The 70,428-nt window shown below is 35.0% G+C and overlaps 1 pseudogene; it reads right to left on the bottom strand.

The window, feature by feature from the left end:
* Positions 1-47,034: 47,034 nt before the first annotated feature.
* Positions 47,035-60,562, bottom strand: LOC149537132 (protein TPX2-like; annotated as a pseudogene).
* Between the last annotated feature and the right edge of the window lie 9,866 nt (positions 60,563-70,428).

Below are 70,428 nucleotides of genomic sequence, written 5' to 3' on the forward strand. Positions count from 1 at the left end.
GACTCAACCCTGTTAAAGGTTACAAAACAAACTACTAGGTGTGACTATGTTAAAGGATTTAATCACCCTATTAGGAGTGGTCTTGTTAGAGGTCTTTAGACACTTCAATCTAGAAATGCCTCCTTGTTAGAGGATTTGGCAAATAGCTATTAAGATAACTTTGTTAAGAGATTTGATACACTACTACAATTATTAGAGAGTAACAATGATATGACCTGATTATTGATGCAACTATATTGTTGATTTTAGATCTATGTTCTAGCTTGAATACTTCTTCCTACTTGATCAGATAAAACTTTGTAGCTCAGTCAACTCAGGATACTCTGCTATCCTTCTAAGCCGCTTCCTTGGTTTATCTTTTCAATCCCATGCTTCTCATTTTCAATCCCACAACTTGACCTTATACTTATATCATTTGCCTTGTGAAGTTGGCTTGAATACACTTACAAATATTCAATATTCATTGACTAGACTTAACAAATAAATTCATCAAACTAAATATATTGATTCAAGAAAATCATTCATTAGCCAACCCAGCTTGGTCAACACTAACTCAGAAAAGACTTTCTTTAGACTTCCTTTGTTAATCATGTGAACTCGATTAACACTACATCCTAAATTTAATTCCTTTGGTAACTGAGTGAGATCAGTTAACACTGGTTCTATGCCAACTTCTCTTTGGTGCCTGAGTGAACTCGGTAGACACTATCTTCCTACAAACTTTCTTTGGTGCTCGAGTGAGCTCGATAGACACTGACTGCTAAAGACTTGACATTTTTTGTAAAATCAAAGACAATATACAATTGAACAATTATTTTCAACAAGACTCTATTCCAAAACTAATAACTACAGAAGATAATAAAAACTTAAATAGGAAATTTACCAAAGAAGAAATTAAAGAAGCCCTTTTTCAACTTAATCCTGATAAATCCATGGGGCCTAATGGCTTTCAAGATTTTTTCTTTCAAAGATGTTGGGATATTTTGGGAGATGACCTTTGGAAGATAATTGAGGCAACTAGAAATTTTGGATCTCTTCTAACTAAAATTAACAATATATTCCTAGTTTTAATTCCAAAGAAAACTGAACATATGGATCAAGGAGATTTTAGGCCCATAGCCTTATGTAATAAAATCTACAAAATACTCTCAAAAGCACTAGTCAACAAATTTTAAAAAGAAATACCAAAGCTCATTTTAGAGGAATAGACAGGTTTTTGATGGAAATCACAATTGGAATTTTTGTTATGTTGTCATTGATGTCAAACCTACTCGAGAGACATTTACTAATAGTGTAGAGTTCCCTATCATTTGATTTATGAGGAGGACTTGAAAATAGGAGATAACAAGCTGAGCTAGTCAAGTTGTTGAGAAGAAAGAACTTAAGTATCATGGAATTACATTGTGCACTTGATAAGTTGGTCATTGACAAGATAATGTGTTGTTCAATCATTATATGAAATAAAGAAGATAAGTAAAGTGATGCATGAGTGAGGTGACAAGAATCTGAGTAAAACTCTAAGCTTGATCGAGTACCACTGTTGGTCAATCTATGAAGGATTTGAAACCAAAGATTGAAGAACTCAAAACGAAGCCAAACTAATAGTATAAGTCGAGTGATAGTTATGACCAAGAAAGTTAGAGTATTGACCAAGTGTCAGTAACAACCGAGTAGGATAGTAATTGTCGAGCTATACAGTATTGATCGAGCAAAAGAACTTAGTGATTTTTGAGTGACAAAAAAAGTTACAATTTGTTAAAGAATCAAGTTTGAGGCCAACATAGTTGAATTTTTGGATTAGTCAAAATACTTGGATGATAAGGATTGATGAGCTAACATATTTAATTCATGATGAGAGTTTTTTAACCAATTTATAGAAAGGATTTGATGAGAGTTTCTAGAAAGGAAAAGGAGAACAAAATTATGGAAGGATTCAATGAATTTGACCTAACCCTAAGATCTACAGTGATGTTTAAGAAACAAAAGATTTTTTAAAATTACCTATTTAAGGAGACATCAAATATGTTTTCTAAGGTTGGTTCATTGTTGATTGGCGATCTTAAGCAGAACTTGTGAAGACAAGAGTAGTAGAGGAGAAGTAAAGAGATTAGTGAAGTGTGATTACTTGAAGGGATGACAAGTAGATCAGTGATAGAGATGTTAATGAAGTCCAGTCAATGAATTGAGCAAATGGAAATCTGAATTTGCAAAGTGAGTTGTATTTTATAGATTAAACCTATTGTTACATTCTACCCATTGTGGCAATCAAAATCCTTTAATCAAGGTTGACCTAATAGTCATTTTGTAAATCTTTTAATCTAGATGACATTCTAATGGAATAATCCAAATTCTTCTAACAAGGCCACTCCTAATAGGATGATTAAATCCTTTAATAGGTTCACACCTAACAGTGTGTTTTGTAACCTTTAATAGAGTTGGCTCTTAACCGAGCTCACTTTAAAAGAGTGAAAAAGTGATAGCATGTTACTTGGTGGTTTTTCCCAAATTGGGGTCCCACATTAAATACTAGTGTCAAAGTGTTATGTGTATGAATGTTGTTTGCATGCTATTAACTGTTTTATTTTACTGTTAGTCAGCATATAGTGAAATAATGACTTAAGTAATGAACAAAATGTTAAGTTGTTGATATGTTTCTATATGAACTGAGTTGTTTAATGAGATTTTTGTAAGATGTTAAAATTTGAATTGGTACATCTAGACTTGAGGGTAATTGATTAACCCCCCACCCCCCCCCCCCCCCCCCCCCCTCCCAGATATTTTAATTATTCTAAAAATTGGTATCAGAGCTTTGGTGCTTACAAGGAAAGTTTGAAGGGGCTTATAGCTAAATATCAAGATGTACAAGAGAGAGATATCCAAGCTGAACAAGGAGAAATTCTCATCATGGTAACACTTGATGAGATTGCACTTATCTAGTATTAGAGATTCTACATCATATTACTTGGACAATGAGTATATTAATGTACCTAGACCCATGACTATTTAAAAAATGAAAGAGAAGTACGAGAAAAACCAAATGATGATTAAACTAGAAGTAGGCCTAAGTTATGTTGATTTTGATGATGTAAAGGAATGCACTACTACAAAGTAAATGTGGGATAAGTTAGGACAAATCAATCGAGGACACAAGAATGTATTAAGGGCTAAGGCATAAAGCTTAAGAGGCAAATTTGATGATATGAGAATGAAAGAAGGTGAGACTATTGCACAATATTGTAGTTGAATCAAAGAGGTGTTGGAGGAGACATAACTGAAGATATTGTGATAAGCAAAGTGTTGAGAACATTACTTTCTATTTATTCTATTAGAGTATCAGCAATTCAAGAATTGAGATGTACACCTAGTAATGAATTGACCTTGGATAGTCTAGTTAGTAGACTCTAATGTAGAGGTTAAGTGTGGTGGGGGTCAAATGTAGGTTGTTCCCACTTATACCTATAAGGAAAATACAAGGTTCCCCAAACCCTCGAAAGAGCAAAAAGTTCACAAACAACTCCAACACCTCCCCAGTGACCAAGATGACTTTTTTGGGCCAATAAAAGGTTGACTCAAAGGGTTTCAACCAATTTTGGGTTCTTAAACAATAGCTAACACTCAAATCCCCAAAACTGTCCAATAGGCCTAATTGCTTTCCTAGTAAGTGTCTAGTGACACAAATGTGAAGTTTAATCCCAAACTTCCCAAAACACTCCCCAAAAAAATGGTGGATTCAAATACCCATTTCATCATTATTTAACATATCCCAAACCCAACATAGGTTGTTTTGGCTCAACATACACATCTTCAGACTGTGCACCTATTTTAGGCATAAAATACGGTCATTTTACAAAGCAAGTGTAAGCATCACTGACTCCCAAACTCCAAGACTTCCAAAAATCTCTTGAAATGGTTCCTATTGGTGTAAATACATATTCACTATTTACACTTACTTAAGTATACCTAGGTTAATGCATTATTTTATTATTTTGCATTATTTTATTATTTATTTAGGTGAGACACCTAGGAGTTTGTATACTCTCATGAGTTACGCAACTCTAATTATTCACATGGTGTCTACAACATAGGATTTCACATCGTTCACTAAGTTGTCATGTTGACAACATAGTTATCCACACTCCTAATTTAGCACATGTTGTCTACACCACTGATTTGCATGCTAAACCATTGTAGGCTTATCCTCACATCATCACACTTAATTTCGTGCTTAATGGAGGATAACCCATATCTGGTGGACATGTGTCTGGTTGTATGACTTATCATGATGCTAACTTCTATGCATTCTAAAATCTCTCCTGAGGCCTTTATATACAGGCACTCCTAGTGTACTCTCAAGTTGGCATATTGAATGAATATCATCATTCTAATCATACTCTCCCTATTGGTCTATTGTTGTGTTTGTGTTCAAGTTCCTTGGACTTGGGTGAATTGTAGCCTAAGCCAAATTCTTACATGGTATCAGAGCTGAGGGAGATTCTCTACACATAGTTATTTGAGATTGTTCATGCTTCAACACCTTGACCTACATCCAGAGAATCCATAGAAATTGGGAGTGTCTAGAGCTAGATCTAACCTCACCGTTGCATCCAGGGCATTGATTCAGTGAAGATCGACTTTAAATTTGCCTGTGCTAGCTAAAAGTTGATCGTGATGCAAAAAAAATTTGCAAATCGGAACTCAAAGGCCCTAATTTGCAGATCGAGTATGGTCATTTTTGGATCTAATTAATTATTTTTCTAGATCTAAATTTTTTTTCATCTCTATAATTTATTTTCCAAACTAGTATTTTCAAATTTATTAATTGCACAGGCAGAGAAATTTTTTTAGCCAAACCGAGCTAACACCCCAGCTCGGCTCTGTAATTTTGGTGGAATATTTGTTATTATTTTGCAAGGTACTATATTTATTCTACATGCATTAATCCATCATCGGGTTGTACCACACATTAAATCTAGCAAATTTGGTAGAAGCAAAAATCCACCGGCGGCCACATAATTTTGGCAAGGCCAAATACCCTCTAGCGACTTCCTCATAATAGTCGCGTGCCTATTTGCTATGTGCTCCATGTGCTGAGGGTTTTACACAGTTTGTGAAACCCTCTTTCCACAAATGTGGGATAAATCCACATAACTCTAGTAGCGCTAAGCCAAGTTTTTGCAAATGGAAAAGACTTTAGACGCAACAATGAAGATTTATGGCACCACATGTATGCCCTCCCCATGCACATGACTTCGGTGGAACCACTCTGACATGCCATGAGGGATAGTACCTCTACGTCTACACAAACCTCAACATGCAGTCTTCTCATGCCATGTGGTGTACTATGATTCTCCTGATCTCCCTGCCACGGTGGAAATACATCGATTGCCTAAGCAGCATTCCACGTCAGCTCTGACGCAGAAGACACATCACTTAATCCAACTCAGTGACATCTAGTTAGCAGATGTACCTAGACATGCCACTTTTTGCTACCTTGTTTGTATAGCTCATACAGTACGACGTATGGATCCATACAATTGATGTCATCATCTATACATGTTGACATCATCTGAGGCCTACACAATGCTGATGTCATCATTTTATGAGATTAAACTTGACGGTCATCTAGCCATCATTCCAGAGCCAAATAAAACTACTCTAATGACCGTATGACCATCAAATTTAACCCTGTCATTCACTAATGCAATCCCTCTTGAGATTGATTTTGGTTTTTGTAGTCTGACTTCGGGAGGCTATAACTCGGGCATCTAGACTCCAAATTAGGTGCAATTTTTTTTGAAATTGGGTAGAATTTCCTAAAAAATTTAGTGGTGTAGCTTTCTTCTAGTTTTGGTGTATGGATTGTTCAAAAATTGCATTTTTTGGTGATTATACCTGCATAATCCTACATTTTACAACTTCAAACACTCCATAGGAGCACATCTAGAGTCGAAAATAGGTTCTCTTTTTTTTTAAGTGTGTTATTTTTTGTCTACTTTCTAGATCTGTTATCAGATTATAGGGTTGTGTGGACAAAAGTGTCACTTTTAGCAATAGGGCCTTTCTTTGCTTTGTATTGCTTCAGAATTGTAGCACATTGTAAAGTTCAAGATTTGTAATCTATTTAAAGGTTGTAACAAGAAAAATCAAAAGTCCACGAAGGCCAAAATTGGCAAGTGGCCCACTATAATCGCACTACTGATAAAGTGCCCAAAGCATCTAATTTGGGGGGTTTTCTTGATTTAGTGAAAAGAGGGGGGTGTTCTTGGTGTTGTGTTCCCTCTTTTCTGCACTTTTCCTTCATTTTTTGCATTATGGGCAACTTTAAGTTTCCTAAATTAACTCCTCATAACTATGTGACATGGTCCATAAAAATGTGGTATCACTTAATGCATAATGGAGTTTCACAATATGTAGATGGTACTCTTCCTAAACCAACATGTGATAATGTTTCAACAAGTGATATTTCAACTTGGATAGTAATGGATAGGAAAGCCCTAGGTGATATATGTTTGGGGGTTGATGATAAGATCATGTATCAAATTAAGAAGTGTTCTACATCCAAGGAAGCTTGGGATACCCTCAAAAGCCTATATGGTAAAGTGTCTGAAGAGGATGTTTTCAAATTTGAGGATGAGCTTGTCTCCTTAGATCCTAAGTCATATGACTCAATATAGGATTTCATCATCAAGGTGAATGAACTAAGGACAAAGCTTACTAATTCTAGGAGTTCCATCAAAGATGATGGATTAATCTATCTCATACATAACAAGCTGACATCGAAGTATTCCACATTTATATCTTCTTTTAACACCTCAAAGACTACCTTAGGGTTAGCCTACAAGAAAGTCACTTTTGATGAATATGTTGAACTATTGGATGATGAAGAAAAGAAGTTGAAATCAATGGGGATTCTCAAATCACCTCAGTCTAAAGCATTGGTGGCCAACAATGAGGGTTCTCAACATTTAGTTGGACAGTCTTCAAATAAAGGAAAGGGTAAGAAGAAATGGAAGAACAAATCTGAGGATGAAGAAAAGACAACACCACAATCTAATCAACAAGGAAAGTCCTCAAATTCCAACAAGAAGGGGGACAACAATAAGGAGAAGAAGAAGTGCACTTATTGCAAAAAATTGGGTCATGAAGAGCATGAGTGTTATCTTAAAAAGATTGATGAGTTGACCAACATCATGAGAAAACATAATGTTCCATCACCTAATGCTTACAAGGAGAAAGGGTCTTCTTTAGATTCAAAGGGAAAAGGGCAAGCACTCATGGCTAATTCAAATTCTTCAAAGGAATGGATAATTGATTCAGGTGCCTCATATCATATGGGTTCTTCAAAGGAGGATTTCTCTTTAATGAAACAGTCAAAGGTACAACACATCTTCATTAAGAAATGATAGCAAAATGGAAGTTTAAGGAAAAGGAAATGTGGAGATGGAAAATGGAGAGTTTCAAGAGGTTCTCTATGTTCCAAACCTAAGTTCAAATCTCCTATCAATCTACCAAATCACTCACCTCAGAGATGGTCATAGAGTTGAGTTCCTTCCAGACTCAATACAAGTGCACAGTCTTAAAGATGATTCCTTGGTTGCAATGGGGAAAGTAAATCATAACAAGAGGTTGTACTCTTTCTCCCATTTTGTACCTAAGTCACCTTCCAAGGCCTTGTTATCTCAATCACATTCAAACATGCAATTATGGCATTAGGGTATGGTCATCTTGACTTTTGCTACCTTTAGCAACTATGCACAAACCAAATGGTCAAAGGTCTACCTCAAATCAACTTTTCCCATAATGAATGTTCAACAGATTTAGTGGATATCCATCTAGAGGGGAAGTTACAGAGAGGGATGTCTTCAAGAGCACCAGGTGTTCTACAGATTGTTCACATGGTATTAGCAGGTCCTTTTGCATTCAGCCAGGGTCACTACATATTGACTTTTGTTGATGGCTTTTCAAGATACACTTGGGTCTCCTTTCTTCGTAGTAAGAATGAAGTATTGTACAAGTTTCTAGCCTTCAAGACTCATGTAGAATAGAAATCCAGGAAAGCCATCAAAGTTTTTTGAATGGATAATGGAAGCATATATGTGAATAGAAGACTTATGGACTTTTTTAGACTCGAGGGAATTGATCTTCAGACTCCATCAGTATTCAATCCGCATAAGATAGATGTTGTAGCATTGAGGATCTGAACTCTTAAGTCTATGGCAAGTTGCATGATACAAGCCAAGTCTCAAGATCCATCACTTGAAGTCGAGGCAATTAGTAGTGCCACTCACATTCTTAACAGGCCTCCTCATCTAGCCTTAGATGGCAAGACTCCTTTTGAGGCATGGTGAGGTAGAAAACCTATTGTGACACACTTCAGAGTCTTTGGTTGTCCTACATGGGCAAACACATCTTCCAAAGGATGTAAGGCATTGTCACCTCGGCCTTGCACTTTCATTGGTAATGAAGACAGTGTGAAGGCATATAGACTTCTAGATTTAGAGACACATCAAATTTTTGTGGAGAAGGATGTTCACTTTGAGAAAAGTTCACCAAGCTTGTCCTCTAATCCTCTCTGCACATCATACCATGTGGAAATTTATAGTGACACTAGTGATAGTGCTTCAATAGATTTAGACATGTGGGGTTCTATAGACAGTTACAGTGAGAGGTCACTACATCAGTTTAGTCTGCATGCATGCATAGCCACAGTGATAGGTCTAAAACAGTAGGGTACATCCAGTCTTCTGGGTATAGGTTTAGTGATAGATTTGGGGGATATTATTGATGATCTACCTCTTCTTCTTGATGTAGCAACATCGTCTTCAATTGTCACGAGGGCTCCATTAGATCCTCTTGTTCATTCTCTACATGATCAATCATCACAAGTTGAAGTGATTGTGGATACTTATTGTATGCCTAAAATGTGGGCACACTTCTATGAGTCATTATATCTAAGATTACTCAAAAATGAGGTCTCGAATGGTGACTCATAGCTCTCTATTCATGGAGTGCAAGGGTTTGCAATGGAGGCCCTCAGTTTGACCTAGTTCATGCCCATGCAAGTACACCATGAAATGAGAGATTCAAAGAGGAAAAGCAAGAGTGCTAGTCTCCATGATCATCAAATATTTATGAAAATGAAGATGCAAGCTAATCTAAATGATAACAATGCAAAACAAAGCAAGATCTAATCTATGAAAGCAAGACCTAATCTATGAAAGCAAATATGACTCTAAACTAATATGCAAATGCAATGATAAAAGCTCATGATGAAAGCCATGGGTGCAAGAGAGAATGAGACAAGAAGATAGAAGTTCTCCACAAAAGCTTTAGCATTCAAAACTCCTTCTTCAAAATTTTCTCTCCAATCCTACAGCATAACAATAGCATAATCATGGATATCCAAAATGAGGAGAGGGCTCTCCCTTATAAAGAAGATTGGACGATTTAGATTGAGAAGAAAAAGATTTAATCAAGGGTGGAGAAATAATGATCCATGTGAAATAAGGATCCACCAATGAGAAAAGAGGAGTGGTTAAGAAGAAAGTGGAAAGATAAGTCCCACTTAGAAATATGTGCATTTAAGTGTAGAGAAATTAAATAAAAGAATTTATTTTATTTCCTTTTTCATCAAAAAGAGATATTTAAGTGGGATTTTCATTTAATTAAAAGGGACCAAGTTCTTTTAATTAAGTAGGAGATATTTAATTAAATTAAAAGAGGGGTTTTTCTCTTAATTAATTAAATGTGGATGAATTATTTAATTAAAAGAGAGGTTTTCTTTTAATTAAATGGGGACTTATTTTATTTAATTAAAAGAGGAGATTTTCTTTTAATTAAATAAGACTTAGGATAAAATAATCAACCTTAGAAAAATAGAATAATTTAATTTTATCAAGGAAATTGATTTAAATTGATTTAATAAAATATTACACACCATTGATTCAGGAAATTTGATAAATTGATAAATTGAATAATGGGGGCCCATAGTCTAGGCGACCATTTTAGGGTGCATACACTTATGATCAGCAGTTACAGAAGGGTTCTTCATTAGTTGCAGAGACAAACAGTTCTTTGAGATAGGTTCTTCATCCAATTGAGCAAGTTTTAGAGACATCACTTATCCATGGGATTCTTTCCACACCCAGCGGAAGCATCTCATTTGTACCTTTGGCATTGTTTTTTCCTAAGGGGAGGAACACCATTTTGTAGTCTTGGATCAGCTTCTTCATCGAAGCAGTCACTGGTAGGCATTCTTCTTTGGGGAGGGAGGCTATCCTATCTCTCTTCCTCTTCTCATCATTCTCTTATGTATATACTAGATGTATGTCGTAATGGGGGGGGTCTTGATTACTCCATCCATCCATGCATCGCTATTTATCTCTCTTTTGGGGGAGGGTTTTTCCCATGACGTTTTCCCTCTTTCTCCACTTTCTGAGAGATTGCATATCATTATTTACATGGGTATCTAACATGGCCTAGTAAATGGGACCCATCATGCACATCATCCTACATTTCGTAAGCTTAAGGGCATTCCCCTAAGTTGCACTGAGGGGGGGTGTTGGTGTAAATACATATTCACTATTTACACTTACTTAAGTTTACTTAGGTTAATGCATTATTTTATTATTTATTTAGGGGAGACACTTAATGAGGAGTTTGTGTACTCTCATGAGTTACGTGACTCTAATTATGCACATGGTGTCTACAACATAGGAGTTCGCATCATTCTCTAAGTTTTCATGTTGACAACATAATTATCCACACTCCTAATTTAGCACATGTTGCAACACCACTGATTTGCGTGCTACACCATTGTAGGCTTATCCTCACATCATCGCACTTAATTATGTGCTTAATGGAGGATAACCTATATCTAGTGGACATGTGCCTAGTTGTATGACTTATCATGATGCTGACTTCTATGCATTCTAGAAGCTCTCCTAAGGCCTTTATATATAGGCACTTCTAGTGTACTCTCAAGTTGGCATATTGAATGAATATCATCATTCTGATCATACTCTCTCTATTGGTCTACTGTTGTGCTTGTGTTTGAGTTCCTTGTTCTTGGGTGAATTCTGGTCTAAGCAATTTTCTTATAGTTCCAATACAAGCAAAAGAAAATAAATTTGGCCTTCAAACCCCTACAAGTAAGAAACCCCTAAATTAGTCTCCTACAAACCCTCAAAGGTAGGAATTTCTCAATGTACAACTTCCCAATAAAATCTCAAACTTCTAAGAGTTGATACACCTTCTCCATACCATAACAATCCACTTCCATTCATAAAACACAAACCTCCATTAGCTAGAATTCCTTTTGTTTCTCAATAGCCATGAATTTAGTGCCCTTCACACTCACAAACTTCATTAGCGATCACCAATACTTAGAACTTTCTATCAAAACATTGTTAGGATTATTTTGTACATACAATTGCATGATAATTCCATGATAATAAGGTTCCTACATTTGTGGAATGATCGACATTTTATGTGAACACTCAAAACTATAAAGGAGTGCAGTGAAAGACTTAAAGCAACAACAACAAACTTATCATGAAGGAACTTTATAAATCTCAGTACATTAGGAATTGATTAGTCAATGCATAAATATGCTTATGAGGTCATAAGATTTCAAGGGACCAAATATAATCAAGAAATCATGCACAAAATGTTTGCAAGGTGAAGTTTTTTGAATTTTTCATAACCAGTTTGTACAATGTTGATCAAATCCATACCACCATGTTGCCCCCATGCCTTGACTGGGCCATATAGGGTGTATAAAAACTTCCTCAACCAATTTCATTTAGTTGAAACTTATTACAAACATGTGTAAGGTCCTAAAACTAGTTTCCCTCCTAAATGCACATGACCATTGGATTTCAAATATTTGAATCTCATATTTTATTTTATTGCATATTTTAGTAAATTGACTCCTCTAATTCCATAGATTCAATCCATAATTACTCCTAGAACCTAATTGACCCTCCTAATCAACATAGATCCTTTGTTGGCACTATCGGCCACCCTTACATCAAATTTGGTCCTAAGAATTTTATCAAGACTTCTAGGACTTTTTACATTTACATCAAATTTTCCATTACAAAGTGCCATTATTGGCATCAAGATCCTCCAATTAACATTCAAGGATGCTTTTGATCCTCTTACTCCATTTGGTTCCAAGGTGGGTTTAGGCATTTAGCTAGGTGCTCCTACACCATACACCCCACCTCCAAAAAGACTCTTGCCCCAAGAGTCAAGGAGAGTTATTTTATTGCCACCCACTCTTCTAGATGGATACGTGCAACTCTTCATCTGCAACTTAATATTTGTCACATGTCTACCTCTTGCATTCAAAGTGTTAGAACCAACCAAATAAAACTTATCACAACTATTATCTTTGAAATTTTGTTTAGGATAGTCAACTTTTTCCCTCTCAACCTGCCCTTTATCTTTCTCATGAGAATCCAAAAGACCCTTACCACTACCATCTCTAGACATACCAAAACCACCTTTTCTTGGTGACACCATAGGACACAAAACTGTGCCTATCATCACTCCCTCTTCATGCACCATCTGCTACAAATTATAGTTCCTACCTTTCTCATGAGTAAAAACAACACTTTTATGTTGGATACAATTGATTAATTGTGTGGTCTTTAATGTTACACAAATTTCATATTAGTACAAATGTCATATCAGTTTTAGTTAGTGCTTGTCGAGCTCACTCGGGTAGTGAAGACAGTTTTCTATGTCTATTGAGCATTCATGTGTTTGCCAAGTTTAGAAGGTAGTGTCTACCAAGCAGTGTCAGAGTCTACGGAGTTCACTCAGGAGACAAAGGAAAGTGTGTTGAACATGAGTGTTAACCAAACTCACTCAGTTAATAAAGGAAAGTTGGATGGAACCAGTGTTGATCGAGCTATGTCGCATGAATCAAGTTTCACAATATTCATCAAGTCGCCAGTACAGGCCAAGTTTGAGACTACTTGAAGGTGATCAGTATGGACCAAGTTTATATGTCTACCAAGTACATGATGATGTTGAGTATTGACAATGGATGTCGAGTATCAGAACCTCATTGAGCTAGTCTTCTAAACCTGAGTTTCTACATTTTGGCCAACTTTGTAATTTTGTGTAAACTTGTATTATAGCCTACTGAGATGATGAATATTGTTTATTCTAAGTTACATTTGAGCCAAACTAACATTATGGATGATATAAATAAAAGGTCAAGTTGTGATTTCTAGAGTGTGCAAGTGTGTTGATTGAATTGATAAGAAAAAGAGGGTGCAAACTTGAAGGATAAGCAGGTATACTTGTGGAGTAGAAAAGTAATATTTGATCAGGAAGGATCAAGTTTAACCAAAAAAGAGATCTGGATTCACCAATTTAGTTGCATCACAATCAAGTCATTTCGTTGTTACTCTCTAACCATTGTGGCAGTGATCTTAAATCTCTTAATCGAGTTGGCTTAATAGCTATTTGTAAATCCTCTAACAAGGTGACAGTTCTATTGAATTATTTCAAGACCTCTAACAAGGCCACTCCTAACAAGGTGATTAAATCCTCTAACAGGGTCACACCTAACAATGTGTTTTTTAACCTTTAACAGGGTTGGCTCCTAACAGGGCTCACTTCAGAAGAGTGAAAATTAGTAACTAGTTGCAATTGGTGGTTTTTCCCAAATTGGATTTCCTTGTTAAATCTTGGTGTCAAATGTGTTCATGCTACTTACTTTTTATGTGTTCACAACTAAGTTAAAGTAATGGTAATCATAGATAATATTTAAAGACTTGCATGTTAGTATTTACCGAGCAAACGTAGTGTTTACTAAGTTACAGCATTTTCTTTATTTATCGAGCATCAACAGTACTTAGTTTTCAAAATTTGTTTTTGTACTAACATCTAAGTGATCTAGGATTTATTTTAGTGATAATTGATTCACCCCTCCCCTCTCAGTTACTTCTCTTATATTTCCAACAATTGGTATAAGAGCTTTTGGTGCTTGCAAAGAAGATTTCAAGGACCTAAGCTAAGATCAGGATGTCTTATAGAAGGGAGGTTCCCAAGCTAAACAAAGATAACTTTGTAGCATGGAAAAGATTAATGAGACTACATTTGGGTAGTATCAGTGATTCAAGTTGCAAGTATCTTGATGCAGAATACAAGACTCCCATTGGAACATTATTGTTGAAAATATTGTTGAAAAGAAGAACCATAACATCATGATGATTGATATTGCATCTGCTCTCAGTTATGTTGAATTTGATGAGGTAAAGGACTGCAAAATTGCTTTTGAAATGTGGAACAAATTGAAATATATCTATGGAGGAGATGACAATGTAAAAAGAACCAAAATAGAAAGTCTTAGAGGACAGTTTGATCAAATGAAAATGAGAGAAGATAAAAACATTGCTAAATATGTTGAAAGAATCAAGGCTAGTGTAAGTGAAATCAAGGCATCTAGAGGAGACATCAAGGAGGAAACTATTGTGAGTAAAGTGCTTAGAACTCTTCTTCCTATTTATGCAATTAGAGTATCTACTATTTAAGAGATGAGATGTGATCCAAATTGTAAAATGTCTTTGGATGCTATAGTTGGAAGATTGACAGCTTTTGAGTTAGATAATTTTGATAATTATGTTCCTACTTCAAAGAATATTGAGTCTACATTTGAAGCTAAACTTTCACTCAAGAAAAAGGGAAAAAACTCAAAATCTAGTCAATCAGGAAGTGATGAAGATGGAACATCAGAAGAAAGTTCAGATAGTGATATTGAAGTTGTTGAAGCCCTACTTGCAAGTAAATATTCAAAAGGTAGAGGAAAATAAAAAGGTAAAGCTCCTCTGATCTACTTTTCTTGTGAAGAAGTTGGTCACATTGCTGCTAGGTGTCCAAATAGAGAAAACAAAGATGAAAAGAAAAGTCATAAGTACAAAAGGAAGAAGGATTTCAAGAACTACAAAAAGGAAAAAGGTAAGAAATCCTATTTTATAGCCAAAAATTTTGATAACAATGAAGATGAAATGGTACATATTGTTGTAAAGGATGAATCTAATAATGAAGGAGATAAAATGGCACTTATCTCTCATGTTAGTAGAAATGATACATGGATTATTAATGGTGGCTACTCACATCATATGACTAGAGATAAAACAAAATTTGAGAATATGGAACCGTATGATGGAGGTAGTGTAAGATTTGGAAACAATGAACCATGTTGCATAAAAGGTAAAGGGCATATCTCATTGACCAATGAACTGGTATGTGACAATGCTTATTGGGTTGAAGGATTAAAGCATAATCTTTTGAGTGTGGCACACTTGAACAACATTGGATTCAAGATAGAATTCATCAAAGGCAACGCCAAACTACTGGATGGGAAAGGAAATATGGTTGGATCTGGCAAGAAAACAAAAGGTAACTTATTTTATCTTAACCTTGGTGAAAATTCATGTTTTATTGCTCAAGTAGATGAAAGTTGGTTATGGCACAAAAGGCTATGTCATGTAAACTTTCATAATCTGGTTAAGATTAGCAAACATAAGAAAGTAAGAGGTCTTCCTAGTTTGAAGAAACCTGACATGGGTCTATGCAAGAATTGCCAAATTGGAAAGATGGGAAAGACTAGTTTTAAAAGCAAAAACTATTAGTTTGAAGAAGTCTTAGAAATTATTCATACTGACTTATGTGGTCCTATTGGAATAGAGATTTGCAGTGGAGAAAAACATTTCATTCTTTTTGTTGATGATTATTCTAGGATGATGATTGTAATGTACTTAAAAGAAAAATCTAAAGCTTTTCAAAAGTTCAAATGGTATTTGGCAAGAGTAGAAAAGGAATCTCAAAAGAAATTAAAATGTTTGAGATCAGACAAAGGTGGTGAATTCATCTCCAATTAATTCAATAAATTCTGCATTGAAAATGGAATCAAAAGATAGGTATCAGCCCCTAGTACACCTCAACAGAATGGTATAGCTGAAAGAAGGAATAGATCCATCACAGATTGTACACAAACATTAATGATTGAAAAGAATGTTGCTCTCAAATACTGGAAGGAAGCTATCAATACTATAATTCATATTTTGAATAGAGTATAGTTGAAGAAAGATTCAAATCAAACTCCTTATGAACTATGGTATGGCTATAAAACTAATGTAAGTTACTTGAAAGTATTTGGCAACAAATGTTATATCTTGAAAGAATCTAAAAAAGGAAAATTTGATGTAAAAGGTGATGAAGGCATATTCCTAGGATATCCCTACAAAAGTGAGGCATACAAATGTTTGAATCTATCTACTCATAAAATCATAGCAAGTGCACATGTTAGAATTGATGAGTTTGCAGAAAGGAGTGAAGAAGAAAGCTGCAAAGAGCTAGAGGATTACAGAAGATTCATTTACTATGAACCTGATACTCTGCTAATCACATCTGAAGGAAATAATGTTTCACTTCCCAAGTCCCCAAAATCTCCATCAACTACTAAGTTGCAACCTGTACAACCTGAGTTGCAGTCAAAGGCTACCGAGCTAGTTCAAACTGAGTCACAATCAGAGGCTACCGAGCTAGTTCAAACTAATTTTGATGGACCTGAGTCACAAATGGTGGGACCCAAGCCTAAAATTGAAGTTCTTGATGAAATCAATGAAACTCATTCCAAATCCAAGGAACTTGTGTTAGCAAGATATATCAGAAGGCATCATGCACCTGATTAGATCATTGGTGAAAAATTTGATGGAACTGGTCCGCCTCACAGTAGGTGTATCATAGTCATGCTCTGGGCCATGCTTAGGAATAATATATTCAAACTAAGGACTACTTTTCCCACTTATGAGGTGCATTTAATCTTGTCAACCCAGGGATGTATACTTGAAATGGTCGGCACAGTATGTGCACTAGGTCTCTTAATGAGTCACTAAGTTTATGCTGCAAGAAAGTACAATGCAAGGAAAAGAACATACACTATTGTTGTAGGGAACTAACACACTTAACTCTATGAATACTAGAAATACAATGAAAGGCTAACAAATATTTCAACTCAGTTCATCCACTACAATTGTTCTCAAATATGTTGCAGGAACATTCACGAAGTGCGATGCTACAAGAAGGAACTTACAACTTCTAGTTACAATACTAAAAATGCTTGGAAATAAATCTATTCTATCCTAATTTAATCCACCTTCCAAGTGGGTTCCCTTGGTTGGCTTCAACTAAACTACTAACATGAGATAGAAGCCAAAAACTATTTCATTACATTTTAGAAATTCATTACATAACACATAGAATTTTAAAAACACAACTCACTGTAAAAGTTAATAGGTTGTTCTCATAAACTCTTTCTTCTAATTGGCTGGCTAAACTAACACACTTGGTCTGATTCCTATATATAGGAGATTGACACTTATTCCCATAATAGAAAAGTAAATAATCTAGCTACAAATTCGGAGGAGAGAAAGAAGGAAAATAACAACTCAAGATGAGAAGAAGAGATAACAGCTTAAGGTGGGAATAATAAAGTCTAAACATTTGCTCGGCATAGGAATAAATGCAAAGAATGCAATAAGTCTTGATAGCTTCTCCATACTCGTTATCATGTCCTTTGGAACCGTTATGACTTTCCTCCACCATGGCTACACTTTAGTGTTCTTTTCTCCTTGAATGCTATTGGCACTCATCTTTGAATTCTTCCAATCATCTCCTAGCTTCAGTGCTAAAAGGTTAGTTGTAATACAGAGATAATTGCAAATAAGTACTTTCAAATTAAATTCAAATATAAGAACACACATTTTGATAATTATATGAAATACTACATAATATATATAATACTAGCAAAAGATGGCATAGTATCTACTCATAGGTTTATCATAGGTTTCGATAAACATAGGTCCACAAATTTTTTGACAAAAATAAAACAGAGTATCAACAAAGTGTTTAAAAACTATCATGAAATAAAGGCAATATTTGGCCTCATCATCTGCCCCCTACTAAACTAATGCTTGTCCTCAAGCATTGCACTTTCTTGTTAATGACCTGAACTCTCCAATCTCAGTCCTTCATTTCCTGTTGTTCTTTAAGGTATAGTAAAATCCTCTTGTTCTTTCCCACACTTCCCTTTTGTGATCTTCCTGCAACTTGTCAAGTCTATTGGCATTAATGTCATATAAAGGCCACGGGAGCATTGGAGGTTTCATGGTTAGGGGACACCACAATTCTGGTCTGGCCTACTTCCCTAACTCTAGATACTTTGGAACCCTGTGAAGTGTTGCCTCCAAGTTGATGGGACTATGTGGTTTTGACTTTTTAAGTGATTCAGGCAATCTATCCCATCTACTCCTAGCACCAACCATAGCTCTCTAGAAAGAAAAGTAAAGAAAATTCTCATAATCAACATAAGCCTTAGCTCTAGCAGCAAAGATCCTATCCCTTACTTCTGAATTCTTCTTTCCATAAGCTAATGTGAACCAATCCCTGAGAACTTCATCTGGCTTGCTACTCTCAGCTCTTAAAGGAAAGGGCTCTATCCTTTCCTCATCCCTATAATTATTCAGTTGCCTATCATAGTTTGCTTCATTGGACATCCAGGACATGAGGGCTCTTAAATGTATGTCCCCTATATAGAGAAATGGATTCCATTGAGTCTTTGAAGGGATAACAAAATTATGAAAATATAATTCACAAAGCAAATTCTGCTGCCAAGGTGGCAGAGTCTGATATAGTCTATAAAATTCTTGTGTTGATTTGAACTCTGTATTAATATCCTTAAGAGTTAACATTAGTTGAAACAAAAGAAATTATTCTTTTAAACAAAGAGTATAAACTCTTGGTGGTGGTCTACAAGAAAGTGCCTGATCAACCAACTTGAGGGCATGATCCATCCATTGTTTTTGACTTGCTAATTGTTCCTTTAAATCTGTGATTTCTTCACCTTGAGATGCTATGACTTTATTCATCTTTTTCTTCTCTTCTTTCCGTAAGGCCTCAGCAAACATATGTTGTCCAAACAACTGAAAAAGGAGTTGCTACAGTGTAATAGAACCATTGTCTTCTTCATGATTTCTTTTCCTCTTCCTCTATTCCTTCCATAAATGTTCTGCGAAATCGGTAATCCATGTTGATTTATGGGGAACTAGGGCAGTTTTTGGATCAACTTGCTCAGGAACTGTTTTATCCCTACAGCTCGAAGTACTTGGTTGGTCTGCTAGGGTATCATTTGGATTTTCTTTGATTTCATCCCTACATTCCTCATTAGGATTTTTGAGAATTCTTGTAATTTCAGGATGGGGAGGAGAGTGATCAGAGACAATTTGCATAGGTGATTCCTAAATAGGTGTTTTGGACAAAGTAGAATCTTTAGAAACTTTCCCTCTCATCCTAGGGCTTCTCCTTACAAAGGTTTCTTCTTGTATCATACCCTTTTTTCTATCTTTCCCTTTGGGTGTCTCTACTGTAGGAGTAGTTGCTACAGGACTTTTCTTAGTTCTCTTTTGTCTCACAACTGTAGGGTTTGGCTCTTCCTTTTTTTGAATAGAGATTTCTTCTTGCAGTTTCCATTTTTTCTCTGCTCTGCTAGAAGTAGGTTTGGGGGTTTCTTGCATAGGTGAAGGCACAGTCTCTTGAACAGGAATAGTTTCTTGCACATTTTCTTGGGTATTTTTGACTTCAGCCTCTTGGGTATTTTGTTCAATAGGCTCATTGGTGGGGACTACATTTTCCTCTCTAGGCTATTCACTAGGGGCAGCTTGGGGTTGCAGAGTTTTTGCTTGTACAAATTCATCCCATGTCATGGGAGACACATCCCTAAGTGACCTTTCTATCAGTAACTTAATTAGGGCATGATGGGTAACAAAATTATCTTTTTCTTTTTGAGTTTCTTCTACACTAATACAGAGCATATTGTACAAGAAATTTAGAATGTTTACTAAAAGATTATTCCTTATACAACTAAGTAATTTGAAATGATGTGCATGTAAGTATGAAAATCTACCTTCTCATATAAGGTACCTACTAATATGCATGGCTAATTCATTGTATGGTGGTAGCAATGACATTCTCTTGCAACCTTGCTTTGTAATGTCCATTTGAGGATCAGTCGGTTTAGTAAATTGAGCTCTTGCTAACCTTGCATCATGTGTGTTGGGATAATGTTCTCCAATTGTAGGCAACCTAGTGACTTCAGCAATGTGTTCCTTTTTTGTAATCATTATTAAACCCCAAATGGAAGTTTCACCTTCATCGAATGTCCTTATGAATTCTACGGCTACCTCTTCATCATATGCAGTCAAACTCAAGAAATACCCTGACCATCTGCATGTATTAAACCTTCTTACAACCTCTACATTTGAGAGCAACACAGTATGTTCCACTAGTTCTCTCCTCTGCAACTATCCACCTATTTTCTTAACACTTTCTCTATCTGCTCCATTTTCTCGCTTTTGACTTCAAGCTACTTTGTTGTTTTACAGACTCAACTCACATTTCTTTATTTTAACAGGCAATTAATGTCATAAGGAATTGTTATGCACAATAATATGGATTTAATGAAGGTAAATCATGAATATGTGTGAGAATCATCTAAAAATGGGGTTCATATCACATAAAATTTAAACACAAGTCACATCACAGCTTGACAATAAAATCATTTTAAAATAAGGGGTGCAACACCTCACTTGTGTACTTATGGCAATTAAATTCCATCAATGAAGGAAATATAAAGATTTGGAAAAATCTTTACAGATAAATAGGAGTGCCATTGGATATTAGTGACCTTCCCTACCCTCTACTAAATATGGAAAAGTATCCACACTTGTTAGACCTAATATGGGTAAGGGACTGGCATAATGCCACCATCATATAAAAAATGTAGTATTAAATATAATTAACAAAATCTGCAGACTATAAATGAATTATAATTTAAAAATGTTATACCTATTAACTGATCATCACATATACCAAAAATGTGGCAAAAGTGATATCAGCATTGGCAGCATCCGTCAGCATCTCATGGGGTTTATTGAAAACATGAGAAATTAATGAAGTGGAAAGTGGGTGGATGGAAGATAAAGAAATGAGATGAGGTGGATGGGTGGAAGGTAAAGAGATGAGATGGAATAAGGAAGTGAATGAAAAAGTGAACTTTATGTGGACATAAAGTCTTTATTATGAGCATGCACAAAGAAACTAATGTTGAAGAGCGGCAAGCAAAAGGTTGACACCTTCGGCTACAGGAAGAGTTACCTGATGTGTATTTGAATTTGACTACTAAAATTACTATAGGAAGTCCTCTTTTGTCTGGGGTCATTTATATAATTTGAGTCTATGACCATTGACAAATAATTTGAAAGGTACTAGATCAATGGTAGTTAATTGAATAGATCCATTATCAAACACATGACTAATTTCATATGGACCCAACCATCTTGTCTGCAGCTTTCCTAGCATATCTTTAAATCTGGAATCATATAATAGTGCCCAATCACCAACTTGAAATTTTTTACTGACAATATGAAAATCATTCCATTCTTTCCTTTGTTTTTGTATAAGTTTAATGCATTCCAAACAAGCTTTGCACATTTCATCCAAAGAGTTAAGCTATAGAAGACGTTCTCTTTGTGCTATAGGAAGTTCAATTTCTAGCTCCATTGCAGTTCTCAAAGTTTTATATTCAAATTCAATGGGGAGCATTGCTACCTTTTCATATCGGAGCTCAAATGGTGTGAATCCTATAGTAGTCTTCCATGTTTTTCTGTAAGCCCAAATAGCTTCTTGTAATCTACTAGTCCAATCCCTACGATGTAGAACTATTTTTGTTAGGATGTTCTCTAGTTCATGGTTTGTGACCTCTACTTGTCCATTAGCTTGAGGGTGATAAGGACTGGATTTTCGGTGCCTAATGTTATATTGTTTCATCAACTCTAAGATCAGATTAGAGGTAAATTGTGCACCTTGGTCAGTGACTAGCTCTTTGGGTACACCATAGCGATTAAAAATTTCTTCATACAGAAATTTAGCAACTTTTTCATCACGAGCATGTTTCATGGCCTTGACTTCAACCCATTTTGTTAGGTAATCAGTGCACACAAGAATATAGGATTTCCCATTAGATGGAGCATCAATTGGACCAATGAAGTCCATGCCCCATTTGTCAAATGGTGTTAACACCATCTAAGGATTAAGAGGCATTTCATCTATTCTTATTGGTTGGCCCATCCTTTGACACATGTCACACTTTCGTGTATAATTGGTTGCATCTTTGTGAAGTGTAGGCCAATAATAACCAGTTGTCAAGATTTTCAAGGCTGTTATTTTTGTTGCAAAGTGTCCTCCACATGGTTCATTATGACATGCATATAGAATATCATATGTCTCATCCTCTCTCACACATCTTCTCATAACTTGATCAGGTCTAGTGTAAAACAAGAGATTATCCATCTAGGAGAAACATAAGCTTTTCTCTACAAGCAACTTCTTTTCCTTGTAAGAAAAGTGTTATGGTGTTTTATTAACTACAATGTAGTTAGCAATGTCTACATACCATGGAGTTTGAACAAAAATATAAAATAAATGCTCATCCAAAAATGCATCATCTACCAAAGTAGTGTCAGTATCATCATGTTGGATTCTTGATAAATAATTAGCCACAACATTGGCTTTTCTAGACTTATCAACAATAGTTATATCAAATTCTTGCAACAACAGTAACCATCTTGCTAATCTGTCAGTTATAGTAGGTTTATTCATGAGATATTTAATTACTGCATGATCAGTATGAACAAATATGGAATAGCCAATTATGTAATGCTGAAATTTTTTTAGGGCATAAACTATACTAACAATTCTTTTTTTGTGACTCTATAGTTTAATTCTAGTCCATGAAGGCTCTTGCTAATATAATAGATTGCATTTTCAAGATTTTGGGATTGTTGTGCTAGGACTGCACCTATGGCATAATCAAAGGAATTTGTATATATATATATATATATATATATATATATATATGAAAAGGTAAATTCCAATTAGGGCCTTGTAAAACTGGGGTTGTAGTTAGAAGTTTCTTAAGCTATAGGAAAGCTTCATCACATTTAGATGTCCAACTAAATTCAGCTTCTTTTGTGAGTAACTTATACAAGGGACTGGCTATTTTGCTGAAATCTTTTATGAAACATTTGTAATATCCAACATGACCTAGAAAAGATCTTACATCTTTTGATTTTGTAGGTATGGACAATGTTTGAATTACCTCTATCTTAGTTGGATCCACTTGTATTCCTGCAGCTAATATGAAATGACCAAGTACCACACCTTCCTACATGAGCATGAAACACTTTTCACTATTAAGTGCTAAATTATGTTCTTGATACCTTACCAAAACCTTTTCAAGATTCACCATTGCTTTGTCAAAAGTGACTCCAAATGTTGTGAAATCATCCATATATATTTCCATACAATCATGTGATATATCAACAAAAATGCTAATAACTACTCGTTGGAATGTTGTAGGAGCATTACATAGACCAAATGGTAAAATAGAGTATGCAAAATTACCCCATGGGCATGTAAATGTGGTTTTGTCTTGATCTTTAGGAGCCATACTAATTTGGTTATAACCACTATACCCATCTAAAAAAGAGAAATACTTCTTTCCTACTAGAGTGTCTAGAAATTGGTCTATAAATGGTAAAGGAAAGTGATCCTTTTTTGTGGCCTTGTTCAATTCTCTGTAATCTACAAAAATTCTCCATTTTCCTCCCTTTTTAGGCACTATGACCAAGGGTGACACCCATCTACTATCATATACAGGATAAATAAAACCAGCATCAAGCAATTTCTGTAGTTCAATTTTAACTATCTCTCTAAGGCTTGGATTTATCCTTCTTTGGGGTTGACAAAGTGGTAGACAACCTTCATTGATGTATATCCTATGGGTGCACAATGTAGGAATCAACCCTTTCATATCACTATAGTCCCATGCAAAGGTCTTTTGATGCCTTTGAAGCAATTCTTTTAATTGTTCCATATGTGTGGGTGTTAATTTGGGATTAACATGGAGATTACGACCTTTAGTCAGTTCAACAGTAGTAGTGGACTCTATCATAGCACCTTTAGAGATTGGACTTGCTTCTAATTCACACAGTAAGAGTGGATGAAGAATATCAGGTTCTTTGAGAAAAGTACAATTCTTATCACATTCTTCATATGTGATTGATTCCAACACAAAACTTTTAGATATATCTTTTTCTATTACACAACTATTAGTAAGGATACTTTGAAGTATTGAATCTTCCTCTTGTAGTTTTAGAAAAGATTGTTTATGCAACATCATGAGTTGTACTATAGAATTTAACTATTCTTCTTCATCCCCTAAATCTGGCCAAATAGATGTGCTCAAATCTGGTAATGATTGGGCTAGAGGATATAAATCAAATTTCTTTGTTGCTTGGCCATTTGATATGGTCATATTCCCTGATCTATAACTTATATTTGCATTATTTGTGGCTAACCATAGTCGACCTAGGATGATAGGGTAACCAGATAGATCAACTTTGGGGGATAAAATCATGAAGTCTGCAGGATATTCTAGAGAATCTAAGGTTACAACTATGTTTTCTATCATCCCATCAAGGGTGACAATAGAACTATCTACAAGTTGTAGAATTGTTGGTGTAGCCCTTAGTCCTTCTATTTTCAACTTCTTCATAGTATCCTTGGTCATGACATTGATAGAAGCTCCAAGATCTATTAAAGAATTTTTAACAAACTGACCATTTATACTGACATTCACTACTGGACTTCCTGGATTAGAATATTTTGGTGTGATCAATTTTCCTAACATGATGTCAGCCAATTGTCCCACAACATGGACTATGGTGGGGCTCTTTTTCTTCCTTCCAGGCTTCTTCACGCAAGCATCTCTAATGACTTTTCCATAAACTGGAACATCCTTAATGGCATGAAATAGGGGTATTTGGACATGTATGTTTTTCAACTGATCAACAATATCAAAAGGTTGTTCCTCTATTTGTTCAGGTTTCTTTTGTATAAGCTTTTTTGGAAAAGGAGTTTCCACTGCTGGTTGAGCTTGGGTTGACATGGTAACATTGATTGGGTCAATTGTTTCAGCAATTGAGGGTTCTGATGCTACAGGAGGATCTGGTATTTTAGTTATAAGAGGTGGTTTAGGCATTGGTAAAGTTGTACCAGATCTCAAATGTATATCTACAACACCCAAAGCGTAAGTAGGATACTGCTGAGCATCAGCACTGTATATGGGTTGTTGTGGTTGTTGGCTATTTGGGTTTGGTTGAGGTTGTGCAAGTAACTATGCTTGCTTTTGAGGTCTAGGATTTGTAGGTGGTGGCATTAGAGTAGGTTGTTGAACTAGAGGTGGCAATTGTGTAGTACCAGTATTTTGGTTAGGTAATTGTTGAGATCCCCTCCATTGGTTCATAGACTATCAATTCCCTTGGGGTGGTTGCCATTGGTTCTGCTGGTTCTACCAATAGTTTTGTTGGTTTAGCCATTGGTTACTCTATTGGTTAGGCCATAGTGGTTGGGAATTCTGAGGCCATTGGGATTGTTGTGGGTTGTTTTGCCCAGCATTGTTCCAATTAGGTTGATATTGTGGAGGACCTTAGGGATTATAGCTTTGCCATTGATTACCATATGAATTTTAATTTTGCAAAGGGTCTTGAGGCATACCTTGACATTAGGCCCATGGTTGACATTAAGAAACAAAGAATACTTGCTCATCATCTCCATCTATCTTGATATACTTAGTTGGAAGATTCTGGTTTTCCATGCTTGCGACTAGTTTACATTGGCAATCCTTCTTTTGTTTCCAGCAATGAGGGTAGTATTTGGCTAGTTGTAGCTTGGCTTCTGCATACTTCTTCTTTGTAGTCATTTTTTCAAGATGCATAGCGACATCGTTGATGATGTCTTGTTTGAAATCTAACAATAGGTTAGATATCTCAAGCTTTGAAATACCTTGACTAATTCCTTTAGTGATTGTAGAACAAGGTCCTCAGCCTTTCTTAATGGTTGACCTTGAATAGTTCTAACAAATATTCTTGAGGTCTTCCCATGAAGCTTGATATATATCACCACTAGCCATCAAGTTTAGTGCTTCTAGATAGTTATCATTCACACCTCTTAGAAAGACTGGCTTTTGTGAGTCCTCGGACAACACATGCTGAGGGTTCTTCTACAGTTTATATAAGAAATGTGAAACATAGTCTTCCAATGTTTCTTCCACCTTTTGAGATATCCTAAAGATATCATCTCCTCTTGAACCAGATGCTTTGCAATACTCTTTGTACTTATCCAGAAACAGAGTTTTCATTTCATCCCAACTTCCTACTGCATTGGCTCCTAAGCCCATGAACCATCATAGAGCTGATTCTTTCAATGTTGTTGGAAATAATTTAAGCTTATGGGCATAAGTGTTGTAGTCAAAACTATGACAAAGTATATCAAACTCAAACAAGAAAGTATTAAGGTCTTCAGTTGCAAGGCCATAGAACTTTGGAAGGGCAGTTGCAAGTATATTCTTGAGATTATCAGTATTTACAAGGCTTGGGAGAGGAAATGGAAAAGTAGGTTGTTCCATGATTGGAGGTATTAGATTATGAGGTTGTTTCTGAAAAGGAACATCGGGTACTGGATGATTAACAACTGGTGGGTTTAGAGCACTGTTATCAAGAAAACTGACCAAAACTTTAGTAAAAGGTTGAAGACCACTTGTATCTATTGGTTCAGCTCTTGATGATGATGCTGTGGGAAAAATAGGGCTTGCATCTTCAAAAGGTAACTCAACTTCTTCTTCTTCAATTTCTTCGTTCAAATTAATAGACTCCCATGGAAGAAATCCGCCATATTCATCTCATCATCTTCCTCTTCAATGCATACAATTAAACTTTTCACACTGGTGAAAGAAGCTTCAAAACTAGAAATTTCTATATATATTAAAAAAAACTTTATCTAAGAACTATGACTCAAAAATGCTACTAGCTTGACACCATCCCTAGCAACAGCTCCAAAAATGGTCCGCCTCACAATAGGTGTATCATAGTCATGGTCTAGGCCATGCTTAGGAATAATATATTCAAACTAAGGACTATTTTTCCCACTTATGAGATGCATTTAATCTTGTCAACCCACGGACATACTTGAAATGGTTGGCACAATATGTGCACTAGGTCTCTTAATGAGTCAATAAGCTTATGCTGCAGGAAAGTAAAATGCAAGGAAAATAATTTACACTATTGTTGTAGGAAACTAATACACTTAACTCTATGAATATTGGAAATACAATGAAAGGCTAACAAATGTTCCAACTCAGTTCATCCACTATAACTGTTCTCACATATGCTGCAGGAACATTCACAAAGTGCAATGCTCTAGGAAGGAACTTACAACTTCTACTTAATATACTAAGAATGCTTGGAAATAAATCTATTCTATCCTAATCCAATCCACCTTCGAAGTGGGCCCCTTTTTTCGGCTTCAACTAAACTACTAACGCAAGATAGAAGCCAAAAACTATTTCATTACATTTTAGAAATTCATTACATAACACATAGAATTGTAGAAACAAAACTCACTATAAAAGTTAATATTTTGTTCTCATAAACTCTTTCTTCTAACTGGCTGGCTAAACTAACACACTTGGTCTAATTCCTATATATAGGAGATTGACACTTATTCCCATAACAAAAAAGTAAATAACCTAGCTACAAATCTGCAGGAGAGAAAGAAGGAAAATGACAACTCAAGGCGGGAAGAAGAGATAACGGCTTAAGGTGGGAATTAAAAGTCTAAACATCTACTTTCCATAGGAATAAATGCAGAGAATGTAGTAAGTCTTGATAGCTCCTCCATACTCGATGTCATGTCCTTTGGAATCATTATGACTTTCCTCCACCATGGCTACACTTTAGCGTTCTTTTCTCCTTGAATGCTATGGGCGCTCATCTTTGAATTCTTCCAATCATTTCCCAACTTCATTGCTAATAGGTTAGTTGTAATACAGAGATAATTGCAAATAAGCATTTTCAAATTAAATTCAAATATAAGAACACACTTTTTGATAATTATATGAAATATTGCATAATATATATAATACTAGCAAAAGATGGCATAGTATCTACCCATAGGTTTATCATAGGGTCCACAAATGTTTTACAAAAATAAAACAGAGTATCAACAAAGTGTTTAAAAACTATCATGAAATAAAGGCAATATTTGGCCTCATTAGGAACCATGACAAGAAGTAAATTGAAAGGTACATGCTTACTTGTTAAATTTGAACCTAGAAATGTTAAAGATGCATTGGGAAATGAAAGTTGGGTTGAGGCAATGAATGAAGAAATAGAATAGATTGAGAAGAACCAAACTTCGACTCTTGTTTCTAGACCCAAGGATAAAAATGTAATTGGCACAAAATGGGTGTTTAGAAATAAGTTGAATGAAGGTGGAGAAGTTTCAAGAAATAAGGAAAGATTAGTGTGTAAAGGCTATTCTCAAGAGGAAGGTATTGATTATGGTGAAACTTTTGATCCTGTTGCAAGATTAGAAGGTGTTAGAACTTTACTAGCATATGTAGTACATACAGGATTTAAAGTATATCAAATGGATGTTAAATCTACATTCTTGAATGAAATTCTTGATGAGGAAGTATACATTGAAAAACCAGAAGGTTTTGTCAATCCTAATAAGAGACATGGTTTGAAAATTACACAAAGCATTATATAGTCTCAAGCAAGCTCCCAGAGCTTGGTATGAAAGGCTACATAACTATTTGGTACAGATTGGCTTTCAAAGAACAAACAATAACAGCATTCTATATATCAAAGAAGGACCAAACAAGAAAATTGTATTGGCTGAAATATTTGTTGATGATACTTTATTCACGGGGAATGATGACTTATGCAAGGGATTCTCAGAAGAAATGAGAAAAGAGTTTGAAATGTCTATATTTGGTGAGATAAAATTCTTTGTTGGGTTATAGATACAACAAATAAAAAATGGTATCTATATTACTCAATCCAAGTATATCAAGGAAATATTGAAGAAATTTGGAATGGAAAATTCAAAGCCTGTTAGAACTCCTATGACTACTAGACATAAACTTTCCAAAAATGATGATTCCAAAAAAGTAGATCAGACCACATATAGATCAATTATTGGAAAACTACAATATGTATTATATACAAGGTCTGATATTGCATTAGCAGTTGGTATGGTGGCAAGAGTCTCAGCAAATCCAAGAGAAAATCACATGATGGCAATCAAGAGAATCATGAGATATCTAAAAGGTACTCAAGACTATGGCTTATGGTACAAACTTGGAGGCAATCTGGACGTAAAGGTATTTACTGATGCTGATTGGGCAAGAAGTATTGATGACAAAAAAAGCACCAGTGGTGGAGTATTCTTTCTTGGTAAAAGACTAGTGTCTTAGACAAGCAAGAATCAAAGTTATACATCTCAATCCACAGCAGAGGCAAAATATGTAGTAGCAGCAGTTAATTGTTCAAACATTGTCTGGTTCAAGCAACTATTAGCAGGTATGAAGATAGAGATCAAGGATCCAGGTATGAAGATAACACCAATGCAATCAATATACTAAAGAACTCAGTGATGCATTCTAAAACAAAGCACATTGCTATAAAATATCACTTCTTAAGATAATTGGTGCAGGATAAAGAAGTTAGATTGGAATATGTGAATACAAAGGAACAAATTGTAGACATATTCACTAAGCCATTACCTAAGGATGCATTCTTGTATCTAAGAGGTAAGCTAGGGGTCATTCCCCTATTAAAAGCTCACTAAATGAAGTTTAGTGATGCATCAACTAGAGCATGTTGAAGATCAATTAGTTGATGTAGAATTGGCAAGAACTTATTGCAAATGAATCAATACTTGAGGTACATCGATATTATAAAGGAAGTTGTTGTCTTTGGCATGTGTTGTCAAAGAGGGAGAAGTTTACTATCATATCTCATAAGAAATTTCTCTAAGAGGGAGAAGTTTGTAGTAAGAGGGAGTTGCAGATGAAAGTTTTCTGACAGAGGGAAAGATCTAAAGACAGGAAGAGCTCACACTAACAAAGGGAGTTCTCATGGATGAGAATCAAAATGAAACTAAGGATATGTTCCTTACTTTATGCTTGCTTTGAAATTTCATTGTGCTATGACATATTGTGTTGCCATCAATGCCAAAGAGGGAGATTGTTGGATACAATTGATTAATTGTGTGTTGCCTTTGATGTTACACAAATTTCATATCAGTACAAATGTCATATTAGTTTTAGTCAGTGCTTGTTGAGATCACTCAAGCAGTGAACACAGTTTTCTGTGTCTACCAAGTGTTCCTGTGTTTGCCAAGTTCAGAAGGTAGTGTCTACCGAGCAATGTTAGTGTCTACCGAGTTCACTAATGAGACAAATGAAAGTGTGTTAAAGATGAGTGTTAACCAAGCTCACTTAGTTAATAAAGGAAAGTTGGATGGAACTAGTGTTGACCAAGCTATGTCACATGAATCAAGTTTCACAATATTCGTCGAGTTTCCAGTACAAGCTGAGTTTGAGACTACTTGAAGGTGATCAGTATGGACCAAGTTTCTACATCTACTGAGTGCATGATGATGCCGAGTATTGATAGTGGATGTTGAGTATCAGAACCTCACCGAGCCAATCTTCTGAACCTGAGTTTCTACATTTTGGCCAACTTTGTAATTTTGTGTAAACTTGTATTCTAGCCAACTAAGATGATGAATATTGTTTATTCTAAGTTAACTTTGAGCCAATTTGACATTATGGATGATATAAATAAAAGGTGAAGTTGTGATTTCTAGAGTGTGCAAGTGTGTTGATTGAATTGATAAGAAAAAGAGGGTGTGAACTTGAAGGATAAGTAGGTATCCTTGTGGAGTAGAAAAGTAATATTCGATCAAGAAGGATCAAGTTTAACCAAAAAAGAGATATGGATTCAGCAATTCAGTTGCATCACAATCAGGTCATTTCATTGTTACTCTCTAACCATTGTAGCAGTGATCTAAAATCTCTTAACCGAGTTGGCTTAACAGTTATTTGTAAATCCTCTAATAAGGTGACAATTCTATTGAATTGTTTCAAGACCTCTAACAAGGTCACTCCTAATAGGGTGATTAAATCCTCTAACAGGGTCACACCTAGCAGTGTGTTTTATAACCTTTAACAAGGTTGGCCCCTAACAGGGCTCACTTTAGAAGAGTGAAAATCAGTAACTAGTTGCAATTGGTGGTTTTCCCCAAATTGGGTCTCCACGTTAAATCTTGGTGTCAAATGTGTCCATGCTACTTACTTTTATGTGTTTGCAACTAAGTTAAAGTAATGGTAATCATAGATAATATCTAAAGAATTGCATGTTAGTATTTATTGAGCAAACATAGTGTTTACCGAGTTATAGTATTTTCTTTGTTTACCGAGCATCAATGGTATTCAGTTTATAGAATTTTTTTTTGTACTGACATATAAGGAATCTGGGATTTAGTTTAGTGGTAACTGATTCACCCCTCCCCTATCATTTACTCCTCTTATATTTCCAACATTTCCATCATCACCAATGAAGTCTTATGCTTCATTCCTAAATCCTCATAACCATGTTTTATCTGCCCTTGCAAAGTAACATACTTCTTTGCACCAAAACATACAATCTTTTCACCTTCACTACTATCAATCAGTAAAAGAGTAAGATGAAATTTCTTACCATCCTTATGCACAACATACACATTTGACAAACCAAAATACATTGTATTCCTAAAGCCTTGCCATGGCCTTCCAAGAATAATATGACAATGGGTCATAGAGATTATATCACATAAATCCCTATCAACATATCCTCCAATTGAAAAATAAAAAAATGCTTGTTCCTCAACAAACTATGTTTTGCTCATTGCTCACTCATGAAGCCTTATATGGTTTAGAAATGGGAAATCTTTTCAAATTCAATTTGTTAACCATCTCATAAGAAACCAAATTGTCAAATGAACCAAAATCAATGATCATCCTACAAATCTTACTGACTTTCACAATTTGTTCTAAAAATGGATACTTGTTGTTGCATTTGTAATCTTCTTCTTACCATAAAAATGTCTCCTTCAGTATATGGTTCTATCTCAATGATTTTATCTTTGTCTTCACATTCTTTACTTCCTTCCTCTCTACTTTGTGTCAAGTGGACTCTCTTCTCTACCTTTTTGAAGTCAACCTCCTTCTCAGGACACCTATGGGATTGATGCCCAATTGCTCTACAAGTAAAACATTTACCAATGAATACACCACTGCCTCTACCATAACCAAAACTTCCACCTCCTCTTTGCCTTGCATCAGTAATTATGTTCTTGTCATTTTCATCACTAGGTTATCCCTTGTCATTATTGGATTTTCTTCCTCTACCTTTGTTTGGATTTCCTCTACCACCACTATTCTTGTCTTGTTTTCTCCTCAACTTTTTCTCAGCTCTCACAGCCAATTTATAACATTCCTCAATTGACCTAGGAGTTGCAAGACTTAATTCATCTCGGATGTTGAATCTAAGTCCCCTTGAGTATCTTTCCATCTTTTCTTCCACATCCTCTTCATGCCCAACTCTAATGTCCAACTTATGAAATTCTCTAGTGTACCCTTGTACATCCAAGTCTCTTTGCCTAAGACCTCACATTTTCTTGTACATATGTACCTTGTAGTAACTACATAAAATTTTTACCTACATTTTTTCCATCATAGTATACCAAGAAGAAATCTTTGGCTTATATTCTTCCATCTCTCTGCTTGAACACAATCCCACCATAACAGGGCATGTCCTCTTAATCTTGACTTTGCAATCTTTACCCTTTGCCCATCCTCAATGTCTTCACACTCAAATGAGTTCTCCATGGCACTAAACCAATCAATGAGGTCCTCATAATCCATCTTACCTGCGTACAAGGATTAGTTTGATCTTCCTTTTGCATCTCCACTTCTTATGGTTTTAGCAAACTTAGCCATCCTCACATCTTTTGGATCTAATTGTGCTTCCTCATTCAAAGGAATTTCTTCTTCTCCCTGATTTTCATAATCATCAACATGTTCTAACCTACTCTTTCCTCTCTTTTCAAGTATAGTTAATCTTCCAACCAAGGATCTTATCTCCTTGTCCTTCTCAATATTCTCCCTTCTCTCTTGTTTAAGGGTTGCTCTTATTATTTTTTTCTCTTCCACTTGCTCCTTTATAAGTTTGGCAAATATAGAACTAGTGACCTTCTGAGGGATCCCACCATATTCTCCTTCTGGCATTTCCAAATGTATCAAGACCAACTATGGAACACTCAAAAGGAAAGGGACACTCCAAGGCCTTGACAAAGGATCAAATACCTAAAAGACCCCAAAAATTTTCTTCTTTCTCTCAATCTAGGATGCTCCTAGGCTCTAATACCAATTGATGCAAAGGTTAAGTGTGGTGGGGGTCAAATCAAGGTTGTTCCCACTTAAACCTATATGGGAAATACAAGGTTCCCCAAACCCTCTAAAGAGCAAAAAGTTAACAAACAAATCCAACACCTCCCCAATAACCAAGATGGGCATCTTAGGCCAATAAAAGGTTGACTCAAAGGGTTTCAACCAATTTTGGGTTCTTAAACAACACCCAACACCCAAATCCCCCAAATTGTCCAATAGGCCTAATTGCTTTCTTAGTAGATCTCTAGTGACACAAATCTGAAGTTTACTCCCAAATTTTCCAAAACACTCCCCAAAAAAATGGTGGATTCAAATACCCATTTCATCATCCTTTAACATATCCCAACCCTAGCATAGGTAGTTTTGGTTCAACATACATATCTTTAGACTATGCACCTACTTTAGGCATAAAATAGGGTCATTGTACAAAGCAAATGTAAGCCCCACTTACTCTCAAACCCCAAGACTTTAAAAAATCTCTTGAAATGGTTCCAATGCAAGGAAAATCAATTCATTTGGTCTTCAAACCCCTACAAGTAAGAAACCCCCAATTGGTCTCTTACAAACCCTCAAAGGTAGGGCTTTCTCAATATACACCTTCCCAATCAAATCTCAAAATTTTGAGTGTTGATACACCTTCTCCATGCCGTAATAATCTACTTCTAGTCATAAAACAAAGACCTCCAATGGCTAGAACTCTTGTTGCTACTCCATAGCCATGAATTTAGTGCCCTTCACACTCACAAACTTCATTATTGATCACCAATCGTTAGAACTTCATGTCAAAACATTGTTAGGATTACTTTGTACATAAAATTACATGATCATTTCATGAGAATCTAATTCCTACATTCATGGAATGATCAACATTTCATGTGAACACTCAAAACTATAAAGGAAAATAGTGAAATCCTTAAAGCATCAACAACAAACTTAATAGGAAGGAACTTTACAAATCTTTATACATTATGAATTGATCAATCAATGCATAAATACTCTTATGAGGCCATAATATTTCAAGAGACCAAAGATAATCAAGAAATCATGCACAAAATATTTGCAAAGTGAAGTTTTTTGAATTTTTCATAACCAGTCTGTACAATGTTGATCAAATTCATACCACCATGTTGCCCCCATGCCTTGGCCAGGCCATACAGGGTGTATAAAAACTTTCCCAACCAATTTCATTTAGTTGAAACTTATTACAAATATGTTTAAAGTCCTAAAATTGGTTTCTTTCCTAAATGCACCTAACTATTGGATTTCAAATATTTGAATCTCATATTTTGTTTCATTGCATATTTTAGTAAATTAAATCCTCTAATTGAATGGATTCAATCTATAATTACTCCTAGAACCTAATTGACCCTCCTAATAAACTTAGATCCTTTATTGGCACTATTGGCCATCATTACATCAAATTTGGTCCTAAGTCCTTTATCAGAACTTCTAGGACTTTTTACATTTACATCAAATTGTCCATTACAAAGTGTCATTATTGGCTTCAAGATCTCCCAATTAACATTCAAGGATGCTTTTGATCCTATTACTCCATTTGGTTCCAAGGTGGTTTTAGGTGTTTGCTTAGGTGCCCCTACACTAGACTCACTACATTTGAACTGTCAATTTTTTATAGTATTCCCCTACTAGTGTTGAATATGTTTTTAAGGCTCAACTAACCCTTGATGGATCTAGAAGAAAGAAGAAGAGTAAACATATGGAAAGTGTCAATGAATATGATGATGATCTTGGTGAACTTTGTTGAGCTTTCATTTTGCATAATGCTTAATGACAGGAATTCTTTCGAACTCCTCTCTTGAAAAGCTAATCTAGGATCAACTCCAAGGTTCCAAGTGATCTTGCAACCTACTGGAAACCGCTTGATTGAAGATAAATGTGTATGTTCATGAGGATGCATTTTTTGGTTCGAATGATTTTGGATAAGATGTTTGATCTATTATTTTGAAAAGTAACCACAAAAGAGATATATTTTTAGTATTTTTTGTTTTATGATGAATGCAATTTATCGATGCAACTATATGAATTCCTATTTTAACCAAGTGTTACAAAAGAAAATAACAAAGATAAGGTAATAAGAGATTAAAGAAAATAACTTAAAAGGAAAATTACTAATGGACATAAACCATGGTAACAATACGTTTATGAGTTAAATCATCGAAAAGATTAGGTAGGAAACCAATGAAAATAGGAATAGTGCTTCCTCAATTCCATTGATGCAATTGTTGATGGAAACTCAATAATAACCGAAAGATGTTTCACTTCTCATCAAATCGCAAGGCCACAGAAAGTGTGCTCACATGAGACAAGAAGCTATGCAGGAACAATAGGTTATATTTTCTCTAACTTGGTACATTAGCAAAATTCATTAACATGAGGGAAACACCAGAACTATAAGGTTACACAATCATAACAACACAATAACACTATTGGCTCCATTATTATTCATGAACATGCAATTACAAAAAAAAACACTCTAGCAAGAATAACTACACGTAGAATGAGAGCACCAATAGCATATATTATTGCATCAAAATAACAGCTTGGAGTACATATTACATCCATGTATTTATAAAAGAAATATTCTCCTCCTTTTGTGTTAGGAGTGAGAGCTCTTCCAATGTAAACTCATGCTAAAAAATGAATAATATAAAGTTAATTACATACAAATTAACTCTCTATATGGTGCTAAGTAGGTCTCCACCCTTGCTTATATCAATTAATGGGTGCATGAGCCTTTACATGACTTAAAACAATAAAAGAAGGAGAATATAAGAAGATAGAAGCCATGAGATGATCTAGGAGTCTTTGGGAGCTCAAAAAATGGAAGCTCGACCTTTAGGTGTCTCTGGGAGTTGAATTGTCATCAAAATGTATTTTTGATGCATGGAATGCTCTAAAATAGCAACTGGTAGTTAATTTTCGATGCACTACTTCTTCTTGAAAACTATCAGTGCACCTCTGAGAAAAGCGCATGTGTGCACTTATGCACCTTGGTAATAGGACCCAAAATTCCAAAAAAATCTTCTAAGCGTCAAAACTTGTTTTGTAACATTTGGGTTTTCTTCCCCTTTATACCAAAATGATGTGTGGATGTTTCCCATTTAACTTTTGGATGGTAGAGGTGATTTCTTGAGGAGCTAATAAGTCTAAAGCTTCATACTTTACCCTCACTTCCCTATGAAAATCATGAAGTGTGACTTCTTGGGCATTCGCTTGAACTTGAAAGTCATGGGATTGAGTGTGATCTTAGCTTTTACAGACCTCAAGGAGTGTCTCGATATTTTAGTTATGTGCACCTATACACCTTAAGAGACAATTCATTCACTAAATCTTCAAATTACACACCTTCAAGGAATTGTGCAAGGTGCTCAATTCACCAAAAAATCAAAGTTCTCAGTTTTGAAAATGGTTTCTGGGTTTTGCTCAAATGGGGTTTTAGATCACTCTTTTGTATTTATTTTTTTCTTTTTGATGATTTAGGTCTATTTGCATACCTTGCGCACCTATGTACTTTTCTCTTCAAAACTTGTAAAATTGTGCACGTTCTAGAGTTCTTCAGCTTATGCATACCTCAAAATTACATTGCACACATGTGTACCTACGCACCTTCTAGAGATAATTCATTCACCAAATCCTCAAATTGTACACCTTCAGAGATTTGTGCAAGGTGCTCAATTCACCAAAAAATCAAAGTTCTTAGTTTTGAAAATGGTTTTTTGGTTTTTCTCAAATGAGGTATGGGAGCACTCTAGTGTACTTATTTTGTCCTTTCTGATTATTTATACCCTCTTTATAGCCCAACATTGTCATAGACTTGAACTCCTACTTCTTCTATCTGAAATCCCAAGGCGCCTATTTTGAAAATGTACATGCAATACCATGGTAATTATTTTGTGCTATGGATGATGAGGATTCCATGATGACCTATACAAAAGATAAACATCAATATCCTAGTGTTAGGGGTTAAAAAAATGATGCTAGCTGACCAGACTCCTAAACCCAAACTACAAAACTCCACTCCTTGAGCCACCTTGGAAGATACCCTATTATGACGAATGAGCTTCTGTGAGCCAAAAAAAGGGGGTCCCCATTTCTAAAGTTGAAAATGGGACATGTGTTTTGGAACCACAACAAATAGCCTCAACAAAAGGAAGAAATAACAAAGCTATTTCTTCATCAACAAGCATTCTTATAACATTGTCAAGTGACAGCTAGATTTCAAATATTTCAAGCAATTTTCAAGTCCTTTGGAAGTTGAAACCTCATAATCTTAAATTTTCTAGCTTAGTGTGTGTTTAGTGTATCAATTTCCTTTGACTTCTCAAGGTGTAGTCTATCATGAGTATCCAGCAACTTGGAGAATTTTTTTAGCTAGACTAGTCCATTCATCAGGAATCATTGTAAACCTACTTGTTCATCACTATTTGACTAGATGAGAGAATCCATCCTAAGGGATCTTGGAAAGTTATCAATTCTTTACATTTTGAGTCTTTGGTAATCTTCTTTAGCTTGCTTTGTGGAGCTTGTGTGTTTCCACTTGATTCTTCCTTGGAGCATTTTCATAGAATAGGATAGCAATTTTGGAGTGCATATCCCTATATATTTGATTAACTTTTACAATCATCTAGAATATTTATATGTAACAAATTTGTGTTTCTTGTTTTTCTTCCTTTCTACCCTGACCATGCTTAGACTATGTGGCCAAGGTATTGGTGTTATTTTCTAGATCTATACTTTAGTTGATAACTCTTATGTTCTTCTTTTAATGAACTTTTAGGAAACTCTCATGCCAAATAGTGATCTTAGCAGTTCTTTGAAGAGACCCTTTGTTTGAACCAACAAGTTTGCAATTATCCCTTTCTACTATCAACCTAGATTCAAATATCACCTAGTAATCAATTCTTCAGTTTGTAAAGTGTTGAGAGCTATCAATCTATGATTCCCATTTTAAGACTAGAAGTCCTCTACAACTACAAGCAACACATTTTTTCAATTGATACAAGAAAGAAAATCATCTAAATGCTTTGACAAGAAATACCTCTTCCGTAAAGTTGAGACTTGTTGGGATGGACCAAATATTGGGAACAACCCCAACAAAACACACTGACTCCCTGAATCAAAGACTAAAAAAGAAAAAGAAAGCAAGAATATATTTTTAAAAACCAAACAAAAAGACTCAACTCAAAGAAAACTAACACCTAACTAAAGAGACATAATAAAAATAATAATTTAAAATATATATATATATATATATATATATATACAAAAAACTCTAAATAAAAAGAATGTGGGGTGCTTGTCAGTAGATTTCTTATTATGTGCAATAGTAATGAACCACCCCATATAGTTCTAAAAAATGATGACTTGTCTTTGTACTCAGAAAAAATAAAATTTGGATAATCTTGGTTCAAACTCTCGGTACAAATCACACAAAATCAGAAGTTGTGGTAACTATCCATGGCCATGATTAATCCACAAACAAGTTCTCTTACCTTCAACATCATATTCAAATTGAAAACCATCAAATTGAGAGGGATAATGGGAAGATATCATATGATCTAGTGAGTCCCCCACCATAGGGGTACACTCACACATTGTAATTTCTCCTTTTGGTGGTCTTACCTCATGGTATACAACTCCATGCACACATGGAAACACTAGTGTCGATGATGTAATATAGCTATCAGAACAAGACCCATACGATAGAACATTTTTTTATGGTCCTTATTATCACCATAATCAACCTTAAACCATGAATTGTCACCTTTGGGCTCCTTGGGACTAGAAAAATTAATCATAAGCCTTCCTTTTGAATTACAGGATTCGTTAATGTCATTAATCAAGGTGTTTCCTCCCTCATTTCCCAAAGAAGCTTGTTCAAAATCATACTTTCCCTCCATTGTGATATCCCAAGCTAACAAGAAATTAGGACAACTTACTTTTGAATGGAACCCAAATGGATGGATTCTAAATGACTTAGTTATTGCATGGTCTAATATATGTTTAGAATACCCACAAATAGACATTTCCTTAGTCAAGCTTGAGAAAAAATTAAGCACTCTATCCATCTCTTCTAATGACATATCTTATTTTGAGGGAGGTATCTTATCGTTATCTAATGGGGAATCAATATCATAGTAGAAAGCATTGGTATCTTCATCTTGATGACTTCTCGATTCAAAAATATTAGCCACCTTAGAATCTTAGTCATTTCCACCATCTTTTGCAACTTTGAGAATTTTCGCAACTCCATGGAGTTTTGGCACTTCAAATTTTCTTGCACCCTCAAAATTTATTGGGATATCCACACTTATTGCAACATGAAAACTTGAGACAATTTCATTACTTTTGATAATTTCAATAGGTTGATCTATCTGCACTAACACATTAGATACTACATCTTGGCAACTCGAACATTCCAACTCTAAATGAATCCTTTGATGGAGGCAAAAATAGTTAGGAAGCAAAAGGATGTTTGGATTTTGATCTTCTCCAAGATACTTCAAATTTCTTCTTATGTTATCCATAAAACCTTTCAAAACCTCATCCTTTACATGTAATTCCTTCTGGACTATCAAGGTAATGTTGGTTGGAGCCTCATAATGAATTGGAGTATTAAAGACCTACATGTTTGGAGGAATGGGATGTAACCATAGAGAGACATCATCCATTAGAAATTCCTCTCTACTTTTCAAATTTTGTGTGTTCTTATTATTGCTGCAATAAACATGTATCCCAAATTGTCCATGCTCTTTCTCTTCATTGAATGGGAACACAAATTCCTCATGATCATCTTCATCATTTTGTCCTCCTACAGATTTATCATATGATTCAAACACCATTGCACTAAACTGCAAAGGTTGTTCCTCCATGATTTGGGGAGGTTGATCTGAAACATCATTGTACCCATATCCATTTTCACTTGGTCCCATACATGTAATACCATTATTCTCATTGTTGATGTTATCATAGGAGCCATAATGTCTGCTCTAATTTGAGAATAATTCTTTTGGGAAACAAGTTGTCTTGGATAATTGCCTTGGTTTCTTGAGGAATTCAACTTTATTCTCATAAGTTCATTGGATAAAAGAGACATCATCTTCTTCATGGCCTTAACCTCACTAGCCATATTGTTCTTGAGTTTAGTAGGTGAAGTCCTTTCCTCAAAGAATACAGTCTTTTGGTGCTCATACCCTAAATATGTAATTGTTGGCATTAGAGTAGCAATAACTTGTTGTCATAAAGGTACTAGATTCAATAGGGACATTTGATTGGGCATAGTACATGCTCCTACAAGAAATGGTGGTATGGCTATTGTATTATTAAAAATGAAGGAAGACACAAAGTTTCCTCCACCATGGGTATCTACCTGCTTCGTGAATGTAATAGCCTCTTTCAAGACCTTTTCAAAGGTATCAATGCTTTGGGTGGGAGCCTTCTTAGAAAAATAGAAGTTAATGAATACATTGTTCCCAAATAGATCTGGATGGCAGCCTCTTGTGGTATAGTATAAGGAAATTCCATTCTTTGATACATCCAATGGAAGTGATGATTAAACTAGGAAATAGTCTCGTGGAGATCCCTCTTAATTGAGATGAACTGATGATGTAGGATAGTTGGATCAATATAGATCTTGAATTGTTGCAAAAACTTTCTCCCAAAATAGTTCCAATCCCTTATTGATGCTAGTGGCAAATTGAGGTACCAATTGTATGTCATTTCCCCCAAAGTATAAGGCAAAAGGTGAAAGAACATGTCCATATGCTGAATCTGGTTTTGATCATAGATTTTCTTGAAAATTTTAATATGATCTTCTATTGTTCATGATTATTCATAGATGAACCATAGGAAAAACTTCTTAGAATTTTTGGACAAGTCATGTAATGGACCAATTTGATTCAAAGGTGAACATCAAGCATTGAAGAAAGACATGGTGCATAATGATGGGAATGTGTGAAGTAGAATGTAGAGTGGATGATGATGATGATGATGGAATTTTTAATTTGAATGGGTGGAGTTATTGGTATCCCTTTATCACTGTGAGGCTTGTGAAAGTGACTGAGTTCTAGGAATTTATGTTTATTCTGGAAAAGTGCGCCTCTGAAAAAAGCACCTTCAAAAAGTGCACCTGCACACCTTTTGATAGTGACAAACTTGGAGAATTTCTGAACTTCCAAAAATTGTAGAAATTTCAAATAAACAGCTTGGGTTTGTGAGCCAAATGGTTTTTAGGCCCTCCTTCTAGCACCACTTCTGTTGAACTACCATTTTGCACAATGCTTAACAACAAAAATCCTTTCGAACTCCTCTCTTGAAAAGCTAATCTAGGATCAACTCCAAGGTTCTGGTTGATCTTACAACCTACTAGGATCTCCTCAATTGAAGATAAATGTGTATGTTAATAAGGAGGCCTTTGTTGGTTCGAATGATTTCGGATAAGATGTTTGATCTGCTATTTTCAAAAATAACCACAAAAGAGATATATTTTTGGTATTTCCTATTTTATGATGAATGTAATTTATCAATGCAACTATATGAATTCTTATTTTAACCAAGTGTTAGCAAAGCAAATAACAAAGATAAGGTAACGAGAGATTAAAGCAAATAACTTCAAAGGGAAATTCCTAACAGACATAAACCACGGTAACAACATGTTTGTGAGTTAAATCATCGAAAAGATCAGGTTGGAAACCAATGAAAATGGGAGCAGTGCTTCCTCAATTCCATTGATGCAATTGTCAATGGGAACTCAATAATAACCAAAAGATGTTTCACTTCTCATCAAATCTCAAGGCCACAGAAAGTGCGCTTATGCAAGACAACAAGCTATGTAAGAACAATAGGTGATCTTTTCTCCAACTCGGTAAATCAATGAAATTCATTAACATGAGGCAAACACCTGAACTAAAAGGTCACACAATCATAACAACACAATAAAACCACTAGATCCATTATTATTCATGAACATCCATTCATAAAAACAACACACTCTAGCAAGAATAACTAAACTCAGAATGAGAGCACCAATATCATTTATTATTGCATCAAAATAATAGCCTGGAATACATATTACATCCATGTATTTATAAAAGAAATCCTCTCCTCCTTTTGTGTTAGGAGTGAGAGCTCTTCTAATGCAAACTCATGCTAAAAAACTAATAAAATAAAGCTAATTACATACAAATTGACTCTCTATATGGTGCTAAGTAGGTCTCCACCCTTGTTTAAATCAATTAATGGGTGCATGAGCCTTTACATGACTTAAAACAATAAAAGACTAAGAAGATAAGAAGATAGAAGCCATGAGATGATCTGGGAGTCTTTGGGAGCTCTAAAAATGGAAGCTCAACCTTCTTTAGGTGTCTTTGGGAGTTGAATTGTCGTCAAAATGCATTTTTGATGCATGAATAGCAACTAGCAGTTAACTGTCAGTGCATTGCTTCTTCTTGAAAATTGTCGGTGCACCTCTAAGAAAAGTGCACCTACTCACATGCACACCTTAGTGCCAAGACCCAAAAATCCAAAAAATCTTCGAAGTGTCAAAACTTGATTTCTAGCATCTGGGTTTTCTTCCCCTTTATACCAAAATGATGTGTGGTTGTTTCCCTTTGAACTTTTGGATGGTAGAGATGATTTCTTGAGGAGATAATCTATCTAAAGCTTTATACTTTAACCTCACTTGCATGTGGAAATCATGAAGTGTGACTTCTTGGGCATTCCGTGGAACTTGAAAGTCATGGCTTTGAGTGTGATATTAGTTGCTACAGAAGACAAGGAAGTCATGGTAATGCTTGGCACCTCAGAGAGCCTCTAGATGTTTTAGTTATGTGCACCTATGCATCTTAAGAGAATTCATTCACTAAATCTTCAAATTGTGCACCTACACACCTACAGACACGTGCACCTATGCACCTTCAGGGATTTGTGCAAGGTGCTCAATTCACCAAAAAATAAAAGTTCTTAGTTTTGAAAATGGTTTCTGGGTTTTGCTAAAATGGGGTTTTAGATCACTCTTGTGTACTTATTTTGATATTTTTGATGATTTAGGTCTATTTGTGCACCTTACGCACTTATGTACTTTGCTCTTCAAAACTTCTAAAATTGCGCACTTTCGCACATGCACACCTAGAGTTCTTCAACTTATGCATATCTCAAAATTACAATGCCCACTTGTGCACCTTCTGGAGATAATTCATTCACCAAATCTTCAAATTGTGCATCTGCACACCTTCAAGTAATTGCGCAAGGTGCTCAATTCACCAAAAAATCAAAGTTCTCAGTTTTGAAAAAGGTTTCTAGGTTTATCTCAAACAAGGTATGGGAGCACTCTAGGGTACTTTTTTTTTTTTTTTATTATTATTCATGCCCTCTTTATACCCCAACATTGTCATAGACTTGAACTCCTCTTACTTCTTCTATCTGAAATCCCAAGGCACTTGTTTTGAAAATGCACATGCAATACCATGGTAATTATTTTGTGCTATGGATGATGAGGATTTCATGATGACCTAAACAAAAGATAAACATCAATATACTAGTGTTAGGGGTTTAAAAAAATGATGCTAGTTGACCATACTCCTAAACCCAAACTACAAAAATTCCACTCCTTGAGCCACCTTGGAAGATACCCTATTCTAACGAATGAGTTTCTGTGAGCCAAAAGAAAAGGGGATCCCCATTTCCAAAGTTCAAAATGAGGCATGAGTTGTGGAACCACAAAAAACTTGAAGCATTATTAGACAAAAGGCTACCAAGTGGAAAAGGCAAATACAAAGGTAAACTTCCTATAATCTTTTTTATATGTAACAAAGTTGGTCATATTGCTACAAGATGTCCTGGTAGAGATTAGAAAGATGAATGGGAAGACTTCAAGTACTGAGGAAGGAGAGACAATAGAAACAGTTGAGGTAACAAAGACTACAAAGATAAATGTAAAAAAATTCACTACATTGTTGAAGAAGATGGTTCTAGTAGTGATTCTAATGATCATGATGAATAAGTTGTTTATGTTGCAATGAAAGATGATTTTGATGAAGATGAGAAAACTACATTAATTTAATATATGAGTAAGAATGATAAATGGATAATTGATAGTGGTTGCTCACATTATATGACTGGTAATACAAGTAAGTTTGAGAAGTTAGAACATTATAATGGAAGTAGTGTTAAGTTTAGAAATGATGCACCATGTTATTTGAAAGGTAAAGGATCAATTATACTGAATTATGAGATCAAATGTGACATTGCATATTGGGTTGATGGACTTGTTGGTGTTTTGAAACAACACAGTCCCAAATTACCCCGATGAGAACAAGATACATCTAAGGCCAACTAACTCTCATTTTCAACGTACCCTTTCAAACATCAAGCCAACTATAAGGCTAGACCCTTCTTCTACTTCAGGCTTTGCAAGACCTAGGCAGGTGGACCTCACATTCAATTTATATGGTACTAGTGCTAAAGCATATTGCTAAATCTAACAAACTAGATAAAACTCTTATTTCTCCTATTGACTCATGCAACAACATAGATCTGCAATAGCTAAATGCAAAACAATGTAATTCATAAGCTAAGTGAGGGCATTTTGTTCTAGCTCTTCAAACATAAAATATAAAGATGATTTGAATTTGATTTGATTTTATGTGGGTAAGGAAAGTGGATGAAAACCCAGTATGGTCAAAAAACTAATGATCCTATAGTTGATTAGTGCCTGATCCATTGGGAAAATTCACAAATCTCTCTCATGCATTTTGGATATCTAAGACACATATCATATGCCAAGACTCTAGATCTATCCATTTACCTTGTAAATTGGATATAAATGTTCAATCTAAATCTCATTCTTACCTATTATCCTCCTCAATAAACTTGCAACCCTATTGATTTCACTTAAGCATTTACATAATTTCTTGAATTACAAGCAACAATGAAACAACATACAACATTAAGGGGATGCAACTATGATCTAGGCTCTTTGTTCAAATATCCTAAAACATTACACATCACTGAGAAAGGAGACAAGATTTAAAATGAAACTCAACACCTGTTGTTCTTTGTATTGATTTCCTTGACATAATACATGAAAATGCATGAAATTGACTCACAAAATACCTAATAAACCAAACTGTACAATATACATATGTTTTCATACAAGAGAGAAAATGGTGGGAATGAGAAACTGATGGGATGGGAAGGGAGTATCATAGCCAAAGAATAGCTTCATGGTTTGGAACCAACACATCCCAAATACTATCCATTCAGACTTCATCAATTCCACAAACCATATCTGCTAAATGTTTTCATTCTCCACTTTTCCAATTTTTTCCAACCTACAATGGTCTCACAGTGAAAAAATTGGAACCCCTACCATGAATGAGAGAAAGAAAGATATAGAAGAAGATGAATTCTCGGATCTGTTATGTATTTGACATGTGTCCACTTGGAAAACTTCCTCAAAAAATTAAAACCATCTCTCTAATCTCTCTCGGTAACTGGTGAATCAAATCCTCCATCATTTTGCCTTCTAAATGCATAAAATATCTCAGATATCTGATGGAAAGAAATAATTGATTTTGATGTCAGATTGGAACTCAAGACGAAAACAAAAAATTAGTTAAATGACCTCAATAAGAAAGATAAACTTTTTTAGAATCAATTTGGCTTCAACAAACTTCAATATCTGTCTCCAAACCAAATTTGATGCTCAATGATGAATTCTGCCCATTCTAATGAGAATTCCCTAGAAATTACAAATTCACTTATAGATTGAACCGCTAAACATCTGTGCAAATTATGACCCCATATTCAGAAAATTCATCTCCTCCCAGTTCCAACAGTATATTGGAGTGCATATTTCACCCATCGAAAACCCCCTGAATCTCATTTTGAAAAAACACCCCTACTATGGTTCTGTGACTGAGCATTTACCTTTCCAAACATTTAAAATCTCCTAAATTTTAAACTTTAGGATAAATCCATTTGTGCATTTTAAAACTTTTGTACATGACCTTTGGAGAAAATATTTTAAAAGTTGATATTTTAAAACATTTTATTTTTTCCCTCACCCTGCACTTCAAGTCAAACCCATTTTGACCAGGCTATCACATGTTAACCTTTGATTGGTCAAACTTCTACATAGTCACCTGCCACTGGGTGCCACGTGGCACCATCTTATTTGTCTGCCAGGCACTACCATGTGGTGGCCTCACATTGGCTAGCCAACAACCACCTCAGCATGCTGATTGGATCGCCACGTGGCATCTGACTTGGGCCCACTACCACACAGTGCCCAAGCACTTTATTACTTTTCCTAAATCCCTTGCATCTTGGTAGGGTGGTAAAGCACCCACCGTCAGATACTCCACGTGGTGCAATCCTATGCCTTTGATTCTTCGATGCCATGTCAGTGTCTTTGTCATTGCAGTTGTTCAAAATTTACTTTGTCTTCGTCTGGCCGACTGGGACACACAATGCGAGCAGTTACCATTTTAAAAAGTGATATCTTTTGGACACTAGCCTACTAAGTGGAATTGTATTTAAATACATAAAAAAAATTCTAGTGTAGACAATGTGGAATATATGCTTTTAATAGGTTGAGCCTAGAACTTTCTTATTTCAGCTTCTTCCCTCTCAGCTCTTGCCCTTTCCTCCATTATTCATTGTTGTTCTTCTTCGTGCCTCACTAAGCTCTCAAGCTACAAAGGTTTAGGTTTAGTTGATCAAACAATGGAATCATGAGATGGTTTAGAATTCAATGAAAGCTTCATAAAGAGATCAGTTGGAGTAGGAGAAGAATGGTAACACTCATCCGTTTTAAAATGGAACTCAAGTTTTGTAACTTGGCGCTTAAAATGTTGAAATACACCTAGATCTCCTCTACTGAAGAATATCTTCTTGTTAAGTGGCCTCACCTTAAACTTTGGAGCATTTTCTAGCTCTTCTTTTTGCAATTCTTCTAAGCTCTTGACCTTTGGTGGGCAAGCCCATAAAGCAATCTCCAAGTGTGGCATTCTAAGTTTAGTTAGACCACCTCCAACTGTTGATTTAAGATGGTGTTTCTCTGTAATCCCCACTGAATCCGTGGATGATGAAATTGAAGAAGGTGTTGGACAATGTTGCATAGCTCTCTCTAATGTCTTCAAATTAAATTCGTGAAAGATAGGCAACTATGGAACACTCTTTGGTGGCAAGGGTAGGGATGAAGCCTCTAATATATTTTTATTCAGTGGACGGCCTTTGAACTCTTCTTCTAACTCTGTGGTACTCTTCATCCTTATAGGTCGACTTCTTTGAGATGTCACTAATGCAAGCTCTTTTGGCACAGTTAGATTCAACTAAACTGGTTGAGAAAATCCAGCACTGTCCCCCTTGGAAGATGACATAAAACCTAATTCATTATGAGCACGTGTGATTTTCTCCTTAGTCATGGATAAAGCAAATGAAACCTTGTGAGGCAATGCCTATTCTTTCACATTATGTATCTACCGCAACTAACCTCCTTCAAGTTTTTGCCTTTTCATAGCTTGGTTTTCTTCAGTGGTGCTCTTCTCAACTACTTTTTCTTTATTTGCTAGAACAATCAGAGTGCATCTTCCTTTTTTATCAATGTGGGGCTCCTCCCCACATGGTCTTCCTCCATATGCTACCTTGATACCATTTGGATCTAGCTTTTTCTATGCTAGAAGTACCAAGTCTTTATCTAGTTCAAAACATGGGTGAGTACCTCTTCTCCTCACACGCCGAGCTCCAATGCCTTACATAGGCTCTGAAGTTTCTTGCTCTAATTTTCTTCCTAGGTGGCCTTAATCATGAGAAAAAGAACTTCTTTCATTGCTTGCATAAGACCTTAGTAATCTCACACCTCCTCTTACTATGGTAATTGGCTATGATTTGTCTTTTTATTGGCATGAGACATTGTTTTGCAACTTCAAAGACACCTCCTCTTCTTTAAAATAGTAGGCATGTTCTTTTAAATGGCTCCCCTATTGGCCTTTGGAAGAAGAGTTATTGGTATGAGAGATTGGACCTTTGGACAAAAATATTTCATTCAATTCCTCCTCAACCTCTCTACAATCATTGCTCTTTCCCTATTTGTAGATTCAATTATATGTTTCAGTGTTCCCAATCCATATGTTCAAATCATTCAATTATGTATTGCAATGATATTAACAAATGTTGTTGAGAAAAAATTTGAACCATTATTTTTATACCACCTTTATATTTCAAAAGACCGCATTCATTCTAACCCATTTTAGTCATTTAGAAAACTCAGTGATGCCTTATCAGTCAGACTAAATTTTAGTTGGGCCCTAAGGTAGGTCTAGCTAAAAAAAAAATTATTTTCAGACAATTGATATGCCAAACTAATCCAATAGTCACCAGACACTAATTTTATCAAAATTCAATCATTTTTGCATCACTTAAAACTAATTTTCAACCTTTTCCACAAACTGTCAACTTCGTGCCAAGAGGTCCTTTGACTGGCCTTGAAAAACTGACCAAAATATCTAGTTGGGCTCTGAAATCAAACATACTGATTCTTTGTTCGACATACTCCTACCCTGTCAAATCTTGTCTCATGAAGAATTATCAGTCAAAAGATATTGACTATTAAAGTTACCCTTTCAGATACTCAACTTCAGCACTGCCTGCAATAAAACATGTCAGAAAACAATAAATTGTCTTATGTTTTGTCTTTGAAAACTGGGCAAACTGACACTTGGGGGCACAAAAATTGGGACATTGGTTCACTATCATGAGGACAATCTGAATCTACAATTAGGGCTCATGATGAATAACTAGGTGAAAATGGTGAATGGTCAAAGTGGGCTACTCTAAATTTGTAGGCTGGAAGCACTGGCAGAAAATTGTTTTTTGCAAACGAAATGGACCTAGGAAAATGTGCAGACAAATTCGTCAAGATTTAAAAATTGGCACATTTAAATTATTTTTGAAGTAGAACACAGTGGTACAATCCATTCAATCCTATCTATCATAGATCTCAAGATATGACATCACGAACAGGGGTACCGACAACTCTGCACTTGCTGACACCAGTAAAAAGTTACAAATTGCATTCAGAATCGCATTTGAAAACTGATCAAACGGATTCATCATAAGCTCAAATTCAGAGCATAGAAAATATGTGACCTCTAAAATGTAATGCAATAGGAATTTTAGCATTTCAGTCAACTGGGTCAAAATTATAGCAAGTCAAACAGGGCCTTCCAGAATTCTAAACAATTCACATCAGCGTGATAGCAATAAACAACTGACTTTAAGGGATTCAAAACCTAGTCAAACAGATTCAAAATGACTCAAAATCTGAAACATAGGCTCTCTAATATAGATAGTAAACACTCCCAAAGTAGTGAATCATGAAACATAACTGGGTGCAATATATTCAATTGCAAACAAGGGCTTCTGTCACTATTTGACACTTAGGCAAAAATGCAGATTTGGACATTGCTCAAAACGGGACTTCACAAAATGGCTTGGAATGACAATTTATCTTCATGGGGTGAGGGTATATACTAAATGCAAGGTGTTAGAAACATTAAACACCTCTTGGGCCTTGAATGGACAATCGAGTACACTTGCATCAAAAAAAAATTATGGGGCTTAATTTTCTCAATGGTACTCAAAATCAAGGCTTCAATTTTGAGTCCCAATAGGACTAAAGTACAATTTTTTGAGTGTGGCATAGTTGAACAGTGTAGGCTACTGAATTAAATTCCAAAACAAGAAGGAAAAGATCTACGATTCTACTAGTGAACTAATTGCATGTGGAGAGAAAACAAGAGGTAACTTGTTCTACCTAGACCTATCTAAAGATACATGTTCATTTACACAAGTTAAGGATGTTTGGTTATGGCATGAGAAGCTATGTCATGTGAACTTTGATAATTTGGTAAGCATTAGTAAGATGAAAAGAGTTAGAGGGTTACCAAGATTAAGAAAATCTGATAAGGTGATGTGCAAACAATGTCAAATGGGTAAAACAATAAAGTCTAGTTTCAAGAGAAAGACTTATTCCTCTAATGATATTTTGGAATTGCTTGATACTGATATACGTGGTCCTATTGGAGTGTAAATCTATTATGGTGACAAATATTTCATTCTATTTGTTGATGAATTTTTTGGAATGATGACTCTAATGTTTCTTAAAGAAAAATCTAATGCATTTCAAATGTTTAAGTGGTATTTGGCTAGAGTTGAAAAGGAAACAAGAAAGTGTCTAAAGTGCTTGAGATTAGATAAAGGAGATGAATTCATATCAGATAAGTTCAACATATTTTGTAGCAGCAAATGAATTGAGAGACAAATGAGTGCACCAATGACTCCACCACAAAATGGTATAGCTGAGAGAAGGACAAAATGGTATAGCTGAGAGAAGGAACAGATCAATCATGGACTGTGCAAGATCATTAATGATGGAGAAGACTGTTTCACAAAAGTACTGAAGGGAATTTGTAAGTATTGTATTCTATACTCTAAACCAATTTCAAGTGAAGACAAGTACAAACAAAACACCTTTTGAGTGTTGGTATGGCTATGCATCTAATGTGAATTATTTCAAAAATTTTGGAAGCGAGTGTTACATATTGAAAGTTGCAAGGAAAGGAAAAGTTGCTACAAAGAGTGATGAAGGCATATTTCTAGGTTATTCCACTAAAAGAAAGGCTTATAAGTGTTTGAATTATAACACTAACAAAATTATGGAAAGTGTAAATGTTAGATTTGAGGAGTTCACAGAAAAGAATGAAGAAGAATGCAAGAAAGAACTTGAAGACTACATGAATTTTGTCTATGTTTATGAAGATGAACCTAACACTTCACCTAAACCATAAAATGTGGCTATCGAACATTAGTAGTCAGGCATTGTCGAGGTTCAGCAGAAGAGTCATGTTGAGCATCAACAAACTACCAAGCATTAGGCTATAGGAATTGAGTTATAGACAGAGACTGTTGACCATCAGATAGAGGAATCTAAGTTGTAGGAAAGTACACTAGATGCAAATGAACAAGTAGAACCAAGTGAGCTACAACAAGAAGAAAGGAGACTTGAACCTGTCTTGGTAAATTATGTGAGAAGACATCATACACCAGATCAAATCATTAGAGACAAAGATTTAGGATTCATGACAAGAACAAGACTAAAGAATGATATTGTTGGAACAAGTACTTCAAAAATTTAACCATAAAAAATTCACCACACATGCATCTCACAATTTAACATGTAAACTAAAATAGCTAGCTACACATGTTCATCTATAGCATGAAACAAATAACACATGACACAATAAGTTTGTTACTCATAAACCCTCCAATGAGAAGGTAAAACTGGAGTGGGGATGACACCCACAAATCTTCACTACTGTAGTTGTAAAGTGTATCCAATTAAGGTTACAATTATTTGATCATAAACTATGATCTACCCTATGAGAGGTCTGCCCTGTTAAAGGCTTACAAAGACTGTTAAATCTTACCCTGCTAAAAGTGTGCCTTGTTAGAGGACTTAAACTTGCAATAAAACAAGCACCCTATTAAAGGATTTACAAAATCCTATTACGACTACTTGGTTAAGAGATTTTCACTGATTCACCTATTAGAATGTTTTAGACTTGATCCTTTGGTTAGCACTTCTCTGCTAGATATTAGATCTCCTCTTTCTTGATGTGTACTTGATCCTCCTGATCAGATGTATCTCTTTTGTCCTTTAATTGCTCTGCTTTGTTCTCTTTAACTAATTTTGCAATTCATATCTCTATCATAAACTTTATAGTCACCATGATTGCCCTCTCTGTGTTTAGCATTTGACCTTCTCTTCTCATCCCCACACTGCAAACTCTTTAGGGTTTTCCCTCCTTAAGAAGACTTAGGTGAGCTAGGGTTAGGTAGGAATCAACGATTGTGATTCATCCATTCTGCCACTTAGAACATCCCTTTTTCTAATTGGTTGCATCTCGTGCATAGATATTCTCAATATACCTTTGTAAATATCTTGTAGAATCATAAATTAATCCTTAAGTCAGCCCAAAAGTAGTTTACATAAGAGTTTGTGCCATTACAAACAACTATGCCAAAAACTGTGTCGGTACCCAGATAGACCCAATCATTCAACTTTCTATGTGGAGTCTTGAACCTCTTTGAACTAAGATTCAAAGCAGTTTGAAGAGGTTCGATATTGATTGGAATAGGCTTAGTGTTTCTTTGTTTCAAAATGGTTCATCTTGCAGGTTCATTGGTTGTCAATATTGAAGTTTAGCTTCAATGCCACAAGGTTATTAAGATTGCAATCTAAAGTTGAAGTTCTATTTTCAATTCAAAGTTCAGAAATGCAACATCACCAGATTCAAACTTCAAGAATATACTTCAAATATTTATGAGTGTAAACCTTAGTTCAAGGATAATTAGTTCAGAGGATTAGACCCACTATTTTGAAAGTGACAGTTAAACTCAAAGTTGAGGTGCATGGATTCAAATATTTGAGTCATGAGTGAATCCAATAGATCATCAAGGTTGTTCTCTCCTATTCATTGGCATTTTGAGGACCAAGCGATTCAAACAAAATCTCAACTCTGTAAGGATTAAATTCTCACTCAAACTTAAGAATCTATTCATCCTCAAAGCTTAGCTTGGTATAAGGAAGATTCAAGCATATTGATGGTGCAATGGAGAATAATAGATTTAGTTGCAAAAGAGCTCTTACAAAAATGGTTTTTCTTCAAGAGACTTGCTCTTTCTTAGTTTGATTAAAAAAAACTCCCAATGAATGGACCAATAGATCATGTCAATAACATGTGATGACCAGTATTCGAATTCACAGAATAGTCACATTAGTGATGCTCAGTATGTCATAAGGATCCATACCAATGACAATTGGACTATGTAGTAATGGAAGTTTGTGTAAATGCACTAGAGATTAAGATTTAATTTAATTCAATTGATAGTTTTAAAGAGAAGACTACTTGATTAATGATGAACCAGCACCAAATTCTTCATTCTGAGTGCTATTGATTGCCAAGTTGACTTCCACATGCTAACATAGCTTGTATAAAATTGTGAGATGTTTGTCAAAATGCTAATGTATAGAGAGTCTGACAACTTGGCTTGGTTATGGTATCTACATTTCATATCAGACATTGGGGCACATGTTTTTGTGAATAACAATATCATTGAATCATAACACTCCCCATAATAAATATGGCATGAATGCAAGGGAAGCCAAATAATGAAGTAAAGGCAGTGATGTTTCAAAATCAATATTTTAAAAGGGTGATCCAATTGCAAAAAGAAGAACATATATATCATGACGGGGTAGCTTCTAAATCAGTGAAGTCATGTGGGATTTCCTAAATTAGAATATTCATATATTATGATATCATTTCCTGAATGAATCAATGTCACTCCTTGATACAAAATCTTGTCACGTCAGATGCTTCTAAACCAAGACAAAATACATTTGAAAAGGCCAATTATTTAAGTCATGGTCTACACTAGTCTAGTCTTGTGGTTATCTAAATTCGTTTCTTGGTTTCTAAAACACCAACAACAAGAATGTGTGCATAGAAGTTTGATGAGATGCAACTAGATTTAAAACCTGTCAATGAGCCTCTTTTATTGTAGCTTTGGAGAATCAAAGGTTGAATCAAAACATTAGCTCAAAGGACCCCAATGCACATTCAATCATTATCATGAGAATTGAGAGGATCAGAGTCAAGATATCTTTCTCCCCAAACTTCATTCATGATCAACTCCTATCAAATATCCACAACTCACTTGCATTGTCGAATGGTGAAGGCTAGCACCAAATCAAGTTGAAGTATCAATCAATACACATGCCCACACATCCAAATAAGGGATTTTGACTATAGTTAGCATTATAAAAGAGTGCTCTAGCCTAATAAAAGAAGGCATCTTCACGTCTGCAAAACCAATGCCAAGTGTCGACTTGGAGGTATCACATCAGGCTCTCCACTCCATGAAGATCCTGTGAATGAAGTATGGACGCCTCTTGAAACACAGTGATTCCATCATTGTGGGAAAGTCTGGATAAAATGTCTTAAATTTCATGTGCCTTCGTCGGGTTACACGCCTATGATGGCATTAAAATAGGGAAGGTGTGACACCTAGCAATCACTTGGCATATAAGCTTAATGGATCCACAAATGGTAGATAGTAAGGTGTGGTTTTGATGCATTACCTAAATCAATAATAAGAATTACTCATTCATAACTTGGAATGTGAAGATTTGATTCTCGACACATGATGCAGTTTGGAACATCAAAATCGGGACCATTTGAGTGTGGATTGAAGGTATGCTAAGAATGGAGGGTGATATGACTCAAAGATTACGGGTAACGTGGCTCAAAGATTATGGGTGATGGGATAATATGATTGCACCTATCCTAAAAATAAATTTGTTTTCATCTTTAAACATGGGAAGATGCCATCTATCAACATATTTAGGGATCATGTATTCACGGAGATAGAAAATAATATTTATGATAATATAAACGTGGGGGAGCAAAGAGAAGTTAGTTTCTAGTTCGGGAGAAGTTTTCGTAACCATTTAAAAATTTTGAAGTCCTTTATATTGTGGAAGCATCTAATTACACATCAAAACTTAGAGTTTGGGTAATTATCTTTCCACTGATTATGATCTTTGTATAATTTTCAGTTTTCTCTAGATGCATTTTAGTATCATTGTTTTTTGAATACGTTTGATTTCAAGGTTTGTGAAGCTTTGATTCTTCACTTTCTTAAGAGGACAGAAAGTTCATTCCTTATTTTTGTTCTCTTTGTTATGTAAAATCTGGATAAATGGACTTTATGTCATTTATTTTCTATTTCCTTTTAGTTACTTAGTTTTTCTGCATCTATATTATGTTTATGGATAGATGTTTGTAAACCTTTCTTGCTTTTAGGTTAAAAGCATTATCAATCACGGTGTAGTTGATTCATTGTAAATCATATATGGGGAGTTGTACCCAGATAAATTCAAAGGGTACTTACGCTTTTCAACAACAACTATTAGTGCATATTCATTCTTCCTATATGGGCATTTTGGGGTTAATCTATATGTATTTCTTTGGAGGACAAATTGTTTACTTGGTACTTGAAATCTCTAATGCTCGTCAATCACTATATCCTTAATGTTGTAACTTGGCTCCTAAATGACTTGGCCTCCATTGTTTTACTCGACATCTAAATCATTCGGCATATATGACTTGCTCGACACTTGAGTGACTCGACACGTACCATCTGCTCGACAGATACTAGTTCTCCGCACTAACTGCATATATTGCTTGACATACACTACTTACTTGGCACATACAAAGTTATGTTAAGTAATGACTTAAGTGTTTTTTCACTACCTTGTCAAAACCAAAATGATATCAACAATCTCCCTATTTGACATGAGTGGAAAAAACATTTTGTCATGCATATACAACCTAATACAAAATTTTAAAATTTGCAAAACTGGTGACATAATTGTCATACCTTATTTCACCAAAAAAATTTAACTCCTCCTAAGTTAATATTTCCTTTCTGTAATTAAATTTTGTACTCCTATTGAGTAAGTGTGTGATCTTTTGATGTCCCCTGTTTCTGTATGAGTACTCTCCCCGACTCAAAATTGTACTATGCATTTGTCAATTTGCAAAAATCTTATAATTCCCCTTATTTTTTCACTATCCCCCTTTTTTGACACTTATGTCATGGGTTGTACACTTATAGTGTGTTTGTCCAAAAATGGTTTGTGGACCTTCATAATTATTTTCAATGTTGCATCCCAATTATTGCATGCTAGCTCTAGAGATCAGTACTGAACATCTAGTTGGGCAACAAGGTCAACTAAGCCATCATGTGTTGAAAGTTGATTATCTTTCTTCATAAATGTTTCAATGAAGGCTAGTTCCTTATGCAATACTTCCCTGTGTAGGGTCAATATAGACTGGATACTAATCAAGGTAGCCCTTATGTTTGCATCTTGTGAATGTAATGTGGCTAGCTTACCTTGAGTAGATAGTTATCTCTGAAAATGAGTCTGGCTTTGACTAGGAGATAGTTTCAATGTAGTACATGTGAACTGTCGATCTCCTTGTAGCTGGTCAATAGCCCTTTGTACTTCTTGTGTGAATAAATTCACATCACAAAGCTTTGTATATAGAGAAAATATATTCTCCAACACCTTTTTCACATCCTCCATTTTGGTTGCTAAGTCAACCTGTCTTAGTGCAATAGCACTAGAAATCTATTCAAGAACTTTAGAGTGAAACTTTCTTTCAGACCATTCCAATAGTTTGGTGTTTGTGTCCAGGTCTTCATCATTGATCTTCTCAATAATATTTACCAGTTTCTCAAGAATAGGTTTCTCATCATTAGGGGTTGGAAGGCTAAAAGCATCAAGAAATATGTCTTTTATTTCATGAAGAACTTGCTTCTACTTGTGCTCCCTTCTTAGCAACTCTTGTTGTTTCTTCTTGTGTACAGCTTCCTGTAGAACACTCATTTTCTCAATGGTGATTTTTGTAAGATCAAACTTTGTAAGTTCAATCACCTCATCAAGATTTACATCTCCATAAGATATATCTTGTAATCTACTAGGTGTCTCTACACTTGGCCTTGATATTTGCAATGGGGTGGCATGAGTGCTCAGCCTCTAAAGAAATTGACTACTAGTAGGAGTAACATAAACTAGTAGAGTGACCAGAGTCTATATGGCAATGTGTTCCTCTATAGCAGTAGTCACCTTTATTTCTTCAGACTTGTCTCTTCCTGCTTTTCACCTTGTGTTTGTGATGTAGGTACAGGACTTGCTTCTTGACCTAGTTTTACTTCAGTTCCATCCTTCTCAATTGTAATTAAAGCTTGCTTATGTGAAATGAAGGGCACTAGAGGTAATGCAACTAGTGTTGTAATAACACCTTGTTGTTCAGTGCTTGCACTGTGTTCTTCTATAACTTTTACCTCTGGGGGCACACTAGATGTGTCAATTTGCTTTACCCTGCTAATACCATTTTTTCCTTATCAATTTCTTCTATTCTCACCAATACATGATTTGAGCATAATTTAGCTGCCACGGTGGAATACTTCAAAATCTTCTTAAAATTTCCATTTATCAAGGGATTGATGTTCTGAGCAGAATGGTCAGAAACATCATTGATTTTTACTAAGTCTTGCTGACTTACTTGGTCTACATGTGGAGGACTGGCACTCAACACTTGTACCTTAGGTACACTTTAATCATCTTGTTGCTCATCCTCAATTGTGGCCTCTTCTCCTACTATTTCCTCAATACCTTCCACATGACCATCCTTGATTGATACACCTTCTGCAGTCTCCATTGCCTTTTGTTCATCCTTCTTAGGATTCTGTCTTTACTCTTAAATAGATCTCCATATGGATTTACTCTTAGTTACCACATCCTCTCTATTCTTCTTCAAGATACACAATGCTCTATATTTTGGAGTGAATTTACCTTTGTGCAACTCCATAGCCTCATCTATCATTTGCTTTGGCAATTCAGGCATGACTTGGGCTAGAGTGGTTTCCTTGATCTATGTTTCAATGTGTAAATTGTATTGCCATTTCTACTCAATTTTTTCATATAAACTTTTGGGTAATGAGTTTGAAATATCAATAGATGTGGTATTGAATGTGGCCATCATCTCATATATAGCTTCCTCAACCTTATTCATATCTAGTTTTCCTAGCTTATCAAACTCAACATTTAAGAATCCTGACAAATCAACATTATGCATAATATTATCACATAAGTTGTCTAAGTCAGAGGAGGGACTATGGCTTACCACTTGAAATTGACTCATGTCATCTGAATCTATCTTCTCTTCATCTAACTTGTTTGGAGTGACAAAATTTCTTCTCTTTTGTTGTTTTGACCGACTCTGCTCTGCAGTAGCAATAGTCCTTTTACCCTTAGGTTTTCTAGCTTCTTTTGCATGTTTTGTAGTTGTCCTTGTGCTAGCCCTATTAACAAGTACTATTGGCTTCTATTGTGTAGATTTCATAACTTTCTTTAGCTTTTATGCTATAGGCTCCTTTGCCTTCATTTTCTTCTTCTTAGGTTTGGGTGCTTCCTTGACTTCTTGTTCCTCAGCACCTTCTACATTTGTTACCTAGTCTTCACCTTGACCTTGTGTGAGTGCAAGTGGGGCTTGGCCCTATTCTTCCTCTTATTCATATTCATCTTCTTCTCCTTCTCCTTCTCCCCCTTTGCCAAATCTTCTCCTTCTAATCACAATAGCTATCTTCAAGTCTATTGTTATTCTTGAATTGGCTTCCTCATAATTGCCAAATGAGGCGACACTCTTGTCTATGTCCTCTGCCAATAGTATTGTGATGGCTGCAGATTCCTCATCCACATTGATTTCATAAGGCAATGGCTTACGCCATCTGACCCTAGGTATGGTTGCTTGCACATATGTATAATCAACATCAACTAAGAAGAAAACATCATTATAATGTTTCTCCACTAGTGACACTGGAATCCTAGTCTTCGCTTCATAGATTTATTAAAATCTTCAAAGTAGCTTGTCAACATTGTTTCAAAATTCTCTCCAAGTTGCTCTATCAACTCTGAAATCTGCACTGTCACTGACCTGTTTGTCTTCCAAACCAACAAAGAACCAAATTTGCATGAAGCACTTTTTGCCTTCCTAATGGCCTCCAAGTTTTTAGATATTTGTTGAAGTTGTAACTTGGAAAGGTCATAGGAGTGGTCTCTCTTAACAATCTTGTATCCTAAATCTGTTGCCATATAGGATACACTATTCAATCTACTTGATTGAAAGAACTTGTGAGCTATCACTCTCACTAAAAAGTTAATTAGGGATTTAAAATTGAATCTATTGACATCCCTCTTTTATTCCATATTGCACTTGTGTTCTTCTCTATCACTTCTCATGCTCTTAGGTCTATCAAGGGTAGGATATCTGGTCACTCGGTGGATGATCCTCTTTGTGATCTTAGTAAGTTCATTTTATAACCATATGAAGTCATCATGTATTCTGCTAAGTATGATCTTAATCCATTATATTTTGAATAAATTAGGGAAATCTAGGGCACTGGTTAACCCTCTTCTTTCTACAATTTTGTTCTCTTCCCTCAAGACTCCATCTACACACAATTTTCTATATAAATCTCTAATTTCCATGTCTCCAATACCTCGAATCTTACAAGTGTAACAATATCTAACATCTTGTATCATTAAAAATTATGGTGGTATCATCGATAACGCACTATACGGGTCTCCCTTATATGCTATCTCGAGAATAGCTCAGAAGGGTGGTTGTCTAATTTCATTAATGACTAATTGCCCATTAAAAAAATATTTTCCTTCCTTCCTAACATTTGCAGAAGAGCTAGACGCCATTTTATGTAACTAGGGTTTGCAAAAACTCAAACAGCAAAACTCAACACTCAATAAATACCTTATGAATATGATGAATAGTAATAAGTAGCAGTTGAATCCAGTTCGCAAACACTTGAAACTTTCTCCTCAGTTCACCTTATGCTCTTTGTGTACTCTTCGATCTCTAATGAATGCAAATGAGTTGAAAATCAACTATATAACCCTTGATATTTGACAGTAAATTCTTAATGCTTATACAACTATAAGCTTGACTATCATAGGATTTCCACTCACTTGACTTACACATGATTTCCACTATACTTGACAACCACAACGAGCTCAGCCACTACTAACATGATTCCATTACTTGGCAACAACATGAAAACTAACAAAACTATAGATTTCTTCTAGGTTCTAACCAATACATTGCATCTTAATTCATGCATATATTATCTTTTCAGAACTCAGATTCTTGAAACTAATGTATGAAATAACTTTGAAATATCAGTCCCACACATGCCTTTTGATTGCCTAGTTGGCGGTGATGTGATCACCTGATCCATTGGATGAAGTGACCTCATCTAAACTAGATGTGCTGCAATCTTCCTTCTTCTTCCATGATTTGTTCATTTGCACTTTGACTGTCTCACCATTGGCTTTTTCTTTGCCTTTATTGTTACCATTACTCAATTTTGGTGATCTAGTTGGATAGTTTCTACTAATATGACTAGTCTTCAAACAACTAAAACATGTAGTCTTACTAACCATCTATTATAGTTGCCTCTAAAATGTGTTCTAATGCAATTCTTAGGAACATTTCCATAGTCTTGGCAATAGTGACAATTACACCTTGTGTTGTAATCCCAATTGTAGGATTTTCCATTTTGTTGTACCTTTATTTGCTTGTTTAATGTCCACTTGGCATTAGATATGCATTCATATGCTTTATGTACATACTTTTGATAATTGTGAAAATATCCTTCAAATTTTTGTGTACTTAGGTCTTGGTCTTGCATTCATGTGCCTAATGTCCTTGCTTGTTGCATGTATGATAGTAACCCTTGAATTTTTGCTTGGGGTTCTGATTTGCAATATTGCTCCTACAAACATTTTTTGTATGACCTAACTTTCCACAATTATGACAATTGGGTTTATAGTTCTTACCTTTATTATTTCTTTGTTCACCACTTTTAGATGACTCTCCTTCCTCAGTATTGGTGTATCCCAATCCAATAGTATCATTGTAAGATATAGGAGATCTCATTAGTCTCTCAAAGTATTTGATGGCTTCACTAGGTTTGTTGAAACTTTTAGCAAGTTCCTTTTCCTTTCTCAGTTCATTCCTTAGTTGTTCATTCTATAGTTTTAGGGTTGTTAACTCAATGTCCTTTCCATTCAATTCATGATTGGAAATCATTAATTGATTCATTATATCAAGTTGCATGTTAGCAATCCTATGTACCTCTAATGTCTTCTCTTCCAGTCTGTTGGTTAGTGTCCTTTTGTCATCTTCACCATGACCTTGTCTTCCTCAACTTTCTTTTTCTGTTTGGTCACCTCACATAGCAATACTAATTGGACTTCTTGTTCTATCTTAAGATTTTTGACCTCTTTATTTAGGGCACCATTCTTTTCCTTCAGATCTGCAACTGCTGTATCAAACTCACTTGAGTTACCATTTGCAAACAATTCAGTAGTGTCTTCCTATTGGTAATGTGTGTCATTTTTCTCAATAGCTATCTCTTTCCCTCTCTTCAATGAACATTGTAGTTCATCTTTTGCTTCCATGATTTGGTGTAAGGCAAGCTGAATTTCAATCTTCTAGTTCTCAATAGTCTTTCCCAACTTGTAGACTTCAATCTTCGAGATCTTTCCTCAAAGTTGCAAAGCTTTCCTTTCCAAAGAACAAGGCTCTAATACCATTTGTTGGAATTAACAATGGGAAAGTAAACTCTGTGGGGGGGGGGGGGGGGGTTGCAAGTGGGGTGGTGAACTTTAACCATAAAACATTCACCACACATCCATCACAAAATTGAACATATAAAATTAAATAGCTAGCTACACATGTTCATCAATAACATGAAATAAATAACACAACACAATAAGTTTATTACCTAGAAACCCTCCAGTGAGAAGGTAAAACTAGAGTGGGGATGACACCTATAAATCTTCACTACTGTAGTTGTAAAGTGTATCCAATTATGGTTACAATTGTTTGATCATAAACTATGATCTACCCTGTAAGAGGTCTACCCTGTTAAAGACTTACAAAGACTGTTAAATCTTACCTTGTTAAAAGATTGCAACACCCTAATAAAAGTGTGCCTTGTTAGAGGATTTAAATTTGTAATAAAATAAGCACCCTATTAAAGGATTTACAAAAGCCTATTAAGATTACTTGGTTAAGATATTTTCACTGATTCAATTGTTAGAATGTTTTAGCCTTAATCCTTCGGTTAGCACCTCTCTGCTAGATACCAGATATCCTTTTTCCTAATGTGTACTTGATCCTCCCGATCAAATGTATCTCTTATGTCCTTTAACTGATCTACTCTATTTTGTCTAATTGATTATCTTTGTCATAAACTCCATAGTCACCATGAATGCCCTCTCTGCATTTAGCATTCAACCTTCTCTTCTCATATGCACACTACAAACTCTTTAGGGTTTTCCCTCCTTAGGAAGACTTAGGTGAGCTAGGGTTCGGTAGGAATCAACAATTGTGATTCATCCATTTTTCCAATTAGAACATCCCTTTTTCTGATTGGTTTCATGTACTACATAGGAATTCTTAATATACCTTTATATATATCTTGTAGAATTGTAAAACAATCCTTAAGTTGACCCAAAAGCAATTTACATAGGAGTTTGTGCCATTACAAACAACTATGCCAAAAACTGTTTACTTGGCACTTGAAAGCTCTAATGCTCAGCATTCACTATATCCTTAATGTTGTAACTTGACTCTAAATCACTTGGCATATATTACTTTCTTGACACTTGAGTCATTCAGCACATAACATTTGCTTGGCACATACTGGTGCTTGGCACTAACTATGTATATTGCTCGACATACACTACTTACTTGACACATATAGAGTTCTATTAAGTAATGACTTAAGTGTTTTGTTACTGCCTTGTCAAAACCAAAATGAGATCAACAGATACATATTTTTTGTGTGAGTTTGAGCCCAAGTCAATTAAAGATGCTTTCAAGAATGAAGATTGGATAGGATCAATAAATGAAGAGATTGAGAAAATAGAGAAGAATAAAACATGGACATTGATACAAAGGCCCAAGGATAAGAATGTGATTGGAACTAGGTGGGTTTTCATAAATAAGTTGAATGAGAAAGGTGGAGTCACAAGGAACAAGGCAAAACTAGTTTGTAAGGGATATGCACAAGAAGGAGTTGACTATGTTGATATATTTTCACCAAGTACAAGGTTGGAAGGAGTGAGAACTTTACTTACATATGCTGCTTACAAATGATTCAAAGTATATCAAATGGATGTCAAATCTACATTTCTAAATAAAATCTTAGAGGAGGAAGTCTACATTGAACAACCTGAAGGATTCATTGATCCTAGCAAGAGGAACATCGTATGTAAGTTACACAAAGAATTATATGGTTTGAAGCAAGCCCTTAGAGAATGGTATGAAAGGTTACATAATTATTTGGTGAAAATTGATTTTGCAAGAACTAATGATAATAACAATATGTACTTGAAAAGTGAATCTGAAAGCAAGATATTGCTAACTTAGATTTTTGTTGATGATATCATATTTGGAGGAAAAGATTCTATGTGTAAGTCATTTTCCAATGAAATGAAGAAGTAATTTGAGATGTCAATATTTGGAGAGATAAAATTCTTTTCTTAGGTTGTAAGTCTATAAAATGAAAGGTGGTATATACATCACACAATAAAAGTATATCAAGGAGATATTGAAGACTTCTGAAATGGAAGATTCAAGACCAATTCAAACACCTATGGTTATTGGTCATAAATTGTCAAAGAATGATGATTCTATTGAGGTGAATCAAACACTATATAGGTCAATGATTGGAAAACTGCAATATGTTGTACATAGCAAACCTGGTATTACATTAGTAATTGGAATTGTTGCTTGATTTTCTACTAATCCTAGAGAAAATCATAGGATGATAGTGAAAAGGATACTGAGATATCTAAAAGGAACAAAAGACTATGGATTATGGTAAAAGAAAAATGACAAGTTTAAGTTGAAGGTTTTCACTAATGCAGATTGGGTTGGAAATGTTAATGATAGAAAGAGTACACGTGGAGGATCTTTCTTTCTAGGGAAGAGATTGATTTCATGGACAAGTAAGAAGAAGAATTGTATTTCTCAATCCATAATAGAAGCTGATTATGTTGTTGTAGTAGTCAATTTTTCAAACATTGTATGGATCAAGCAATTGTTGAAAGGTAAAAAGGAAGAAATCATTGAACCTATGGTGATATATTGTGATAACACAAGTGTATATTATGATAACACAAGTGTTATAAACATATCAAAGAACCTTGTGATGCACTCAAAGAATAAACATATTGAGATCAAGTATCATTACTTAATAGAGTTAATGCAAAACAAAGAAGTGAGATTGGAATATGTGAACAAAATAGAATAGATAGATGATATATTCATAAAGGCACTACCTAATGATGCTTTTGAGTATCTAAGAGGCAAGTTAGGGGTCATTACCCTACCTAAAGAAAACTAAGAAGAGATGCACTATTGCATCAATTTTTATGATCAACATATCTTACAAATCGATGCAGGAGGTCACACTTTAGGAGTTTCCTAAAGATTGTGAAAAGATGGACTGAAGCATGAAGAATGATACTTTAAGGAGTCAAGGTAAACAAGTGGAAGTGATATTTCTATATCAGTTAGAGAAGTAACATAATGATGATGTATATAGAGTACACACATGAATGGTTGATGTCTTTGGCATTATTGTCAAAGAGGGAGAAGGTACGTAGTTACCACTCCTATTTGTATGAGGGAGATGATGTAGTAGTTATCATTCTATATTCAATCAGAAAGAGGGAGAAGATGTTAACATAATAATTTTTTACCAAAGAGGAAGTATCCAATGATTGCATTGAATGAGAATCAGAATAAAACTAGGAAAGAGAGAATACACACAGGGGGAGCTAACAGTACAAGTTTTGAAGAAGACATAATGATGATTTTGGATTGCATGGTAACTAGAGGTATTGTCGTCAATGCCAAAGAGGGAGATTATTGGAAATCATGATTGGAACAATTGTTATGTTGTCATTGATATCAAACCCACTAGAAAGACATTTACTAATAGCATAGAGTGCCAAATCATTTGATTGATGAAGAGCATTTGAAAAACGAGATAGAAAAGTGAGCTAGTCAAGTTGTTGTGAAGAAAGAAGTTAAGTATCATGGAATTACATTGGGCACTTGATAAGTTGGTCATTGACAAGATAATGTGTTGTTTAATCATTATATGAAGTAAAGAAGACAAGTAAAGTGATGTATGAGTGAGATGACAAGAAGTTGAGTAAAACTCTAAGCTTGACCAAGTACCAATATTGGTTGGTCAATAAAGGAGTTGAAATAAAAGATTAAGGAACTTAAGAAGAAGTTGAACTAATTATATAAGTTGAGTGATAGTTATGGTCGATAAAATTGGAGTATTGATCGAGCATCAGTAACGACCAAGCAAGATAGTGATTTCCAAGATATATAATGATGACCAAGAAGAAGAACTTAGTGATTTTCAAGTGACAACAAAAGTTATAGTTTGTAAAAGAATCAAGTTTGAGGCCGACATAGTTAAATTTTTGGATTATTCAAAACACATGAATGATAAGGATTGATGAGCTAACCTATATAATGCATGATGAGAGTGTGTTAACCAAACTATGGAAAGGATTTCATTAGAAGTTTCTAGAAAGGAGAAGGAGAACAAAATGATGGATGGATTCGATGAATTTGACCTAACCCTAATATCTATGGTGATGTTTAAGTGAAAAAAAATCAAAATTACCTATTTAAGGAGGCATAAGAGATATGTTATAAGGTTGGTTTGTTATTGATTGGCAATCTTAAGGAGAACTTGTGAAGATTAGAGTAGCTGAGGAAAAGTGAAGAGATTAGTGAGGTGTGATTGCTTGAAGGGATGCCAAGAAGATCAGTGATGTAGATGTTAATGAAGTCCAGTCAATGAACCAACATATGAGTGAATGGAGATCTGAATTTGCAAAGTGAGTTGTCTTTTACAAATCAAACATAATGTTACATTCTAACCATTGTGGTAGTCAAAATCCTTTAATCAAGGTTGACCTAACTGTCATTTTATAAATCCTTTAATCAAGATGACATTCTAATGGAATGATATAAAGTCCTCTAACAAGGCCACTCCTAATAGAGTGATTAAATCCTTTAATAGGGTCACACCTAATAGTGTGTTTTGTAACCTTTAATAGGGTTGGCTCTTAACCGAGCTCACTTTAGAAGAGTGAAAAAGTAGTAGCATGTTACTTGGTGGTTTTTCCAAAATTGGGTTTCCACGTTAAATACCGGTGTCAAAGTGTTATGTGTGTATGAATATTTTTTTGCATGTTATTTATTGTTATTTGACATACATTGAAATAGTGAGTTAAGTAATGAGCAGAATGTTAAGTTGTTGTATGTTGCTATATGGACCAATTTGTTCAATGAGATTGATTGAAGTTGTTAAAATTTGATTTGGTACATCTGGACCTGAGGATAACTAATTCACCCCCTCTCTCAGTTATTCTAATCATTCTAACAATTTTGTTTCAACTAGGTCAATTCTCAATGGCATTATCATAATCCAAGAATTAATTTATTTTGTACAAATTTATAAGGAATCTTGTATGCTAATGAAGTTAGATATCCAAAAAACCTAGGATAAAGTGGACTAGAGATTCTTATGTAAAACACTCAAAGCCTTTGGATTCTCTTGTCAATGGATCAACTTAATATATAACTGCATTTTGATAGCAAAAATATCCCTTCTCATAAATCGTACCCTTGAAGTTTTTTTTAGCATATCTATAGGAATAAGACAAGGGGATCCTATATCACCTTTTTTCTTGATTATTATGGAAGAAGCTTTTGGCAAAGCTATAATAAAGTCTCAAACCAAAAGGAAAATTAGAGGAATCACAGTAACTAAGGAGGTCTCTAAAATAACACATCAACAATTTGCAGATGACACAATTCTACTAGGAGAAAGCACTTTGGAAGAAGCTCAAAATTGTAAGCAAATAATAAATAACTACATTGAAGCATCAACCAAAAAGTAAACAACAACAAATTAGAGATTTTCTTTATTAATACCAAAGAGGAAGAAGAGAGAGCAATTTGTAGAATAATGGGGATAAAAAAAGGAACCTTTCCATGCAAATACCTTGGTGTTCAACTTGAAAAATGCATTAGAGAAAGTAAAGATTGGGATACGAGCTTAGAAAAATTGGATAAAAAAATGGTATGTTGGAAAGGGAAATGGTTAACTAAAGATGGTAGAATGACTATGATCAAAGAAGTTCTATTAGCCATCCCCACATATCATGTCATGTCTTCCCCTGCCCAAAGGTGTAAAAAGGAAATTAGATTTTAAACTTAAAAACTTCTTCTGGCAAGGTATTGGAGATAAGATAAAAACAAGCTTTGATAAAATGAGAAAAAATATGTAGACCTAAAGAATTTGGAGGCCTAGGCATAAAAAAACTAAGTTGGCAAAATGAGGCACTAAGGGAAAAACTTATTTGGAGAATGTTTAAAGAACATAATAGTAAATGGGCCAAAATTTTATATCATAAATATTTAAACAATAATAATCCTCTATCTTTGTTTAGAACAAAAAATACTCTGAAATGTTCAATAATTTGGAATTTTATGTTAAACTATCCCTCATTGATAGCTACTAACTTAACTTGAGATATTGGCTCCTTTATTTTGGCAGGATGCCTTATTTTGGGAAGATTCATGGGATGGGCTCCCTTCTCCAAATAGTGTAAATCTACCTATAAACATTAAAACCACTCTTTGAGATTTGTGGGGTGAGAATGTGAGTGATTATAAAATTAAAATTAACAATAATCAGTATGGAGGATGGCAATAGAAAACCCTAGAGAAAACTCCACTTTCATCACAAGAAAAGTACATTTTTCATCAATTTTTAAAAAGTAGGTAGGCAAATCATAACAATAGCAAAGATAAATTAATTTGGGGAGCCTTGAAAGATGAAAATTATAAAGTCAAACTAGGGCATGAAAAGATAATAAATTCTCAACAATGGGATAAGGTTAACATCCCTCTAAATCTATGTTGAGATCCAACATGTCTTCCGAAAGTAGGTATCTTCCTTTGGGCTACTCTTCAAAAGATAATTCTAACAATAGATAGGTTTACCAAGATGGGTTTTGAAGGACCATCTAGATGCCCAATTTGCAAAAATAATCTGAAACATCTGAACACTTTCCTTATGACTGTCCCTTTGCTAAAAATTGTTGGTATCAGTTATGTAAGAAATTAAATTAGAAAACTACATTGGACCCTCATAATCTATTAATTTTTTAAAAAAGTTGGCCAAAACATGGTTGTTGTAAGGTTTATAGTAATTTATGAAAAATATTCCCTTCCACATTCCTACGGGAATTATGGAAAGAAAGAAATAGAAGAATTTTTTGTAATGAAAAGTTGGATCTAACATATTTTTTTAATAAACCAGAGGCTTGTATTATTGAGGTAGCTAACAATAATCTCAATAACTCATATAAGAAGGAAGGTTCCTTTTCATATTGGGATGCATAGATGCGTAAAAATTGGTTTAAGCTAATTAACCCACCAATGATATACTCAAAATCCAACAAGATCACTAGGAAAGAATGTAAATAGGAACTTCCTCCTATAGGATAGTCAAAGTTAAATTTTGCTGGGGCCTCTAGAGGTAATTCAGGACCAGTAAGCTTGGGATGTATTATTTGTTCAGATAATGGTTCATGCCTAACTAAACAAGGAAAACCTTTAGGACTAATGTCTAATAACTTAGCCAAATTAGAGGCCCTAATGGAAGGCTTAACTCCAAGTAGAGAGATAGGTATTAATAAATTAGTTATCTAAGGAGACTCACAAATTATCTTAAATGCATTAAGAAAAAGTGAGACCCCAAACTAGATCCTTAATTCTAAAATTGAATATGTCCTAACCATCATTGATCAATTCAAAGAAACAATCATAAAAAAATATTTATATGGAAGGTAATAAAGAAGCAAATAATCTCGCTAACAAAGGAGTAGATGGAGAAGAGATTGTAATAAGACAAGCTAATATGATAAGTACAAGTTAGACACTTGTTCTTGTAGCAAAAATGGTTTAGAACTTTTAATGTCAAAATAAACACGTTAAATTTTGTTGATATCATGGAATCTTAATGTTAATAAGTGACATATTTTCGGTTATTCAAAACTTTTTCTTATATACTATTGTTGGAATTATAATTGGAACAATTGTTGTTTTGCCATTGATGTCAAATATACCAATAAGACATATTGCTACATAATCTAAATATCATATCTATTTGATTGATGAAGAGGATTTGAGAAATTGCTCATAACAATAACACCTAGAGGAAAGGTTGAGTTATGGAAAGGAAGCTACAATGGAAATTTGATTAGTTAGACTTTGATAAGACAAAGCGATTATTTATATAAAAAATGTAAAGCCAAGTTGAGCGATAGTGTAAAAGGTTAAGAAATGTTGAATGATGCTAGTGTCAATTGAGTCATAGTAAGTGCCAAGCAAATCTAGTGTTGACCAAGCATGATTATCGATCGGGCAAGGTAGTTGATACCGAGCCAGAAGTTTTACAAGGATCGATTGATTAAGTGATGACCAAGTGTCAGAACTTAGTGATTTCTGTGTAACAATGTTGTAAATGAATTTGAGGAAATTGTGATTTCTAGCTGACTCAATTGATTTCTTGGGAGATGTAAATCATGTTGAAGATGAGATTGATGAGTTGGATCATTAAATTCAAAGAGAGGATTAGGTATAACATATATGATCTAATTCGATGGATGAGAAGATTCTAGAAAAGAAGGAAGATGAACAGATATAATGAACCTCATGAACTAGATCGTAAACTTTAAGATCTATGGTGATCATGGAAAATGACAAAGCAAGAAATACATATTTAAAGAGGTATAGAGCCAAACTTAAAGTGAGAGGCACATAGAGAAAGGTGGACCAGAGACACACAAGGGTAAACTCAAGTGTGTAAGAGTGAAAGTGAAGCAAAAGGAGATTGCTTGCGCTAATGTTGCTGACATTGATAAGCGAATCTAAGTAGATGGCTTAAGTTGTGTTGAAAGGAATAGGTTGATTGCTTGAAGGGTTGCCAAGCAAATCAAGAACAAAGATGATAATGGGGAGCTTATCAGTGAATCAACACATGAATCGATAGTAATATGAACCTGCAAAGTGAGTTGTAATCATACAGATCAAAACCCTATTATT

Source organism: Cupressus sempervirens, chromosome 10 (assembly GCF_028749045.1).
Source record: "Cupressus sempervirens isolate cs-2001-9-10 chromosome 10, ASM2874904v1, whole genome shotgun sequence".
Taxonomy (NCBI): Eukaryota; Viridiplantae; Streptophyta; class Pinopsida; order Cupressales; family Cupressaceae; genus Cupressus; species Cupressus sempervirens.